Consider the following 71,592-nt stretch of genomic DNA (forward strand, 5'->3'; position numbering starts at 1 on the left):
TTTGGTGAGAAAAGTTCCTTAATCTTTCTGTTTTCCTTTTTCTGTTCCCATTTTGGCTCCTCTGCTTGTTTTTTTGTTTTGTTTTGGTTTGTTTGTTTGTTTGTTTGTTTTGTGTGTGTGTGTGTGTGCGTGTGTGTGTGAACCTACGCAAGAAATCTTCCCCAACTCAATCACAAAGAGTCCAAAATTTGGGGTTTTCTTGGGAACATGCTATTGGAGGAGAATTCAGAGCTGGGGCAGTTGGTGCCTGGGCACTGGTGTGTCTTCTCCAGCCAGCTTCCTTTGTCAAGGTCCAGTGAGTTCTGCTGCACCGACTGAAGGCCAAGGGAAGCTGCAAGCAGTGTTTTGGCCAATAGTGCTTTGCACGTAAAAAAATGGAATTTCAGCAATTATTATTTTGAAGTTTCTAAAACTAGGCTTTGAACAAAATGCATAGAGAATACTTAGAGAGGAATTAAGCTCCAAAAATATCAACCAGAGGGAAAGCATCCTGTTTCCTTCCCATTTCTCCATTTTCCACTGGGGAATTCAAGAAGAGCCGATGTGCTTTTCCCTTTTTCTCAGACATTCTCCTTTTGAGTGAACATATGAGGGGGGGGGAAAAGATAATTAAAAAACCTGCGCCTTTCCAAATTGCTGGGGCTTTTTCTGACTTTTCTAATTAACATCATTTGATAGTGTCTTCTGAGGCTTGCAGAGATGCAAGGACAGCACAAGCAGGACCGATGACCCCATCTGCACAGCAGCTGAACTCTTTGGCAGGTGATTTTAGGCACCACAGTGCAGATTTCATGGGCCCAAACACATACAAACCGAGTGGTCCCCACCAGCTGAGGCGGCTGTACCTGGGGCCAGAAGTCCAGCCCAGCAGCCTGATGGAAAGTGTCTGTTTCAGTCAGGGCATCTCCAGTCTGGGGCTTAAACTGGGGAAAGAAAGCTTAATCTGGGGAAGGAATAGCCCTTCCTGATGATGTACTTCAGCCCTTAGTAGATGTATTTCACTTGGGTGGGTGCGTGGGTGCTGGGGACAGAGAGCAACCAGAGCAGCAGGCTAACAGTTCGTGCCGCAGGACTTCACATTGAGGACAAAAAAAAAAAAAGAGCTGCCTCACTGGCACTCTCTTCTACATGATAACTTGAGCCAATTATACGTGCCTCATTTATCTTTTAGATAAGAAGCAGAGAAAAATGGTTTTTCTATTTCCATAATCATGCCGCTAACTAGACAAAACGTGGTAATCCATAATGAGCTAGGGAGAGAATTAAATAGAGAACAGGGTCTTTTGATGACTTGCCAGTTTTCTTGAGCATCATTCATGCAGGTTATTGACATAGGACCAATTTTTCATCCTCACTTTAACAGGACTTCCACTACTACAGTTGAAAAATGGCAGGCACGAACGTTTTCAGGCACACTTTGATCCCTTAATTTAAGATTTCCTCAGATTTACAAGCCCTTAATTGTACCTACAAGTCAGCTACGCGGGAAATAATGCCACGTACAAACTGCTGCAGAGATTGCTTCTGTGCGGCTGGAAGCAGGCCTCCAGCTCTGGCCCTTGATAACCACAAAGCCGATTTTCCTCCCTTCCAGACACTCACTTGTCAGCCCTGTTGGCCAGAAATGACCTGGAAATAAATCTCTGAGCGCCCAGCTCTAGGGCAGCGAGGATGCCCAGGCCTTGGCCAAATAGAAATTTCAGGGCAGTTTCCTGCTAGCTCGGAAAAAAAATATCCTGAATAAAGCCTTAGCAAAATATATTCAGTTCAAGTGTCTGAGCGAGCAGGATCAGTCTTTTGCAACGCCTTGTTAGCTGTTCCCATCCCAGCCTTGTCAAGAGTCTGTGACTTTAAAAACAGTGACATTTCTCTTTTACTCACTCAGCATCACTCAAACACTAAAGTAACAGTATCTGGAAATACAAGAAAGGGTTGGAAAAAAATGGGAAAAACCTTCTGGGTACGTTTTCTTCTCAAATATCTGATCTCCACACCCTCAGTTTGGTCGCTGCGATACCATCAGTGCTATTTGGGTGTGCCAATCAGCCCTACCTGCCACGGAGCCAGCAGAGATTTACCACCGTCATTTAGCACACCACTCGTAGATTAAAGGGGCTTGTCCTTTTCACTTTGCCTTATTTACGATTTTCAAATAATAAAGCATTCAGGCAGAAATTACGGCTCTGTTAGGCCGTAGATATGGCTGCGTTCATCCCCTGTAAGTGGACCTGCGGGCTGGAAGCTCATCAGCCCGACTTCAGGAGTGAATATGAAATGGAGCCCAAACTCCAGGTCACCCAAATGTTTATGAATTTTTAGTGAAAGCTCTTTGTTCAACTTTGTAACATGGTATCTAGACCAAAGTAGGGGTGGTTAATTATTTAGCCACCCCCAAAGCCTCGTGCCCTCAGCGGACATGGGTTTGCACTGGGCAGAGTGCGGGCCAGACCCACATGAGCACACTGGGCTCTTCCCAAGGGTCTGTTAAAAATAAAAACAATTAAAAAACAAGCAAACAAATAAAAATAGACATCTTGTGCCTACTTTTGAGCCACTCTGTACATCAACAGGGTATATTTGCGATGGGAAGGGTGAGTATGGGCCTGGAGGGCATCGGGTCCCTTCCACACAACTGCAAATGTCACACTCTGAGGCAGGACCATCCCCATCCTCCACCTCCTTCTTGTGCAGATTCCTGTTGCTAGAAGCTCAATTCCTTCAACGTGGTGTATCTGACAAAATAATGAAAATAAAATAAAAATAAGTAATGCCACAGGTTAAAAGGAATTAGATGGATGGAGTCATTTCACACAAACACAACAGCAGGAGCTGGAACATGAATATGCAAACAGCACACAGCCCTAAATATCCTAATGTGTTTTAGAGTGGTCATTTCTAATTAGCACTTGAATCCAACATCCTACTTAGCCTAATTAGAGGCATAACAAAACGCTATTTGAGCCCACGTGCATACTGAATACTCAGGATCTCTGGCATCCAGTGCTGCCCTTCTGCAAAGGGCAAGGACAAGCAGAGCACCCCAGCACCCAGCCTGGATGCAAACTGGTCTCGTAGAACCAATGTGTCGAAAATGTGCTTTGCTAGTTTCATCAAAATGCTCCAGATTTGAAGCTGAAATGTATCTGCTGGGTTACTGGGGAAAATGGAGGCAGACCCCAGTTCGGGAGATGTTTCATTGGGTTGTTGCAGAGCCACACGGGTGCCTGTCGCAGAGCTGGGGACACGAGGGTTAAAATCACCACGCAGCTCTGCAGAGCTGCCAGGCAAGAGAAAATAGGCATAATTTCTAAAACCCTGCCTTTTTTTTTGAGACGAAGCAGCGGGCACACCCCCGCACATCCATCAGGCGAGCAGCAGAGAGCGGAGCGCCACTCGGCTGCGCTTGTGCCCGCCTCGCCAGGGGAGCTGGATCTGCCAGGGCACGGGGAGGACTTCATTGAGGACCAAGGCTCACAGCTCCATGGAAACCCTGCGAGCGGCTGTGCCGTCGGCAGGGCCGTATCCAGGCTCGCAGCGATCCCACCCCAAGCACGAGCCCCGTTAATATTAAACACCGCGCAGGGACGTGGTAAAACCTAGCAACCCCGCGGCAGCTGTTATGCAATTCTCCATTAATAGCTCAAAGGGATTCAGCATCTTCTTAATGTTTGCTCCCCCCTCTACATTTGCACATAGGAGGTGGGTTTTGTGTTGTGTGGTTTTTTTTTCCTTCCCCGGTGCTAAATCTTGAAGTGGGAGGGAACAAAGAAATCGCTCTTACATAATGCAGCCTTACAGCCAAGACGTGCTCCTGCTGCTCGGGAAGCGTTCAGGGGCCCGAGCAGAAGCTAAGAAGAGCCATGTGATAGGATTTTGTTTATTTTTTTCCCTTCTCCATTCTTCCATTTTCTAACTCACCGGCTAAACGCATTAATTCTCTCCAACATCTGTTGGATCTCATCTATCACCGAGCCATTCAGCACGCCAGGTCTTCGGGTCTTCGGCAGCTGTAATTATATCGCATCCTATAATGGCCTAGGGGTAGGGTTGGGTTTTGTAGTGGTCACCCCATTCCTCAGAGGGCACGTGAGGTCTGCTGAAGGCAGGCCTTCAGTTAAGGCATGGTGCTGGTTTGCCACATACGTGGAGGACAACAGCCCAAGGTACGGGGTCACCCCAGAGCCTGGTGGGCATCAAGCTGAAAGGTGCTTGTGAGGATAACATCCCTGTAGCCAGAGGGTTGTCCTGCAGGAAAAGAGGGGAAAACAAGGGCCTTGTGCACGTTACAGGACAGATCCAGTGTGTTTAATGGTTCAGTGACAGATGAGGTTTATCTCCTGCAGGACACCTCATCACGGGAGGGTTGGGGCTGGCATTTCCCAGGGGCGAGCCCTCGCCTCTCCTGCACCTCAGCTCTCCGATTTCCAACCCATATTTCTTTAGTTCTTAGGGCCGTTGTGAGGCACGCAGCCATCGAGATACTCAGTGCATGATGACATCTGAAGTCCTTCCAAAACAATTGGTTCCAAATACCACCAAGCCCAGCGCCCAGCTCCCGAGGAGCACAATCGCGCTGTCTCTGCTCTCTGACTTTCTGACACAGAAGAGGGACCTTCCCTCAGCCCCCAAGCCACAATTCTGGGAAAGGTCTTAAAACAAGATAATATATGTTGTCTCGGCCCTTTTTCTTTCTGCGTTCCCTAGCTAACCACCGTAGGAAAACAAGCCATAAATCAATGGAAAGCCTCGTGTATGGCCAGCTGATCTGAGGAGCAGGCTGCCCCAGGAACACCGCAGCAGCTCGCTGAAACAGCGGGGAGCACAACGAGGCAATTTCCTTCTGCACTGCTTCAGCAGAGCTGCAGACACCAGGCAGGGTGATTCCCCACCAGCTCCTCCACCACCACCTTAACCCTGCCTCCTCCTGCAGGGCTTCAGGTGCAGCAGGGCTGCGGCCTCCAGCTCAGCTGGAGGGAATTAGGGCAGCTCAGGCTTCTCCTATAAAGGGACTGAGGGGGGCTGGTAATAGGTTTTCCCCTCTTCCTCTCATCTTCCAACTAAATTAGGGCTCTTCTGGCTTTTGTTTGTGGAAATGCTGCTAGGCTGGTTTTTTAGGGCCCTGCATTTCCACTCAGCAAGACAAGGAAGTGCAGGGGCTGAACTGGTGGTGTTGGGTGAGTCCACCACGGATCATGGTGCCTGATCTCCTGGGCATCTGGGCTCCCCATGTCCTGAGTGGCCTCCATCAATCCACCAACAGCAAGGACACCAGCCCTGCTTAGGGACACTGCATTGACCTTGTCCTTGTGTGAGCTTGAGCTTCAGGCAGCTGGAGCATCTGTGCCATTGAGCAATTTGCTGCTCTCCTGTGTGCTTGGAGGAAGGGCTGCCCACTGTGGGCGTGAAAGAGAGGAGGTGGCAGCAGGGGACTGATGCTCTTCAGAGATCCAAAACGCTTTTTACTCAACCAGGTAAACTTTTAAGTTCTTCTGTGATGTTCAAAGCACTTGCATGAGCAATGAGAAATGTTGTTTTAAGCACAACTGTGTCTTTGGTGAGCTTAACATCAAACCGGGACTAGTCTTAAGAAGAAAATCTTGCCTCAAGAGCCCAGAAATGGAGATAAATAGGGAAAGAAACCCAAGGCTGCAAACCTGATCTGAATTTAAGGGCTCTGACCACAAGGCAGTAGGGAAAGGCAGCAGGAGGCTCATAGCTTGCAAGCCCTGATGGGTGCCTAAGAAAGCCTGCTGCAAAGAAATGCCAGTGTTGCTTCAGGACTCCTGGTTCTCTAATCAGGGATCTCAGGCCCTTGTAAATGAAGCGCAGGGTGCTGCAGGCTGCGGGGTACCTTTCTGAGATGAAGCCAGCTGGAAAGGCAGCCAAAGCCAACAGGATCCCTGGGCTGGGGCTGCTGCGGGCTGTGGCTGGATGAGAAGGAAGAGGCACCCTTCCACCCCTCGCATGCACTCAGCTGAACCCTCGCTGAGCTGGGGAAGTGGTCTGTGCTTTAATGCCTTTGCACCTCACTACAGAGGGTCTTGAGCAAGCTCTGTCATCAGGGATGACATAACCAACACAAGCTGTTTCAGGGCAGTGTAAGGGAAAGGGAAATTAAGCTATTTAGCACACTGGTGAGAGATGTGTTTGGGTAAAGGCAGGGTTTTTTTAATTTTAATTAAAAACTAGAGAAAACCACCTTGCTTTCCTTGGAACTAGTGCCAAGGCAGCACTCTGCAGTGAGAACAGAGGGGACAAGCAGGCAGAGTCCAGTTTCCATGTTGAGCTTGCTCAGACAGAGCTGCACAGGGGTGGCAATGTACTCAGACCCTGAAATCCAGCCAGTGTGTGTTGTCCCTGCAGTGCCAACCCAACAGGTTGCTATGCTTTTGCTCCATCCTTTTTTTTCCTTTTGCAACCTAATTGCTATGGCTTGTCTCTGGTTGATGGCAAGGGTTCCTTTGTTTGCTGTACCGAAAAAAGCTTGAGCGCCTTGGTGTTGCTTGTGACTGGCAAAGCCATTGTGACTTCTGTTACTGTGGTTAATATTTGGAAATAATCTTTAACTCCTTGTGCAAGTGGTTCTCACCCTGTCCCATGAATTACTCAATCCTGTGTAATTTATTCCTAACAACTGGCCTGTGACTTGCCACCTGCACCTCTGGCTTTTTGCTGTTTCTGTGACTGGGTGGTGGAAAGCTTTGTGTGCCGGGGAGGTTGGTGATGAGCCCTAGGAAATGCTGTGTTGCTGGTGTGCAATGAAAGTGTTAGGATGAGGCAAAGGTGGTCAGACAGCATCGTCCCAGCTGCCAGTAATCTGCAGCGTTTGATTTTAATAGTCCTCAGTGGACTGTTTTGTTTTTTTTTCTTTTTTTTTTTTTTTTCCAGGAATTGTGTAGTGCTTTGAGCTTGTTTGCACTTCCATAACATCTTGTGGCAATCACAGATAGCTTACAAAGCTTTTGTGCACGTGAGTAGAGAGAGAGGCCGACTGTGCTTGGGTAACGTTGAGCAAGTTCTGGCAAATACTTCTCCTTTTCCACCTTAATAGGAAAGCAGGCATCAAATGCTATCTGGCCTGGCTCCAAAGCAAATTAATGATGCTGATGTTCAGAAAGGAAACACTGCTGTCCTTAAATAGTCAGGCATTGTTCTTGGGCTTCCTGCAATAAGCTGTGCCTTTTTACCCAAAAAGATTTGTGTGGGTCCCAGGTCGCTGGTGGTTCCTGAGCCTCCTCTGATGTCTGCTTGCTGTGTATTTGTGGCATCTGTGGGTTTTAGGCTTTTTTTCTTGAGTAATCCTGTGCCTAATGCACAGCATGTAGCATTGGGTGGCATGAGAGGGATGATGTGGGTGCTCTGTCACCTCCTGGTAGCAGTCTGCTCAGCGCCAGGGAGATGCCTGGCCTGGAGAAGGCACTCCCATGAGGAGAGGGAGCTAATTAAAAAGTCACCCAGCTCCTGTCCATGTCCACATCTCACTGTGACAGAGGAAATCGAGGCTCCTGGAGAAACCACCAAACTGATGGGTCAGTGCAGGTCAAAGGGGGATATAATTTGGTAAAATAAGCCTGCAAAGCTGCAGCATAGGGAATGTATGGCCCAGGAGCACAGCATTGTGCTGTGGGATCTCATCCCCTGGTGCAGAGGGGATGGTTCCAAGTTTTCCTCTTTGCAGAGCAGTTCACCCACCCCTTCTGCCCCAGCCCTCAGAGGAAGCCTTGCCACGTCCCCACATGGTGCCTGCAGTGCTGGTGATGCCTGTGTCCCCAGTAACCTGAAGCATCTGCTGCCCAAACACGTTGCAGGACTTGGAGGTTAGTTTGACATCTCTGCTGACGGCTTGCCCAATGCACGTCTTGTTGAAGTTGTGCTCACGAATGTGCCCTGACCTACGAACACTTCAGCGATGGTCGGAGTCAGGCATGAGCTGTGCTTCACTGAAGTAATTATCCCTTTAATGGGGACTGATGGCTTTGCTCAGCTGGGAGCTGTGCATAATTAAAACCACGGTCCCTGCCCCAAGAGGCCTCCAGTCTGCAAGATGAAGCAAACACTGTGCCAGAAGAAGTGGGAATCCCAAGAGCTCAGATTGGATGCTTAAAAAATGTACTTTTCTGAGCTGTGAGCTCTTTATACGCAGCAGGAGACCCAGGCAGGTATTTAACAGATTTCTGTTCATGTGGCTGTAGTAGGACGGGGTCCTCTGGGTAGCCACAGGAGGCTGAGCAACCCCTGAACCAGAGCTGGCCCTGCATGGGGAGCTGGCAGGATTTGTGCCTGGGTTGGAGACAGGTTTTGGGGAGCAGGTCTCAAGCAATCCCCAAAATATCTGTGTGTGGCAGCTGCCAGCAGCATCGTGTCTCCCCAGGCCTGGAGAAGGGCTTCTGTGCCTGGAAGCTCGGCTGCTTTTTTTCCCCTAATTATATAATTTGGCTTAATAAAAGCTATTACCTCTCCATACAAATCTTGTGTCTCTTTGAATAGGTTGGCACATTTCCTAATAGAACCAGAAACTGCTTCTTAAACAGAAGTTTGACCATTATTGTTATTAAAATAGAAGAGGAAATGGAGGCTTGTTCACAACAAAGTGATATTTATTGCTCAGTTTAATTGCTTAATGTAAAGCGCCTGACCGGGGATTTGAAGGGGCTGATTTGCAGTTCGGTCACCCTCCCCGAGCCACGTGCTGTGAAATCACATGTTGAAACTCAAGGTTTGGAATGGCCCTGGCAGATGGGAGAGGAATAGGAGCTGTGCAGTAAGACCTGAGGTGAGCCTGGCTGGTTCTGCTGGGGAAAAAATTCATCCTGGAAACACCCGGGCATGGGGACACCACCTCGAGCAGACCCTCAGCAGGGTGGGAGATGCTGTGCACGTGGTGGACCCAGCGTGATGGCAAGGAATTAAGGGTTTCATGTGCCTGGGAAGCTGCTGTCACTGCTGGGGACACCGGCAGCGTGGCTTCAGGCATGGCACGGGAGCTTTGCTGCCTGTGGACAGCAGCTCCTGGCCCTAGCGGGAGGGAACTCACGGTCAGCCAGAGGAGCAGCCTGTGTGATGGCCAGCACAGACCCTAAAGGGTAAACCCATTTTCCCTAGGGATGACTGAATAATGCCGGCACCCAGCTTGTTTCCATAACATCACCGTGGGGGCCCTGAGCTATTCCCACAGCCCGCTGGTGAGCAGCCCTGGTGTGCCAAGACATACTTGTCATGTCCCGACTGGGCTCTCGGAGAAACAGTCACAGGTCAAGTTAGTTCCCTAATTTATATGTCAGGGGCTGCAGGGATGGATCAACAGCATTTTCTTTGTATTTTTCCAGACAGTAGCTTGACATTCCCGGCATGCTGAGCCCTAGGAGTTCCCTCGCTGTTGTGATGGTTTGCAGTCCCTCCCCATTTGGCTGATGCTGCAGCAATTTGAGCAGAAAAAAAAAAAATGCTACCAGCACAGAGCCTGTGTCTCCCTTGTAGATGACCACTTCTGATCATGGATGGTGGGGTTACGGGGCTCACAGGGCTGACCAAAATAAGGCTGTGGGTTTGGGAACCCCGTGCAGAGGTTCTGTTCTGCCCTGCTGTGTGGATGTTCCTGCTGGGACTGAATGTGATCCCATCCAGGAGGTTTCAGGCAGATTTTTTCCAGCACGTGAATCTGTTGGTTTATTTACAGCCAGCCATGTGTTTGGGAAGATGGATAGGAAGCATTTCCAGTGAAAGCACCGTCTGAAACACAAAGCAATGGGCTATGTGATTCCCTAAACTCACAGCCACCTCCTGCATGATGCTGGGCAAAGCAGCTGCTCTGCCGGGAACCCTGCTGCAAAATGGGGAGCAAAACCCTTGGTGCTCTCCTCTCTTACAGCTTTGTCCAGGAGCTGGCAGGGGGCTGTGGGGTGATGAGGGCCTTGCATACATCTCTGCCTTGGGGCTGGTAAAGCAAAGGGTGCTTTACAATGCATCTCCAGCCCAGCGGGGCATGAAGTATGCAGAGAGGAGCTGTCTGTGCCCCCCTGGGCCGTGGGAAAGGCAATCAGGTGGCGAGGAAAGAAAATAAATCCTGAGAGGTGAAGTTTGCTATCTCAGGGAAACACAGAGGAGCAAATCATTAGCTTGGTGGCTTTTTTTTTTTTTTTTTTTTGCCAAGATGAAATATGGGCCATTAGCTGCTGCTGGAAAATCCTTCCCAACCCTTCTGTGCAGCCTTGCCTGTGAAGGGCTCTCCCTGCACCCCGGGCTGTCCCGGCAGGCATGGGGAACGCCCCGTGGCTGGGCTGGAGAGGTTTGAACTTGAACTCATTTATTTAGGTTTGACTTTTCTCCTGCTGGATTCCTTGGCCTTCGCCCAAACCTCAAAAGTAAGCTATAGCCAAATATTTTTGAGGTTGGTAATGAGATACCGGAGCATTACTGAAGAAAAAAGGGCCCTGTCCCAAATTCCCTGGCCACGTGCGGGTCTGATGGGCACAGCAGAGCCCTGCTTGGGGCTGGGGTGGGTGCCCTGACATCATCCTACTTCCCATGAGCATGGCCAGGCACAATTCTCACTTTTTCACAGTAAAACAGACGTCAGATTTTCTGTTTTATGCCTGTCACTCAGCGTTAATTGCAGGCGATCACGTCTCTCCACACCCTAAATTCCTCCGTGGCTGCCAGAGCCTCCTGCTTCCCCATGCCCTACAAGGAGGGACCTGGAGAGGCTTTGTAGGGCTGCACCAGTGGGGTCAGGGACTTGCTTGTGGGTCCAAGAAAACCCTGTTTGGGCCGAGAAATCAGACCTGATCCACGCAATTGGCTTCATGGCCAGATGAGGAGCTGCCCCTGCATTGCTTTCTCTGCACAAAGATACTGGTTTTGTGCCAGCCTTCGCTGCTGGCATAGTTTTTGCATTGTATTTTAATGAAGCAGGGTAACTGAAAATGTGGCTGGATGTCTTGAGATCCTCAGGCACTGGTGCAAAGCAGGGCTGTAAAAATTCACGGTGATGTGTATGATGCCCCTCTCGGCAAGAGGAAGGTTTAACTGCTTTGGTTCCCCCTGATATTTGTAGCTAATGCCAATCAGATCTGGAATGATAAGAGTAAAATATGATCGAAACCCCTGGCTCTTCCAAAGAGGCAAATGTTCTAATTAAATTGAGAACTAGCGGATTAATCAGCACAAGCAGTAATGGTGTGATTAGCAGGAAATGTGATGGAAAACAGGGCTGGGTTGGGTGAGGGGCCGAGGAGCTCAGGAGCTGTGGGTGCTGGGCAGGGGGCACCCAGGGAGTTCCAGGTTGCCCAGGGTCTGTGCTGGGGTGGGGAAACCCCTCCGGAGAGCACCGCTGGGGAAAACAAAGCCTTGGGCACTGTTACCTTTGTGAGGGGCACCACGAGGGTGGGAGAGACTGGATTGCAAAATCAATTTGAAATCGATCATGTCAAGGGGAAAATAAACAAAACCACCCAAGAAATAAACTTTTAAAATGAAAAATCCGATGAAGAAACGTCCTCTCGGCTGCCCCTTCCCCCACCATGCAAGGCGCACGCTTCCTTCTGATTAAAGCTCAGCCTGGAGCGGTTTCGGTGGCAGGAGGCCAGGAGAAAGCTTAAGGTGCTCACTGCAGCTTAAGGTGGAGCTGTGTGCGGTGCCTTCCCCTGCAGCACCCTGCTCTGCCTTGCAGCAGGACCCACGAGCAATATCCTCCTCACCTTCATCCTCCTCACCTTCATCCTCCTGGCAGGGATGTCGGGGGTCTGCACCACTTAGCCAGGGCCCTGGTTTGTGGATTCTTGCTGGCAGATGAGCCTCAGTGGGGATTTGTTTTGCTTGTTGTCACCTTTGTTAGGTTTTCACTAAAAAATAAAAAGGACTGGCCTGGGAGGTGAGAGGGAAGTGGCGCAGGGCTAAGGCCTGCCACAGTGCTGAAGGCAGGGGAGCTGTGGTTGGGATGCCTCTGCCAGGGGAATGCCTTCCTGCAGGGGTTTGCTTGCTGCCAGCAAGCCAGGCTTCAAAAGGGGCCAGTCCTAACTCTGAGCCCTCCAAAACACATGTAAAAACCTGACTTCTCCCAAATTCCAGCACCAGCAGCCCAATTAAAGGCCGTTCAAAGTGCATGTAGAGGGGGCAGCGTCTCCCACCCAGATGTGAGTACAAGCTCTTCCATATCTAACCAGGCTATCAGATGGCGTGTATGTTTTAAATCATGCTGACTGCAGAATCCACCTTGCACAGATTATCTGAGGGGTTTGTTGGAAAGAGCTGTGCCAAACCAGGTGAAAACCCCCAAACAGCTCTACTGCAGCCCCAAACCCCTGGAGAGCTGCCAAAGGCAGAACCTACAAATCATGAACCTATAACCTCCCCCCACCCTCCCTGTCCCTACCTGTCAATTGTTTTAAAAAGAAAGAAAACACATCAGTTCTTTTAATTTGCCTTTCGGAGCCTGTGCTTTTAGGCACGTTTTCCAGCTTTTCTGGAACACGCGGCCTAGAAGCCTCCTTTCATTGCTCAGTGAAAGCTGAGAGTCTCACTTAATTACTTGCATCCAGGAGAGGAGCTTTATGAAAAATTCCAAGTATCAGAAGATGGGTAATAAAATCACAGGGGCTGGCAATGCTGAGACTCCAGCTCGATGCAGAATATTCCTTTTATAATCATCCAAGTAAAGCACGCGCCCCTGGGACGCTGCTCTGCCACGGGAGTAAGAAATATAACGAGTTTTGGTGAGCCGAGGCTGAAAAAGACCTAAAATCACTGTTCCTGGGCTGGGGCTCAGCTCACACAGCCGCGGGGTGAGGCAGTAACTGCGTCAGCAGAAATGTATGCAGGAATTTAACCAGGAGAGGGGCAAAGGTGGCTGGCATTTGCGCAAGGTTTTCGGCAGCCGTGGCACAGAGCACCTGGCAAAGGGAAGCGGGGAGGTGCTGAGGGGAGGTGGTGGTTAACAGAGCCCCGCAGGAGAAACACCGAGGCTTGGCCAGCCTGCCCGAGAAGCAGCCCGGTGAAGTTATGTGATATCTGAGACTGTTTCTTGTGCAGGTCCTGGCTTGCCCTCGTATCACAGCAGCGTTGGTGACCTGGGCCGGGCTCCAGGCCCTGACCACAAGAAGCGCCTCAGGGCTCAGTGTCCTGCCGTGCCTTGGGGTTTCCCCTGGGCTTTCCTCACCCTCCATGGCAGCACTCTTTCTCTTCTTTCTCCTGGGCCTGACTGGGTGGCCACATCCTCCCGGCCAGACTCAGCATCCCCACTGCTCCCCGGGGTGTGCCACCCGGCTTGGTGGCTGCAGGAGGGGGCACAGGGAGACAAGCCACCTCCCAGACAGGCTCCCCGGTGCCACCAGAGAGCACAAGGGCATCCTTGCAGGGGCTTTCACAGCAAAGCAGCCCAAGGGGAACACAAGGGCTGAACCCTCCTCGCCTTCCCCCCTCCATGGGCACAGCCCTCGCCTCTGGGGGAACATCCCTCGTGCTACTGCTAACTGGTGAGATAAAGGCCTGAGGTCTCACGTCCCTTAATGTGATTGGAAATGGAGCTAAGCTGCAGCTCAAACGGAAGTCTAAATTAGGTTGCGGAAGAGAAAAGAGTATTTGACAGCAGGAGCAGGCTCTGGAAATGCAGTCATTGTTTCTGCTTAGGGGTTTTGAAATGTAAATAATTTAACACCCAGCTAAGCAGAGGAAAATCTGCTATTTTTGGTTTATTCTGAACAAAGACAGCTGTGTATTCTAAAATGTACAGTTCAGCATTAAAAAAAAAAATAATGCAGAGATAATGCCCACGGGAATGTCTTTAGGTTTTGAGGCCCAGTGCCAGGGTCCAGGCTGGCTGAGCCCTGTGTTACACTGGTACCCCTGCCGCCATCTCCAGCCTTACCAGGCCATCACAATAATCCCATAAATAAATTATTTGGATGGGTGAATCGCAGGGATTCATTACAAATTTCATCTGAAGGATAAAAGCACAGAGAGAGGCTGGAAAGGCAGCACTTAGGTCTGAATTGAGCCCGAGCCAGGGTGTGCATTTTGAGGCCAGCTCTGGGTGAGATGGGATGTGCAGAGCCCAAGCGGGATGGATCCTGCTCTGAGCAAGACTCCCAGGGCAGCAGCTGCCACAGGGTATCGGCTGCAATCTGTCCCAGGCAGTGTGGAGAACCAAAACAGGACTCAGATTTGGTTCCCATCAAAAAACAAGGGCTGCTGCAGATGCATGGGCACGGCTGTGGGAGCGGGACGTAGCCTCTTCCTTCGGAGACCTTACCTGAGCTATTGCGCTTTTGGTCATCAGTGCAATGAAGCCTGGTGTGTTTGCTGCTCTCGCAGATATGCGTTTGTTTAATAGCTTATTGGGAGAAAGGGTTAAATATCTCCTGGCTGTATCAAACCACGTCCAAATGGCCATGCTGATAGAGCTGGTGATCTTTTTATGAGATTTTTGGTGGGATTCACTCTCGTTTTTCTCATTTTCTTCTGCGGATGGAAAGCAAAACAATTCTCATTGTCCATCCGGGGTGGCCAGGGGTCCCTACGCAGCACATAAACTCTCCTTGCCATGGCAGTAAGCACACCGCAGAGCTGCAGGGCAAACCCCGCAGGGGCTGAGCCTTTTCGGAGAGGCTGGCCCTGGGCACGGGGAGCACCTGGACACCTTCCTCCCAGCTCCTATGTTAATCCAGCCCCACGGGCCCCGCCAGAGCTCATTGAAATTCCAGAGGAGTCTTCCCATTGAGTTCAGCCAGCTCTGAATAAGGTCGTTTTTCTCTCCTGTGTGTGCTTTTTTTAAAAACCTGTGCTTGCTCTGGGGGAAAATGTATTTAAAGACAGAAGTGCTGTGCTGGCAGCTGTTCTGCTGTCACCTCCCCAGCGGCGATGTGGCTCCAGAGAGGGCTTCGGGACCACTGGGACCACGGGGTGCCCAGGCAGGAATCGTGGGTCCAGCCGTGCTGACATGCATGAGGACAGGACAAGCAGAGGGGGCTTGGAAGGGGGAGTCGGAGCAAGAGGTGGGCTGGCACACAGAGTATCTGCCTTGGTCTGGGGCTCCGTTTGGGCACCCTTCTATGTCTGTTTGTCAGTTGCATACCAAAATAATAAGTTAGTTCTTAAATAAATCCCAGGATCTGCAAGCACCTGGTTTAGAAGGGTGATTATTCCTCACCTGTAGATGGAAATGAGATTCACCTGGGCTGGCACACAGCCGTGGTGACAATGCAGCCCGTTTCCCTCACTGCTGCTTACTTCTCCATCCCAGGGCCACCGTGTCCCCTGGTTACTGGTGCTGTTCAGTCGGTGTACGTGGTGCTGAGCCTCAGGCCCCTGCTGCCCTCCACCAGCTCACCTTCCACATCACCATTGTGGCTTCCTGAAGGGATCTTGGCTTTTGGTGACAGCGAGCCAAGATCTGCCTGCTGTGAGCCAAGACTGTAGGTGATGGAGCCGCAGAGGGGCCAGCACCCAATGTCCCACAGGACTTTTGGGGGAAGTCCTGGTTCCCCCAATCTTTCTCTTCCTCCCCCCAGTCTGCCATTCATTTTTCCCTAGCATGGAGCCAGAAGGAGCATGGAGGGAACACAAAGCCCTACAAAACCCCTTACTGCTTCTCCCAAACCGCCTTTCCCCTCTCAGCAGCTTTATCAGCCTCTCCTCCTTTGCCCTGAGTGCTGTTTAGACTAGACAAGCGAGCTTGGAGTGTTCTCTGTTTTTTTTCCCCCTGCTCCTCGCTGAGTATCACTCGTCTCCCATCCCTCCTCGGCAGCGGTGCTGCCTCTGCCGCCTGTGAGCACAAAGGGGAGTGAGTCAGCCCCGCAGGGAACACCGAGTGCTCCAAATGCGAAGCAGATGGGATCGAGGAGTCTGGTACAAATTGTCCTTTTTACTTCGTTGAGACTCTCTAACCCCCCCGCCCCCAAGACGTCTCTCCATGTTCTTCAGGAGCAGGGCTGAAATCGAAATGGTTCCTTTGCCATCCAGGCCCTCGTTGTGCCAGCCCTAGGTGTGACTTGGCTCCATGTTGTTAAAGAAAAATGGTGAATGTTGCAAACGGTTTCCTGTGAGTGCGTACGTTGGTGCTGGCATTAATTCACTGGGTGAGTTTTCTCCTTTCTTAGTGCTCCACCTTTCTCTGAATGCTCACAGAGTGCATCGAGCCAGAATTGATGTTTGCAGCACATTGATTTCTGTAACGGGATGGAAATCAATACAAAATTTCACTTTCTCTATTCAGGCTGAATCAGATGAGCATTCTGAGCCAAAGTAACAGAATTTGTCATAGGTCGAAGAGAAACGGTCAATCAAAATTATCCCAACCCCGTGTTTTGGTGCTTTTCATTGTAATGAAGTGGTCAGACTGCTAAAGCCTGTTTCCTATAACACTGAGTCACAGCACAGAAGTTTTCATTTTCAGTTCCTTCTACTATTTAATAGATGTGCATAGGGTCCCACAGGGCCTTCAGGGATGTTGGCAACCAGATATATTTGTTCCCCTTTTCCCTACAGGATAAATTTGTTTTTCCTATTTTTGGTGCTACTCATTCATAAGGCTTGTATAACACACCGCAGGCTGGAGGCTCTTCTTGTCTTATGCAAGATTTGCTCTGAGTAAAATTTTAGATTTTGCAATTATATTTTTATTTTTTTCTGGATAAATGCATTTTAACAGAAATTTTCCAAGATGCTTTTGTGTTGTGATGTTTGCAGAAACACAAATCAATATTGGGGGAATTCACTTTTTAAGTCTATACTGGCGTTTACTCATTTCAGCCATATTTTGATATCCGAGCCAGGAAATAAACCCCACGTCAACATCAAGTTGGCACCCATCTTAGGAAAGTAATAATGAAAAACCAGAATCCATCACAATGAGCAGAACGAGTTAAAAGCATCAACGATGGCCGGCTCTGGCAAAGTCACAACTTGCACACACAGAGGAAAAAAAAAAAATCCAACTTCATTGGATAAATTATTTGTTGCAAATTATTTCTCCAGCTCTAATTAGTAATCTTCATTTTACACAGTAGGCTTCTAATGACCTGCTTGACAACTGTGATGCCTGACAGACAGAGGGGATTTGCATGAAAACAAGCGTTGTTTTCTCCCATCCCGCATAGGACGGCAGCGGTGAGGATGCGCTGCTTCACCCCGCCCGAGTGGAACAACCGTGCACCCAAGCTCTGGGTGAAAGGAGATAATTCAGCTATATTTGGGGAAATAGGAGAACAAGGAGGCACTAATTCGAAGCAGAAATAATAGCACCCAGCGCACAAACAAGCTTAATCAGACGCGGTTGCTAAGTGGAGTCATGTGAATAGCAGATGATGGGGGAAAAGCACAAGACAGAGCTCTCGATGAAAACACGGGGACCCGGCGTTAATAGGTCCTGCAGTGTTGTTTTCTGTGATCAAATTAACTTCTGCCTTTTTATAGCAAGGGTTTTTAAATGCTGGACCTGTTTCAAGCGTGTTATCGTGTTCTGTCTGTTCATAATTGACGGGGTTGGGCTCTTTCTCTGACTTGAATTTCCCAAATTCAGAGAGGCTCGAGCGAAAGACGATCTTGTCAGCCACTAACAGCTCAAATAAGGTTAAAAAGAGAAAGAGAAGATCAGGATAATACAACAACGATGTCCCCCGCTGCATCTCTAAGGGTTTCTCCCTCTCCCTGGGAGTTGCAGTATTTTTTGGTGATCTCAGCACTTTACTCCCAGCCTGGTGCAGCACATCTTGTGCTTTGACAGCTTGCTGCACCTGGAAATTATTACTTGATAAAAACTGGCAACTTTGCTCATTTTGGAAGGTTTTTGGGAGCAGGGCTTTTTCCCTTCTTGCTTTCTGGTCTCCTATCCACCACTCTGCTGGTGCCAAAGGAGCTGGAAGTGGTGTGACCATGAGGTACACGAGGCAGCACAGCACTGCCCATGTGCTGGTGGGTTATGGTGTGTCCTTTGAGGGTCTTGGTCAGTGGGTGAAAAGGGCTTTATTGCAGCAGGAAAGGGGTCAGGGGCTGTATTTTGGGAAGTAGGCACTGGGTGCACACACGTGGCCTGGCATCAGGTGAGCTGCCACGGGATCTGTGTCCTTATTTTGTGGTAAACATGAACACAAGGGTTTGAATTGCTGCAACAGAGCCATGTGCTGCTGGGGTAACTGGGATCAGAACCTGACCCCAAGCAAGCAATTTTAGCTGATCTGTATATTTAATTTTATTCAAAATAATATTGTCATCACATCGACTCATGAAGAAAAAGGCAATTTTTAGTCACTGGTCATCCCAGTCACTTGATTTCTCTTTTAGTGATATGGCAAGTGATCTCCCAGCAAAAAAGATAAAAGACGTAATAAACCACTTCCAGCCGTTTCTCCGCAAATTGATCCCACTCCTTCGTCATGTATTGTTGATCTTCTAATTTAATCGCTTGTCCGGAGGGCACACACAACTCAGGAGGAAGTAAAAATGTCACACACGAGAAAAAAAGGAGACTGGGGATGTCTGCCCTCACGGCCGTGCTGGTGGATGCTGCAGTTTCATGACTGGTTGAATTCTTTTGGGGAGGTTCTGGTTGTTTTGTTTGCTTGTTTTGTAGGGTCAGGAGTTGCTGAAATGGCCTTATGTGCCCCCAGGTGATGGCAGCTGGGGGCTGAGGCTCATATCTGGTGTTGTGTGGCTCAAAAAAGGAAACGGGCTGTGAGTGCGGGGCACAGGCTGTGTTGGCACACAAGGCAGCAGTCCGGCCAGGCAGAGTTCAGCCTGTTTATGTTGGTGAAGGACGTGGCCCCAGAAGGAGAAGAGGTCCTGGGCTCTGCTTCCATGCTTCCTAGAAGAGACATGCTAAAGAAATGACATGCTAAAAGTCAAACTTGTCACAGGACAGCGCCCATCCTGCTAGAGCTTTCTTCAGAAACGTTTCTTCATCTCAAGCCACAAAGCGCCGCCCCAGCAGAACCCATGCCCCACACCAGTGACCAGGACGTGGTAAAAAATCTCAGAACAAAAACTCCATGGGTTTTGAAAGCCCTTTCCTGCCCTGCTCCAGAAGGGGCTGTTAATTGTAGAGCATCTCAATTGCAGAGAGCCTGGCTATTGAGCAGCAGAGGCTTTTTGAGCCTAGCCAGCTGTGCAGGGCTTTTGTAAGTTTCTCCCAACATCACAGAAGCTCGATTTAGTTAGCATTGCTCAGAATTTGTATTGCCACTGGTGGTAAATACGTCTATATGCATATTTCATTGCAGAGACCCCTACGAACATCTAGGAACCAAAACTTCCCTTCCACACCCCAGCCACCTAAATTAGATTATATCCTGATTACATAATTACTGTATAACAAGGTTTGCTCAGCCTCTCGGTGCACAATGCCTGTTTTCATAGCATTTTAATATGAGCAACATAATAGGCACCAGCTTGAATAGCCGCATGCCAGCAAGGCATTGCATTCCCCAAACCAGCCTGGGTTTGTGAAATCTGGTCCAGCTGCTCAGCGTGCAGAGGGGTGACGAGCAAACCCCTTCCAGCACATGGGGCTGGGAATCAAACGGTGCACGGGAAGCCTCCCCTGGTCCCCGACCCGAGGCGGGCAGCTTGACAGATTGCCCTGCCTGGGTTATTCCTTCAGGCTGCCGCAAGCCGCGTGCATTCGTGCCTCATCCCTCATGCATGTGGTGCCTGCACCAGCGCTCGCAGATCTGCACTGATAATGTTCCCACTGGCACTGCTCGGGCTGCTGCTGCTCTGAGCTTTCCTCTTTGCCCTGAGCAAGCGATTTAAAATGGCTCAAATCCTGCACAAGGCTCATTTTTTTCCAATAAGTTAGGCAGGGAATTTGCTCGTGTACTCAGCTCCATCTGAATGGTACGGAACTGGAACAGCCTATAAACAGCGATGTTTATGGGCTCATCTTTTAAGCTTTATTGTTTAGGCAATGGGTTTTACTTGGATGGCTGGAGACCATCCCTCCTCGCGCAGAATGCTTTACCGGCTCCAACAATAACTGCAACCCACTCTTCCTGCTTTGCATTTATTCCCAATTAAAGGAAGCGGGCCAAATGCTACCAGATGCAATGAACACAACGTTTATGGTCGATTTACCCATGGCTCCAACAGGTCCCGTCACTCAGAGGTCACCACATGTCTTCTGGCCCATTTCTTACTGCAAACACTTTGGCTTTTCTTTCATAAAGCTCTTACACAACCTTTGCGGCCTCACTGGATCATCAGCATGTCTCTGGAAGGAGCTGATATTGGTGGGGGCCCCAGTTCCAGCTGGGCTTGAGCAGAAACAAGGCCGAGACCCATCTGTCTGTGGTGGCAGAGGTGTCCATCCATGTCGTGTTAGGCTGTGTGAGCTTAACGCGAGGTTTTGATGGGCCAACATAGGTGAAGCACTACCTGAAAAAATGAGAAATTTTGAGAAACTTGCAGGCACTGAAGGAAAGGGTTTTAAGTCTGAAGTGTACTGAAGTGGGCTCTCAGGCTATTACGAGTTAAAGTTACAACATTAATTTCTCTTGATATGCTAAAAAGCTGCAGCATTGACTGCTCCAGAGCCAGGCTTTTGCCAAATTGTGCTGGGGTGTGAGGCTGTTGGGGAGCTCCACAGCTCTGGTCAGCACTGGGTTGGCACACGTTTAGGTCTGTCCTCCTCGGCTGTGGTGTCAGACCCACCACCCCGTGCAAATTAATTACACAGAGCTTTCAGTCACAAAATGTTCTAAAAAGAGCCTCAGTCATAAAAAACTGCTAATTGTGGGTGAAGGGAATTAATTTGTGCTCATCCTCGGGGAAAGCTATGACTGGCGTGATAAGGAGACAAATGACTTCTTGTGGAAGTTTGCCTGAGCTTCCCCATCTGGGCTGGGCTATCGCCAACGAGGAAGGGGAGCTCTGGCTTTGGGGGAGCACCCTGCAGCAGTGCTCCCGGGGACATGGCACTTTGCTGTAAGGTGCTGTCCTCACACAGGTTTTTGAGCACAGGGCATGAAGGACAAGCTGTTATCGGGTCCCTGAGCTGACGGCTGGGTATTTTGCCTTTCCCTCAACCAAAATCAGCCCCGGCTCAGGAGGAAGCTGTGGTTCGCGTGCTGAAGCAGGCTGCAGCAGGCAGGGCTGGAAGCAGGAGCACAATCTCCCCGCGCGGTGATTTCCCCGTTTCCTGTGTATTTTGGAGTCTGGTAATGAACCCAAGTATCCTTGCATGGGAAAGGCAGCCCTTGGGTTTCCTTCACATGCCAGAGGGGTGAAGCATGTGGTCATGGTGAATCTGGCAGAGAAAAAGTGTTTCAATTCTTCCCTGTAAACTTCCTGCATAGCACAGCAAGGGGCTTTGCTGCTTAGAGAGAAGCTGAGCATTCAGGGCACATACTGCATTGCAGAAGTATTGTGTCCTGCCCCGAAACAGCAGCTCCCCTTCTCCTGGAATAGCAGTCGTGTAAGGCCCAGATTTCAGATATCAATGCCAGCAAAATCCTTCAGATGACTCTCTGCAGTTCTCAAGATCTGGGTGACCAAAGAGCAGTCAGCATCACTGCAATGGGCTTTGCCACCTAGCAGCACAAGCGAGGGGCTGGTACATGAGAGGGGGACTTCATTTAAACTATCTTCTTCTCTGCCAAAAGCAATGCTTCATGCCATCACAGATCAGAGAGGCAATTTCTTAGGGTGTTAGAGGCTGGGGAGGGAATTGCTGGCATCCAGCCGGGTGATTCCTGTTGATGGTCTCCTCTTACGTAAATCAGTGACTGTCTCAGAGGTTTAGTTTGTCTGGAGGACTGCAAATTTTCCCAAAGTTTTCTCAGACTTGCAGGTTTTGTAAAGTTATATTACTCAACCAGGAAAAAAAAAAAAAAAAAAAGGTTGGCATTATTCCCCTTGTGCACAGACCCAGCACAAGAGATGCAGTCCTTCCACCTACAGGGCTTCAATAAGCCCCTCTGCACCTGCAGCAATGAGGAGGTGTTGTTCCTCAAACTGCTGCACAGTCACAGACTGCCCATACCTGGAAACTTCATTTTATCAGTGAAAAGAGCATTTCTTCCATGTTATGATGTCAGGACTAAACCGCTCAGCAGCTTCCTTGGTGTGACCTACAGGCTCTGTATGTAGCTGCAGTGTGTCCCTTTGGGACAGAGAGCAGCAGCAATGCTGATGGTCAGCAACACGTGGGGCAGGAGGGGAGATGCCAGCGATTCCCGGACAGATGCCCGCTCCTGCCAAGTATGCCATCGTGCCTCAAATGTCCCTGCAGAGCAGATATTTTTAAAGTCTTTGCTAGACCTTAGGAAAAAAAAGGCAGATTTTTAAGCTCTTGCTAGACAGATGTACTGAGCAGACGGTGTGTCCATTTTGGTCGGCCTCTGCCCCTCCGGGGTGCTGGCAGGGCTCCTCGCTGGGTCAGTGTGATCCCAAGAAACAGAACATCTCAGACAGGTCATGGTGTTTATGAAGTCCCCTACTTTTTATCAAAATACCTGGATCACACTGGTCACCGATGCATTCAGCATCCAGTCATGCCCACCCTGTCCTTTCTCCCAGCCGCACGCACACCCTGGCCACTGCAGAGGGCAGGGAAAAACCCGGAGGGAAACGAGGAGCCCTCTGCTCAGAAAGTGGGCATTTTGACAGGCTTCCATCTCACATTAGAAATGTTTTGATTTCGTTTCCTCTGCAGGACACAAACAGATTTTGAAATCTCAGAAGCTGCCATGAAACAAACCCGTTGTTCGCTGGCCAGCTCTAATTACGGGTCACAACCAACCCTTGCATAAGCCTATTGAAGTCAGAAATTACACAGGAAGATTCTGGCTCTGCACAATTTGTATGGAAAAATGTGATTTGTGACCATTTTTTTAAGCAAAACTGAGTCTTAGATTTAAGATTTTTCTGTGTTCTTTGTCCCCCCTTACTACTAGCAAATACCTGCAAAAAATGTCATACCTTAACCCTGGGCTGGCCATCTACTTCCCCCATGTCCCTGCCCCTAAATCCACAGGCTGAGGCTTTCAAAGATATCTCAGAGACTTTAGAGCTAGCATTTAAATAAATAAATAAATAAAGAGAGAGAAAAGAAAAAGGGAAGTGATGCCTCAGATTTCCGTCGATAGCTCTGAAAATATCAGCTTCAACAGCTCTGAAAATATCAGCCTCAACAGCTTTGAAAATACCACCCTCGACAGCTTTGGAAATATCACCCAGCACTCAGAAGTGCTGACAAACCGGGTAGATTTAGGGAAGTGCCAGACAAATGATGCAGCGCTCGGGCAGGGGGCTCAGCCACCGTGGGGGGCTGCAAGGACTGGGAGAGGGAAATGTGGGGGGGAAGCAGGATGGTGCTCGGGCAGCGGTGGTTGCTGGGGGAGAAAATCCTAAATTCTGATTAAAATCCTGAAAATCCTGATACAGAATGCGTTGATGGCACTGCCAACAATTTAGAAATACAGGACTTTTTTTTTTTTTCCAAAATAATCAGTGCTGCTCTTGACCTGGATTCAGGCGGTTAGGCTTTTCATCCTCTCTAATCATGGTTTTATTTTTTCATCTCCGTCGGTACATAGATTTTTCTGCAATGACTAATTTCAAAGACTTTGTAAGCTCGCTGCTGAAAAACAGTGCCAGAAATATATGGTTATCAAGAATAATAGGTGCCAAAGGCACAAATCTTACAGCTGTGTGAAGGGAAAAAACGACAGTCATCTGAATATAAAATTGTTTGCATCCCCTCGTTGTCTGAGTGCTTCTGCAAAAGAAAAACAATTCTTTTTCTTTAAGTGTCTAAGGAATAACATCATAAAACAAAAAACTTCCAAGTTACTGCTAAATTTCCTTTGTGGTGTTTGTAGCAATCCCTCAAAAGGGTTAGCTCTGAGTATTTCTTAATTTTGCAAGGATAACACAGGAAATGATTGCAACTGTGTTGAGTAAGTACGTAGCTTGTTTTTTCAATGAATTCATCTCAGGCAAGTCTGAACTCTTTGTGTGTTTGATTTCCATTTTTACTTCATTTTGGTGCACTGAGATGGATATTTCTGGTAGGTGCAAATGAAGCATTGATTTTTTTATTCAGAACTGATACTTTGAATAATTTCAACAAGCTCTGAGGCTGGCTTAATGAGGGTCATCTTTTGGGAAGGAAAGTTGCCTAGTTCATTTTCCAATATGATATTTTAAGTATAAAATCCCCATGATATTTGGAAGATCAAAAATGTTTACTTGTGGCATTCCAGTGCTTGTCTACTGCACAGTTCAGGAAGAAAAAATGTTATGTGATTGTATTGGACCCATCATGGTTCATCTCACATATCTGAAATAATCTGAAAAATCATTGCAGACCTTTTTTTATTGCAATAAAAAAAATGGCATTCTTCCGTTACAGAAAATAAATAAAGCTATCACATTTTGCCCACAGAAAACCTTCAAGCAGGGAAAGAAGAGCTCACATTCCTCTGATGGTTTCTCTGTGTGTCATTAATTGCTACGATAATCCCATTGCCAAATCCTTTGGTATCTGAAAGCCCTTGCAATTGTCATCTCTAAAGTCGTAAAGCGGGGGCCCGCCTTGCCTGAAACCCTCGCTCCGCGCCCTGCCGGCTCGTGGGCTTCGCTTCTGCATGTTTGTGGGGATTTGGGGAGTTTCCAGCCCTGTGAGCTCTCACAGAGCTGCCGGCTCTGCTTGCTCATCTTAGGGCAGATGCTCCCAAAACGCAGAGGGAGCTGGGCACATGTGTTTCCAATTAACGTAAGAAAAAAAAAGAAAAAAAAGAAGAAAAAAAAAGAAAGAAAGAAAAAAATATTTTTTTTGAGGTTTCCAGATTTAGGCCTAAGTGTTTATAAAACTGGTTTCAGCTTTTAAGAATGTATTTCCTGGCTTTGAAGCTAAGAGGAGCCCCTTGACTTCATGGGACTTTGGATGGGATCCCTGTGCGTTCCTGGAGCTCCAGCGCCCGAGCGGGTCAGAGCGGAGGCTGCTACCAGCCCCAGCCGGGAGGTGCATTTGTGTTCAGTGGTGTGAGGGTTAAAAACCCCAAACTGTCCTCAAAATCACAGTGTAGGGAAGTAGGACAGAAGATGGGGCCTATCTCCTGGGCACCAGTATTGGATCACTCCCCAAATTGGCCTCCTCCATGTTTTGTCCAAACCCATTAAAAATGACATCAAAAAGCAGACAGTCCAAATGGAGTAGCCTGTAGTGCTGACGTTTTAAATATATAGCCTGTCCTTTTTGTCCTCTTTGGATATTTTTGCCTCTTACATGAGCGGTGAGAACCTGTGCCATGTTTTATTTTCCTTCATTTCAGCATTTGATCTACCTCCACTGAAAGCTGCAGTTATTCCATAAAACCAGTCACTGAAGCAAATAATAGCAATCTTACCTCATAAAGCTGCTGAAACTGTTGAAATACATTAAAATATTAGAGCAATCATTATTAATATAAATTACAAGAAAACAGAACATTAGCTGAGCCTGTTTTAAAAACAGGAAATCTTTTCCAAGTTGGTTTTAATTTCACATAAATAACAGAAATAATTTTCCCGGGAACATGAAGGATAGCTTTATAGCATCAGCCTATCAAAAATAATGCCCCGTCGGCTCTGTTCTCTACCACTAAAGCGCTGCTTTCTCTTCAGATATAGGGGGAAGTGCTGATAATGAACATTTCATAAAAGCACAGAGACCTTTATCAAAGGGAGAGATGCATAATGCATTTTCAGAGTTATTATGGTACTTGCCTTTACACAATTATTATTTGATGTTTAGGTTTGCTTGAGAGGAACATCTGAAAAAGATCTGCTAAGTCAAATCCAATACTTTTAAAAGACACTTAATGAATTTTTCTTGCAGTGTTTATGTTGAGAAGTTATTTATTTGTAGATCATCTGTCATTTTTTTTGTTCAAAGTGTTTGTTGTTTTTTTTTTATTTTTATTCTATTAGTAAAACTACTTGTGCAATGGTTTTATGTCTTCCCATGGAGGCAATCCTGCCAGAGCTTCATGCGTGTTGATTTAGTGCTTATGAAATAGGCTTATCTGGCCTCCCTGCAGACCAGCTTTTTCTTAATCAGTGGAGACACAGATATGGCCCTCGCTGCTCGTGCCCAACACCTCCATGCACCCTGGTGTGCCGGGACCAGGGCAGGCTCAGCCCCACAGCGCTGATGGTGCACGGAGGGGCTGGGAGATACCCTGTGGGAACCCAGTGCTCGGCCTCCCCATCCACGGCCTCCTTTGAGGTTCCCAAACGCCCCTCCTCTGAACATTAGGGAGCCAGGTGCTGCATTTTTAGAGAGACATTAAAGTTCAGCCTGTGTAGGAACCAAACCTTTTTTTTTTTTTTTTTTCCTAGTAATGAAATTTTCTGTTCCTTAATTTCCTGAGGAATTCCTGAAAATTTTCATGAGAAATCACATGTGGGGAGAAGGGAATCCTTCTGGATCAATTCAAACAATACAATACATTTTCAACTTCAACAATTTCCTACTTCAAGCCCTCCATGCCACTGTACATGACACAAGAGCCAGGAGATGGCTGCAGCATCCATACCATGGTGGTGGCTGAGCTCTCCCCATGCATGAGGATGGCACTGCTTGGATAGAAAAGGGCCATATGCTGCTTTTCCTCGGGGTAAGGTTCCTCCATCTTACCCAAACCCATGTCCGGCACTGCAGGGTGGCTGCCAGGAAAGCTGCAGTGATCGGCAGCCACTTTTCACCTGGGGATTCAGCTCCAGCTCCAGCTCCCCGACAGCTTAATTTAATTGACAGAACATTAAGCCGTGTCACATCAGTATTAAAAATAGATGGGACGAACCAGACATCTGATTATCAGAAAGGAGGAAAGAGTTCTGGATTTTCCTCCCAGTGTCTCTCTCACGGCAGCAGAGGCTATCAGAGCCCAAGCAGCAGGCAGCACCCAGAACATTGCTTTAAACTGAGGGGTTCATCACGGCCGTGCTCCTTCCGTGCTCAGCCCTGCCTGGCTGGCACCTCCCTGCCCTCATTAATGGCCAGGCAGTAACGAGGTGACTGTCAGGAGAGCTGCCAGATCGGGCCCCAATTTTTGCAGGTTGCCTTAAGCAGACAAGCTCATCAGACATTTTGGATAGAAAGAGCAGAAATTAATAATGGAGGTGTGTGATTCTAGCCATAAAATTCATCCGACAACCCCACAAGGATGCACAGCAGCTCCAGGAACCCCAAGGAGATATTTTAAGGCACTAGCAGGTACCAGGGCTGATGAGGGTGTTTCCAGCAGTAATAAACCTGTGTGACTCCATCCCAGCTGCCTCCAGAGCAGTTTGTTTTATTTGGGTGCAGTGTGTAGTGCACAAATTCCCTCTGTTATGCTCCAAATGGCAGGATCTGCAGAGATAGTAGTTCACTGTAGTTGTTCAATCTTGATTTTATCACTTGGGTGACTGGTGTGAGGTCTCGCTGCTGTCATGTTTCCCCTGGATTTTCCCTGAATTTTAGCATTTACCAGAATTTTGACAGCAGCAGGTAGAACAGGCAGTAGTTCTGTGCTTCACATCTCCATAATATCAGGGTGGTTGCAGGCTGGGACTGGAGCCGTGGGGAGTGGGCTTCTCCCAAGCTCCACCACCTAAACCCAGGGCTTATTTTCCTGCAGACAGACAGACGGCTGCCCCCAGACACTCGTGGTACCCGCACAAACACACAGAGCAACACTGTATGGCTAGACTGGGCATTTGCTGGACGGGCACCCAGCTCTGCCCCAAATATTGTAGAGCCAACACAAAGCAGTGAGAAACTAATGGCTCTTAGTGCTCCTCGTTTATTTTTTCCAGTCACTTGAAATATCTTCTTTCAAGGATTTTGTTTTCCTCTCGGCTTTATTGTAATTGCCTTTGATTGTTTCAAACTGGAGGAGGAAAAAAAAAGGAAATTCATTTTTAACACTCAGAAATGAAAAATGTTTCCTTCTTTCCAATATTTCTCATGGATGTTTTCATTCATATCCACTCACTGAACACAGCCTGAACCAACCGACCCGGGCAGTTTTCACAAAGCAGAGCCGAGACCAGGAGCTGTGGGTGGTGCAGTCCCACGGCTGGGGCCAGCTCCGTGCCCCTGGGGGGCTGCAGGGATGCTCCCCGTTGCCAGCATCAGCACCAAGCATGGGAAACCCCATCCTGCATTATCTCGGGATGCTGTGTTCTGAAAATAATAGGAAATGGCCCCAAATAATTAGCAGCTGCTGAGCATCATTCACCTCCCGTGTTTTCAGTGTGGTGACAGCACAGCTACCAGCACACCATCCCTGAACCTTCCCTGGAGTGCTGCCACTGCCCTGTGCTCCTGCAGAACCCTGTGCCCTGGGGAGAAAAGGCAGCAAGCGGTGGTGATGCCACCACCGAAATTGGGTCAGCTTCTGCTGGTGGAAGCCAGCATTCCTTTGCTGAAGCCCACGGAGATAAAAGAGCTCAAGAAAGACCAAAATTAGGTCATTCGGATGCACTGCTCCCTCCATGCAGCAATGTAACCCTCTTCCTTCTTCCTGCTGCTCCTCAGGGCAGCCAAGTAGGTCAGGAGCACCTCCTGTCAGGCAGCTGGATCCACCAAGGTAGCTCTGAAAGAGTCTCCAAAGCAGGAGGAATTTGACCCCAGCGTGTTTCACATGCCTCAAACCAGGGACACCAAAACACCCACTGACTCCCACTGAAAAAGAAGCGTAATTGAAACAAATTGGGAATTAGATTCCCAAGCAATCCAGCTTCCTATTTCCCCTCTCCAGCAGTGGAGCCAGGAGGCGATCCTGATGTTACTGCAGCCCCAACTTCTATGTAAGACAGCAACAGCGGTGCCCAGAATTTGGTCCAACAGCAATAAAAATGAATAATACTAATTTCTGCAATTATTTACCACTCACAGGCAAATTAGTCATCTCCTTGCCATACCTGAGAAAGTAGATGCCACAAAATACCTTCAGTGCCATCTAGCTACTAAGTTACATGAAGAGACATCTGCAAGGAGCCTTGGTCGCCACAAAGCCCAGCAGTGGCACCTGTGAGAAAGGTACAGGTGGGCATGGATCCGGCCTCACGCATGGTGAGGCTGGCAGGGGCAGAGGAAGGAGCTGGTGTTTTGCTTCTTCCACTCTCAGCCCACGCCATGGAGCGCTGCCGCCAGTCTGCTGTGTCCCAGACCATGCAAAAAGCAATGAAAAGCCAAGCAGAATTAATTTCAAGAAGTTGTTTTTATGACGTGCTGTGTTTTGCTGAGATTGTTCTACTCACAGAGTAATTTGTCCAGATAAAACCCGACTAGAAATGACCTTATGGTCTGGGTATGACGGCGTTGGAGGATGCACACACACCCATGCTCACACCACATCCAGCCGCGGCACTGGGCCAAGGCTCAGCTCAGTGTATGGGGCGGGCGAGCACCCCACACACCCCAAGGGCCTGATCCTGCTCAGGGTACATGCTTGTAAGGAGAAAAACGAGCCCCTCCGAAGGCAGGGAGCCCCTCTAGGCGAGACCAGGCTATCCCCACAGCAAAATGGTGGCAGTTCCGGGGAGCTGGGCCCAGCTTGGACCAGCCCACAGCCTGTCCGCAGTGTCAAAGTCATTGGAAAAAGATTAGGAGTGTATTAATAATTGGAGTCGATGCTGAGCAGTGCTAGGCCTGGTCCTGGGCCTTGCTGGCATCCGTATGGCACCCACAAGGCTTTTTTTTACTCAAAGCTTTCAGCATGAAAGGTGTTTCGACTGTGGCGAGGCCTGACAGCTCCAGCCACAGAAAGCCACAGCCCTCAGGTGTCCCTCGGAGCTGGAATTACCACACAGACACTTCAATAAAATCCAGCCTGGCGCTCAGGCTGCCCCCACACCTCCATCCCAGCTGATTTACACCAGCTGAGAAGAGACCCAACCTCCAAGACCAGGTGTGGCCTATGGCCGTACGTGGGCAGCTGAGATGATTTAAGAGCTACCGGTGTCAGTCACAGCGGTCTCAGCAAACACCAGATTTACCCTGCAGTCTGCACCAGGAGCATGGACGGCTCCCGGCCAGGAGAAATCAAGCCCAAACCCTTTTCCACAGCCCAATGCCCAGGTTGTGAAGCACGGGAAGAGCAGTAGCTGAAGCTGATTGCAGCTCTACGTGGATAATTTCTACCAGTATTATGTTATTGTGTTGGAGCGGTGATGCATAATGTATGGCTGGGCATCTCTGAAACAAGTATTTTACCTTTAATTTAGAAATCTCTGAGACATTAGAGAAGTCCTCTCGTTACATGGCACAGATCTGTGGGGAGTCAGCAATAGTGCAGTCTTTAAAAGAAGTTAATGATGGGGGGAATGGGAGTGGTGCAAAATACCTGCCCTGGGAAGGGGAGCAGGAGCTCAGCACCCAGCAAGGCTGGAAAATAAGAGCCCCGGGGAAAAGAAAAGCATTGGAATTTCAGGTAGCATTGCACTATGGCAGATCTGGAGCCCCAAGTGCTGTTTCTAGCTCTGTCCCCTGGCTCCCTTCTTCCTCTGGGTCTGCTCCCCTAGGGACTGCAGCTGCCAACCCCTGCGCAGGGGCGCTGCCTGCCCAAGTGCTGCACAGAGCACAAATGAGGCAATTTTGGGATCAGTGTGAGGATCTGGGGATCTTTCTCATTATCTAACCATCAGTGGATTTAGCGCTTGTTGTTCACAGATTTTTGTCCAGCAGCCTGTGCAGCTTTCCATATAAAGACAAAAACGCTGATCAATATTTAGCACAAACACAGCATGCTATTAATTCCTCCCTGAGAAGGGGTTTTACCCAAGCTGAATTGCAGGAAAAACCTGCAGAAACGATAGCAGTCCCAAACTTCTTCCAATATTACTGGGAAACAAAGTGGCTCTGTGTGCTAGCAGCACAGCATACCCCTCCTGAGACCTGCACTTGGCTTTGGGTGAAAAAAGGGTAAAGGAAGGGAAGTAAGGCACCGCAAGGGCTCAGGTGTAGCAGATTGGCACATTTACTCCACCAAGCATGGGGCTTATCTCCCTAATGCTGGCCATCCCCCGGGCCAAGGGGTGCAGGAGGTGCTGATTAGTCTGGCCTGTGCTTGGTGATAATTAGCAAAAAATTAGCAAATAATTAGCCAGGGCTCCACTATATAAAGAAGGCAGGGCAGCAGGATCAGCCCCTTCCTCCTGGAAGATGCTGCTGAGGGAGGTACAGGAGAAAATCCAGCTGGGGAGGACAGGGAAGCAGAGCACAGCTCAGATGAGGACTGATAAGCACCAATTCTGGTGCACAGTGCTTCTGCACCTTGCTTCCAGGGTCTCATGGTAAATGCCTTCCCTAGCAGATGGGGACAGTGATGTGTTTGAGCTGAATGGCTGAAGCAGGCAGAGCACAGCGTAGAGAGGGCAGGTTTGCAGCCTGGGCCGAGTGTTTTGCTATTATTAATTACACTCGTGATCAATACCATCCGTGAGTCAGCAGGAACCTGCTTGGCATAGGCAGGAAAGGCAGTGCCCTGTAAGCGCTGAAGCCAAGCAGGTCCCTCTGCATGCCGGGGGGTTGTCCTATGTCTCACCCACCCCACAAGAGCCCTGGCACCAGAGCTGCCTGGCATGTATGCTTGGTGTCGTGGTAAAGCCAGCAGTGTTGGAGTATGCCTGGTTTGGGGGCACGGTGTGGGGCTGTGGGGGTCCCTGGTCTTGGGGGGCCACCAGGGATGGGGAGAACCATGCGGGCACGCGACACATGAACCACCCTCAACCTTCACTGTGCTCAAAGCCAGTATTTTGATGGTCCTTGTCTCTAATTTGAGTGACTGGGCACCCTTGTACAACCCTCCCAAATGACGGGGGTGGGACTGTGGTGGTGACGGGGCTGTTTGCAGGAGATGGGATGGAGAAGGAAGGAGAGGCACCAGTGTGTTTGTAGGGGGGTGTGCATGATGCCTCCAGCACCACCTCCTGCCCCTGCTTTATTTATTCCGTAAGTATAAAACAACCTGGAAGATACTTGAGGTTATCTGGATGTTGACGTAAATTAACCTCTCCTAAACAAATGATCCACTTCTGATTCACTTCTAAGAAACTTGGGCTCCTACAACCAAGCTCCTTTTACAGCCATCAGTGCGTTTTGAATCATAAAGCGAGAGGGCACCATTTTCAGTGAAAGATGCCAACTGTGAGTTTTGTCCAGGGATTTGATTTAGCAGCAGGAAGACCATACTGAAATATTTGAGTCCGTAACAATTAATGACCATATTCGGGGGTTTATAGCTGTGCTGTGGATCCCACCGTGGGTCCCTGTTGCTTTTCTGCAGCGCTAACAAACGCGGAGGTTGCGTGTCTTTACACCCAGTAATTGCCTCCCCGGCCACACTAACTTCACAGAGATGCACTGTTTTTCAAGACCCGCGTAAGGCCTTGACCTATAAAATTCAATTTCAAATGGTAAAAATCCCCTGGCCACCTCAGATGCTGGTGACAAACTAATGTGCTATGTTCCATAACCATCTGTTTTGAGTACTGGCTTGACCTGTAAGTGTTCGGGATACAGCCTGACTAAAACGGGTTTTATTATTTTCCATTAGTACCTGCCGCAACAAAATCAACTGGCAGTCCACAGGGGAAATAAAAGTATTTTCCTCCTCCAGATAGCATCTGCTGCAAATGTAAACGGACCCTTTCCCAGCCCTCTCCTTCCTTTGGCTCCCTCCCAGCCACCCAGCTGATGTGATTGAGTTTCGCCGGGTTTCGGCTTGGTTGGTGAGCCCCAGGGTTTTGGGCTGTTGAGGGACCCTCACCCGGCCACGCTGGGCCACCAGCAGACGTGGGGCACCCTTGGGGACACTGGGCAGCCACGGCAGGTCCCTGCCTTGTGGTGCCTCCCTCCCAAGGAGCATCCGGCTGGTTGTGTTCCTGGGTTGCATCCCAGTGGTGCCCACCCGTGCTTGTTTGCCCTCCTCTCGCTTCCAAAATCTCCTTCCTTTTTTTTTTTTTTTTCCTTAAGGAGGATTATTCAGTTAAAAATAAATAAATAATCCTCCAGCATTAAAACCTTTCTCACGTTGTCTCGTCTCAGTAAAACAATGACATTTTCCCCTCTTTGATGCTCAGATCTAGCTCCGCAGGAAATTTTACTACCACGACTCTTTCATCTCTCTCCTGGTTTGAAGATAAATGATCCTTGGACTCTTCTGGACCTGCATAAATCACAAAAGCAATCTACTAAGAGAGCTGCCTGTGGCACCGACTTCAGCTGGAATTGAAAAGGACAGTCAAAAATATCCACGGTGCTTACACAAGGGGTAACCCAAACCACCCTCTGGGCAAGAGGGGAGGAGGCAGGTGGTGGGACCACAACTCACTCGGGTGGGAAGGACCCCAGGAGAGAGGGCACCACAGCTCCTGAGGCTGGGCACGGAGCTCCATCCCAAAGACAGACAGGTCCCAGCGCATCCTCCCAGGGCACTGAATTTTCCCCCAGGTGTCAGATGGGCATTACACCATTCCTGTCCTAACCATGGGGCTTGCCTGGAAAAGGGATTGAGGTCAGTGAAGTGTCACCTTTGAAGTCTGGGCTTCAGGAGGGGCAGCTCGCCATGTATTTGACTGATCTGAGCCTTTGATGAGGTTTTATCTACAGGATGGGGGAGCTTCAATGCTCTGTGAGTCTCAGTGCTGTATTTCTGTTCTCAGGAATGTCCTGTGAGGATCCAACCTGATGGTGATGACACCCAAAGCACCAGCGACGAGGCACAAGGTGAAACCCCCCCATGCTCTGCTCTCACTCGAGAGATGACTACATGGTGGCACTGGCACCCAGCTCCTGCACTGCCAGAGCAAATGTGCCTGGATTCAGGTAAACCAGAAGCAAAGTTAGCAGCAAACCAACCTGCTGCAGGAGGTTTGTGCACCAGCCTGCCCCCAGCTGCTGTCCCTCGGTCCCCATCCCAGGGAGCACACAAGCTGCAGCTGCAGTCAGCGCCGCGCCAAGAGCTGCTGATGCAGCGAGCTTCAGCGTGCAACCTCTGCTGGGTGCCTTGTGCTTTCCCGTGGGTGGGACTGTGGGCTGCCGAGCTATTTTTGTGTCTCCCCTCGCTTTCACCTGATTGCAACCGGATACCGCAAGCCCCAGCAGCCCCAAGCGGAGCGCGCTGCATTGCTCATGTAACACACCATATGCTTTCGGGCAAGGAGACAGGATTTCACGCCGCCAGGCCAGCTTTTTTTTTTTTTTTTATATATATATATTCTTCTTAAGAAAATGTTTAAAGCTGTACTTGCAAATTCGTTGTGTTGCTCAGAGCTCCTTGTAATTCCGGGACATCTGCAGAGATCATTCGCAGTGTCGCTCCTCATTAGCTGAGGTGTTATCTTGAAACTGGATTTAAGGCAGCTCCCTGAGATGCTCAGCTCCTTCCAGTCTGATGCGGTGCTTCACGTCCCATTTCCAGTCATACAACGATGATCCATGGCGAAATTGTTTCAGCTATGGAAACGGGTATTTACCTCAAAATATCCCCACCAAATACAGTGGCTGCTCTACAGATGAGTTAGCAAGCACCCAAGGTGTGCAGCAAGCAGCACTGGGTCACAGGGACGCCAGGCATAAAGCGCAGTGGTGCCCTCCATTCCTTCCTCATCTTGTTTGGTGCTGCAGAGGGGGCACCCCTCACCCTCCATCTGCTTTATTTAACTTTGGCCACCTTCATTCGAGACATATAGACCCCTCTAGATAGCATGTGTCATTGGAGCTGGTTTGCAGGGCCACCAAAGGGCCCTGCCTCAGCGGGGTTGACTGTCGGCCTCTGGGGTTCTGGATTTCCTGAAGCAGAAATCTGGAAAATTTCTCCTTTCTTCCACCACAGAGACACACCCAGAGGCAGCATCTTGCTCTGTAACGCTGAGCTCTTCTCCTGGGATAATTAAATCAAAAACTCAAAGCCCTTCAGGCCAGCTTAGGAATTCCCATGATGGGGTAACTTTAACAGAGCTGGTGGGTCGGGCCTGGTTTTCGTGGCTGCTTTATTTTTCCCATTTTCTTTTCTGACTTGGAAAAACAGCAGCAGAAGTGTTGCTGTGGCGTTTTCCTCATGAGTAATCACTGATCTCATTTTGGTTTCTGCCACCCTTTTGTTTAGGCACAGCTGAATGATGGCCTTTCACCACAGGACTTTGTGGGAGACGACAAATAGAGGCAGCCTGGTGAGCGAGGAGCCCAGTGAGCGGGGAGATGATGGTCAGGAGAGGAACGAGCCTGGAAAGTGACAGACAGATGGACAGGCTTGACATGAGGAGGAGATGACAGTCGGGAGTTGCAGGTGTGGAAGAGGAAAGGCAAGGAAGGCAGCATGCTTTGCTGTATCAAAGACTGACTTCTGCACGGTCTTTGTATCCCCATTGATACTGGGTCACTGGGATCATGGTGGAAATATTTCTTTTCATCAGGTGATTTTTACCAAAATATGTATGTGTACATATATCAATGAGCTTCTAGGCCCGTTGAATCGCACATGGGAGGGAGAAATGGTAGAGTCCAGCGACAGGTCCCGGAGGCTTTGCTGGCATCCAACACCAGCTCTCGTGCTCAGATGGCTCAGGTAGGTGCATTTCTCCTCAGAGCTGGAGGACTGCAGGCCCACAGGGAGCCCAGCACGTCTCTGGGCTTGAGGGTACAGTTTTATGAAAACGTCCTTTTCCCTTAGCTAAGAGGATGGTTACAAAACATACTGAAATTTGTTTTTTACCCTTTAGAGCTTCCAGAATGTTGTGCTCATCTATCTTATGTTATTTTTCTATTTGTGGTTTTGAGGTCATGGCTTGAGAAATGTTAACTCTTCCAGTGAAGTTTGGAGCCAAAACCAATTCTTCTTGGAGGAAATACCAACATTTCTGCTAGTGCCTCATAGCTGAAAAACAGAGATGAATACATGGCAATTGATTTATCTTGCTGATCAAAAGGTGCCTCAGCAAAGTTACGTACTCATGGAAAATGCTGTGTGATGGAGTTGGGTGGATAGTGCAAACAAACACAAACTTTCCCACAAATATTTGCTTGTCTTAAATTAATCTGCTTGGCTCTGCTCATGGCTCTCCAAAGTTTATTTTCCACAAATATTCTAACAACAGCTCATTGGCAGCAATACACACAGAAACTGCTCAAGGTAACATCTGAGGAAACTATTTTTGAAGGTCTGTCTTAAGGCCAGCATCCCCCAAACCCTGCTACGTCTGTGCCTCTAGACTTGGCAGCCCTGAGGAAGGGGCAGCGCATCATCTGCCTCCCTTGGAGGAGGCCAGACGTGGGGATGTGGCTGAGTCACGGCTCGGATCCTCATTTCCCTCCTGACAAAGATGATGATTAACTGGGGACAGCTGGAGAGCTGATGCTGTGTTTCTGTGAGAGAAGGACTCTAGGAAGGCTTTTTCTTGCTCCCTGCCTTTGCGTTACATGAGGGCAGGAGATCCAGGGGTGTCCCCTCCTTCCTCTTCCCTCTATGCGTTCAGCTCAGCGCTGAATTCCTGGGTTGTCTTGCGACCACAGGATGTAACAAAGCACCCAAGCATGTGGGTGTACAGTCTTGTTGCACCCCAATTTTGCCATCCGAGATGGCAGAAAGGCAACAGCATGCAGGCTTGGGGGAAAATCTTCCTTCTCTTCCTGGGACACTTAGGAGAGCAAGATCCTGCTGGAGCAGGCTGCAACATGAATCCTCCAGGCAGTTTATAAATAGCTGGAGAGAAGTGAACAACATTATTCTAAGTTCACGAACTAGTCTTCATATTCCTTGCAGCAACCGCAAGGCAGGTTGAGTCAGACTTGTGAATACGAGGCTGGGAGCATCTTCTCTCTTCTGTGCTGGAGCAGGGTGCAGGTCCCCGAGGGAGCCCCTGCAGCACACATACCTTGCACTGCAGAGCCTGAGGCCCTCACGTCTGGCTTCATCTCGAGTCAGAATAAAATTCCCGAAATTCTCCTCAGAGCCGAAGGGAAGAAGGCTCTGGATAGGTCAAAACATATAATTTTTATTGAGGCTCCTTTATTTTCTATTATTATAAAATGCAAGACATTCCAGAATGAAATATATATATATGTGTATGTATATATTTCACTGTTTGCTGTTTCCTTTTTTTTTTTTTTTTTTTTTTTTTTTAATTCTGCTTACCCATTAGGGGAACGTGTACAATTTTGAAAGCAGTTTGATGGAAGCATGTACATGTATTTCATTGGGGAAGAGTTTTGAACTTATCCCATCAGCTCTATTAATAGCACTTAGCACTTACTCGGGTATCTTAACCAGGGTTTCTCAAAGCGCATTATGAAAGTATATCATTAGCCCTATTCTAGATCGATCTGTCTAAAGCTGAGCCGGAATGTTTTTAATTTGACTTCTAAATCACCACTGCCAATATGTCTCTGTGAGCTACACTGGTACAGTCAGGAAATGAAACAATTTCTCATGATGCACGTCAAAATTAGCGAGCACAAACTGGCTATGGGCCCCCAAGACAGGACAGTCCACTGCACCAGGAATCAGGAGATTCTTCTCTGCCACCACGTTCCCACAGGGCCATTTGGAAGTCTCTGCATTGCGCATCTTTTTTTTTTTGTCCCTTTTTAGGCTGCCGGCTGCATTGAGACTGGAAGTCCTCTGGAAAAAGCACTGCGGCATCCCTCGGCCATCGGTGGCAGCGCTACGGAGCGGGTGAGCCACGCAAATCATTTTGGAACAGGAGATGATGCAAGGTGGAAGCAAAAAAACATAAGCAGAACTGCTGCTTGAAAATATTTTAAGAACCCTTTTGGGTTTTGACATCTTAAAAAAAAAAAAAAAAAAAAAAAGGAACTGCACAAAAATTAGTCACCAAACTTACAGAAAGGAATGACAGTCACAAAACAGGACCAGAGGCAGTTGTGATATTAGCAACCACCCCTTCGACACGGTGGTTACGTAGGCATTGAATGAGAAAGGCAGGAGGGTATGTTTGTAAAGAAAACCTGTTTTTCACAGGTTGCCCCTTCCACAGTGGCAGACCACAGATCGAGAAGAGCTGACTACCCTTCCGGTGGCAGTAATGCAATGACGCTGCTCAGAGCGAGGGAGAAAAACACCGGCTGATTTGCTTTGCGTCATGTTCTGGTAACCTCAGAATTAACCTTGCTGGACACAGATCTGTTAGCTTTTACCATGCTCCCCCAATTAATCTGCTGAAGTCTGGGACAGAAATAGCTATCCACAGCTGTTACGGATTGATATGTTCCCTGATGATGCTTGGCACTGCCTTCAGAAAAAAGAAAACTTTCTTATTTTATTCTTTGCTATGAAGTTAACTTTTTTTTTTTTTTTTTTTTTTTTTTCTATTTTTACTATTTTAATGCTTTCTTTGCAATCTGATGGCATCAGACTGCTCGGCTTTGCTTTGATTGGAATGGAAGGCAGACTTGCTACTCGAGGACACTCCGTAATGGTAACTTCAGAGCTGTTATTTTTGTTTTAGAAAAAGGAAGGGTGGAGGGAGCTTGCGGGGTGCACAGCTCTAAGTGCATCGGGTTACACCACAGCACGCATTGCATTTCCAGGGCTAGCGGGGAGCAACAGCCCCTTCGATGTCCTCTGCCCTGCTGGTAATGCCTGAACAAAACATCCAGATCCACCTGGGGCCACCATCCTGCAAATGCCTGCTCACACGCAGCAGCAGCTGCGGTTTTAGTGCATGCTCAGAATGGAAATCCCCAAATCTGCAAACTGCAGAGACACGGCAAAATCCCCAAATCTGCAAAGCCACCTCTGCAAACCGGGGCTGTACATATGTACCAAGCAAACATAGGTCTTTAGAATTGTACCCAGTGAGGTGGCTCTGATCCTTCTCACTCCTGTTTCAGGCTTCCATTCCTGACATTTTGACAGTGGCTGAATGTCGTATCCACAGAGTAAAGCGTGCATAGATCTTTTTGAACCTTGGTTGAAAAATTAACTTAATTAACAAGAGTCAGATGATGATCCTGGGGCTTGTGAGGGTGCTCTCTCTGCCTGTGTCAAACTGGAGGAAGGGGAGGAGGTGGCAGTCTCTCTTTAACAACATGTTAAACCTTTTATACAGTGGCTAAAGTGTTTTGTTAGGTGTGGTGTAAACCATGATTATAGAAAACAAAGTATGAGAAGATGTTTGAAGTGACAACAGTGACAGCAAACCCCATGCCAGCTGGTGATGTGGCACAAACATCGCACACCCATGGCGCAGATGGAGCAGCCCGGGTGCCCTTGGTGATGGATGCCCAGGCATGAGGGATTTCACCGGGCACACATCTGCTAGGGTAGGCTGCTGCATAATGCCGATGGGGTCTGGTTTTCTTTTCCATAATCTCCGAAGTAGCTTCGATTCAGAACGAATGAAAGCATCGAGTGTCTCCAAAAGCTCCAAATAACTCGTGTTTTCTCATCTATGCCCTCTGCTCTGCACATTACTCTTTTGTTTGTCTTCCCTCAGCGTGCATCTAGAGGAGAGATTACAAGTTGCACCATCAGCAGCCAAGCAAGGTCTGAGCCACAAGGAAAGATCTGAGTCATCTCCCCGAGAGAGTATTCTAGCCATACATCATTGTTTGTTTTCAGGCAAACCAGTACAATTATGCAACATAAATTCTTTTAAAGCATTTGGGACTTCAGTTCAATTTAAAATCCTGTAGGTTTTATGGCCAGGATGAGTGATTACAAAGCGTGTGCATACAAATGAAGACTTAGGAAGAAGCGTGTGGGGAGGATGAAAGGGCACGCGGAGCCTCATGCACTCGCTGGGCAAGCTCCGGCCAGGCTGCAACGAAGGGGGGAGATCTGAAGGGCCCACGTCAAAGGCAGGTTATGATATTTATGACTCTGAAGCACGGTTTCACTCACCCGGTGCCATGAGCGTTTTCTGTGATTGCAATCTCCTACAAACGCTTTTGTATGGGCTTCAGCAGAGCCAGGTGACTTTGCCTGGATTACCTCCTGATTTATGCTGCCTTGAATGGGGATGAGAATCTGATCTATTTAAAAACAAGACTCGGCTATAACAGAAATAGAGGGAGGCATTAAAATGTCTGCCATCTGAATATTTCATCACTCCAGGAAAGTGCTAAGCAGGGGCTAGAGGCTCAGATGCCATCCTCGGGCAGAAGGACAGGCTGGCAGTGGGGACACCGAGCCCACCCGTCCCCTTGCTGTGTCACCAAGTTCCCATGGGGTAATCGGAGCCGTGTCTGAGCTGCTTTTACCCCAGCCTCTGCCTCCTTTCCCTCCCGAGGCAGCACCACATCCCTGCTGTTTAAAGACTTGGTGCTTGCTGCCCTGCGAGCTCAGCCTCCAGCACATGGCCCAGGAGCTGCAGACCCAGGCGGGGAACCAGGACCTAGAGGCACAACAGGCAGAAAGCAGCGATCCCATAGCTTGGTTTAATGTGCTTCCTTCGAGACATACTGTCATGGTTTCTGGAGGCCTGGCAGTTAAATCAGTTTACAACGCCAGCTACCTATTTATTTTTTTCTTCTTCTGTAGAGAGGAGTGGAGTCGACAGCGTTTTGTTCCCTCGCTCTTATTTAGGTGAATACACCGATAGGTTTGTGTCTCCGTATTCCACTTTTACTTACACAGATGTAAATTCCACTGCAGCAGGAGGGATTATTGACAGCGGATCTGAGACGATCCAAGGCCAGACTCTGACCTATTGATTTTGCCAAGATTGCACAGGACGTATGTAGTTCATTGCAGAATACAGTCTTTGTTTGTTTTGTTTATTGCTCAATATATAACAATGTGGAATAAAGAACGACGCCAAACTGCAGAAATGCCTGAGGATTTCTCTTTAATTGAAATCAGGACTGGGATCAGGACTCCTTGTAAATCAAGAGCAGTCAGCCTTTGAGAAAATTCACTGCTTTTCCAAAGTTTACTTTCAAATGGGATTTAGCTTTAACTCTTCACCTCTCAGAGCAGCTCAGCTAAATAATCTTTAATGATTTCTCTGGAGCCACTATGTGCTGCTCAATAGTTTGAAAATTCATGGGCATAACAGATGCTGGGCAAGAATCTTGTTTGTACTAAGTGTGAACTGTAGTTGAGAAAAAGCAAATCCGTGTAAATATTAGAGATATTTCCAATATTGATCCCAATCAATATTCTTGAAAAGCTGAACACTCTTCTGAATCAGGATTTTGGTGCAGTCCATTAAAAACCCACCAGTTGTCCTTGTAAAATGATGACCTAGATCTACATTTAACTTCAGTTTGATGCTGCTTTGTGTTAACCTTTAACTTGGAGACCTACAGCCGCAGTGCCGTATGAACTCCTACCCACAAATTCCACCAGCGGGTTGCCTCTAGCCTTTCTGAGAGTGTCTCAGCCTCCAGGTAAGTGGGTGCCAACCACTGTGAGCAGAGCAACATCACAGCCCTGATGTCCTAATTAGAGTCCCGTCGTTTCCCACATCGGAGCTCCCTGTGTTATGAAACAGCCAACCAACAGTGTGGTGCTCAGCTGAGGATTTCACAATGCGACTTTCCTTCTCCAGCTGTATTTTTCCAGACTCGCATTTTCAGAGGCTCTCATTTCAATGCGTTTATTGGATTGAGATGTCTCATAATTATTTATAACAAAGGAGCTCATCCTTCCAGCCTATTGTAAATGGGCAGCGCACTGAACGCTAAGTTAGCAGCAGCAGGCTGCAAGGGGAGCGGGCTATTAAGATGAATGCAACAAATCTGAATTCTTCCGTCCCCACCCTTCAGCAACCCATCTGCGTGTGTGGCTGGGAAGGAAAAGAAAGGGCTCCTCTTCTCCAGGATAATAGCAAATGCTACTAGAGAGGGAAGAGGAAAACCCTGTTTATCCCTAGCAGGAAGATAATTGATCTCCAGCCCGCACACAACCGGTCTCAGAGCAGCCGGTAGCAGCACAGCAGAGCCTGGAGCGAACCAGAGCCCAACCAGCCTGTCAAACAAAAGCTTTATGGGGACACCAGGGAGAACAAAAGTAGCACATTTCGTTCCTTCATCATAAATCTTCCCCTTTATTGTGCGGAGATGCTTGGCTATGGAGCGCGCTGCGTTTCGGCGCGGGGGCCACCCCGCAGGCGGTGCGAGAGCCCCCAGGCCCCCGGGGCTGTGCTCGCCTCCCGCCAGCCCCAGCTGGTCCCCGCGTCCTCAGACACCAGCAGCCCTGGGCCCCGGCTCTATCACTCTCTCTTTTATGTCTGCTGAAGGTAATAAAATAACCATTTCTAAATTTAACTAGCATTGCATAATGCAGCTATTTATTATGTAAAGCTGCTGTTTACAATGCCCAGAATATTGATCACTATAAAAAATGCAATGCAGCTAGAGCTCGTATAAATTACTGTTACTGTTTTCCTTTCTTTTTGTTTAAAGGATCAATCAAAGGTCTAATTTGTTCTCATGAATTCACCTCTGCGTGGCATGCAAAGCACCAGGCAGCGCGTTGTTTACTGTCATTCAGGCTTGCATGCAGCACTCAGCTCTGAGCCTGGCAGAGGATCTGTAAAGATGACAATTTGTTCATTATCCGAACCATTGGAAAAGGCAAATAAAGCATACTAACCTGCTTTACTTCAAATCAGGTCATTTTTTTTTTTTTTTTTTCTCTCAGCTATAAAGCAGCAGTGGCAAGCACTTAAAAATTCCAGCTTTATGACTGTATGTCATCATTATCACGTACAGCAGATTATGAATAGGTATTTTCTTACGATAGCACATGAAGCCTGAGAAAATGAAAGATGCTTTCCTATTCTGTAGGCCTTTTGGGGGTAGAAAGAAGGATGGAAAAAGAGAATTAAATATTAACAGAGCAAACAGATCACTAAGCAAAAAACAATTAAATAGCACAGCATCCATTCAACAATAACAGCAAATCATGATGCAACCGCTGAGCGTGGGGTGACATGCTAATCATGGATTAAAGGGGCTGATTTGTGCCTCATGAGTATTCATAGGCAAAACCTGATACGTGGAAACCGAACTGAGGGAAATGTGTTTTGTGGGGAACATGAGGTTATACCAGTGTCTGTGCTAAATGGTGATGGCTTTTCTCAGCTGTGCCTTAGGGAGAGGGGAGATATTTACCTTTTTTTCCCTCTTATTTTCTTTTTCCAAGGAGTTGTTCTCCTCCTCTCTACAGAGCGAGACACAGCGGCCTTCCCACCTACCTGCACGTTCTTGCACTCGCCTGTACAAATGCAGGTGATCATAAAAAACACTCCCATCATTTGATGTCACCCAGGAAATCAAAGGTTAGAATGAACGATGGAGCACACCATCGCGGGCAATATCCCTCTAACGGCATCCAGTAGCCAATGTTTCCAAAGATGAATCACCCCTATAAACAGAGAATGAGGCGGTGTAAATCCAGCCCCGTAGCAGATGTGCTGTCAGCAATTGCACAGGGCTCAGCACGGGCAGGAGGCCATGGGAAGCAAATAGAAAAATTTCCTACCTAGGTGGCAGCTTCTCGTCTGTGCCATTAGAGTTGCCTGGTTTGGCTTCAGTGCAAGATTGCAGTTAGTCACACACCACTACACAACCTTTTTTTCTTTTTTTTTCTTTTTTTCCATTTACCTTCAGCTCAGGATTTATGAAATGAAAAAATGCTAACGGGCCAAATGTTGGCTTCCTGGAGAAATCTCCTCCTTCACAAAGAAGACCCCAAGAAACCAGCTTGTCTATTCTGATAGTGAGAAAAAGTGAGATATATTCTTTCTCTCCAATCACCCCTCAAGGACGAAGAAGGTCATCCCACCCTTGTGGAAAGCCGCAGAGCTCAGCAGCTCTTCTAGGGTCAGCCCTGTGCCCTGCTCCTGGGCCTCACATCATGGCCCTGGACATCTTCTGCTGGTCCCCAGCCACTGCTGAAGCCATCAGGTAGGAGATACAAGGGGAGCAGAGCTGCCCAGACCTCCTTAACTCAGGGTCAAGGACCAACATGTCTTCTCTTCTTTGCCCTTCTCATGTTCTACACTCAGTGTCCACCTTTCCTTAGTCCCTTTCCAGCCCTGCGAAGGAAAATCCTCTCTAGTGGTGTCCTAGCACCGGTTATTTCCATGTAGGTACGAGGCCATGAGCTTTGTGCAAAAGCCTCTCGGTAAACAATCCTTTTTATTTTCCACTAAACAACCACTCCAGAACAAGGAGGAGGCCACCAGTGAGTTCGGTGTCACTGAGGGGCCACTGCTGAGTATCCTGACGTGTCTGCTGTGCATATATCAGAGCAGACTGAGGTAGCAAACTGGTTTCTTTTCCCCATTTTACAATTTGGAAATCCCCTTTTTTTCTCCATCTACATCCTTGTCTCTGACATTAATCAGCAATGCCGTTGTAGGGCTGTTTGTTAATATGGAGATTGGCCTTCTCCATCAGCCTCTGAGCACTTGGCTCCCATTTGGCACGGTGAAAAATCCAGCAGCTAAGGCAGCACGTTTCTGTAATCTTGGTGGAGCTCGTACTTTAAAGTTCAAAGGAGCTTAAACAGCAGGAAAGCCCCTGTGGAAGATCCAGCGTTTTCATGTGCAAGTCAGGTTTTTGGTTGTGTATCAGTTGTTATTTTCAGGAGCTGGTGTTTCGTTTCTGCACAGGAGCAAATGTAAAAAAGCAAGTGAGCAATTTATAATGAAATAATCAATGCTGGTGGTGAATTCACTGGTGCCTGTGCACTTAGCCTTGCCTATGATCAGAAATTTCTCTTGGGGGCAGCATTTCTTACAGAGATGGATGGATTTATTTTCCATCTACAAAATGTTTACCAGCACGTCCAGATCTCCTGCTCCAGCCGTGCTGCTGGGTGAGGGCCAAGAGCTGCCCGGGGCACATCCAGCAGGGGAGAGCATCACAAAGAAGATCGGCAACCCAAAGGCGACCCAAAAGCAGGCCACCATCCCGTTCCTATTAGTTACCGGGGGTAACTAAGGCTGAAGATGAAGTGGATGGAGCACACTTTATTCACTTAACTCTTGCCCACATGGCTCGCTGTAGTGCAGGAGGGGATGCAGGTGAATCTGCTCAGAAAGCTAAAGAAAAACACCGCCACTGCGAGCAGGAGGAGCCGTGGTGGTCAGCCAGGACATGGCCCAGGCCCACACACACTTCTGCCACCCCAGGGATATAGGTGAGAGATGGAGCCCCAGCACGGGCAGGGCTCTGCCTCCTGTGTCACCGAGGGACTCGTCTGAGCGGCGCGGGACATGGATGGGCCTGCGGGCGAGCAGGCTGGGGCCTGCGCCAAGGTGGCGGTGAAATCGCAGCCAAGTCACAGCCTATGTAGGTCAGGCAGCAGGCCGGCCCACCCACGTGCCAGGAGGCTACAGGGCTATAAATGTTTAATTGCTTTCCCCACATCAGTCGCAGCAGGTGAATGAAGCCCTGCGAGGCGGGTGGGAGAAGCAGGCGCAGATCCTCGCCGTGACGCTGTGGAGGACTGAGGGCTCTCAGACCCCGTGGGCTTCTCAGGAGCCAAACCAGATGACAAATACAGCAGAGGGCAGCTGATTAGCTGCAGGACCATTAGCAGTCTGTGAGGATTTAACTCTTCTGTGAGCTAAACACATGAAGAGTAGAGCTGAGGTTGGAAAAAGAGTGGTGACGAGTGGAGGACTGAAGAAATGAAGCCGTATGGTGAGCGAGACTGGAGTAAGAGCAGAAGGGAGACCCTGCAGGGAACAGTCCCAGCAACCTGGATGATTACACAGCACAGAACAAACTGAGGAGCTTTGCATCAACGAAACTTCACAACCCTTGCCAGGCAGAACGTCAGGAGTTCAGTATTTATCAACAAAGCCGTGGGGACAGTTGTACTTAGAGCTAGCCTAACACGAGAGCTCCAAAACAGATGCTTCTGAAAGCAGGCAGAGATAAACCCAGGCCATTTTTGGAAGCTGGCCTCTTCTTTTTTCCCCTTTGGTTAGCTCCAGACTGTCTGGAAACTGAGGCGACTGATTTTCATCTTGCTTATGTGACCGTAAATCAGAAGCACAGTTAGTAAAGGCAAGAAGGTGACGTGGAGGTACCGGGCTGGAATGCCTGAGAACCACCTTTGTTGTTATTATGAAGCCATAACTGCATGTGGGGCTATAAATCAGCCCACCCTGCTGAGCATGGAGTGCAGGTAGCTCCTCCTGCACCCACCAGGACAGGCCACAGCTCTTCCCTTCCCTTCACTGCTGTGGCCAGGCCACTAAAACCCCTCTGCCTTCATCCCTAAAGCCCAGATCTGTGTCTGTGCCTGTGTTTGGCAGTGCTCCTCTGGGCAGACTGTAGGTCCTGCAGACCCCCAGGGTTCTTGTTAGATACAGCAGCTTTTCACAGGGGGAGAAAATACAGAGCAGGAGACTTCCCTGCAGAAATGAAGCTTGGCAAAGCGTTGACAGCTGAACTGGCTGTGGCTGGATACCCACGGCCTTCCCTCGCTGCCCATAGGTATGGGATGATGAGAGCCTTGCTGCAGAGACAGGCAGCCCTGTTGGTGCTGCAGAAGATGCTGCTGGTCACAAAACCATCCACCGCTTCTCACAGGATGCTGCGGCACGGCTCAGACATGTTGTATCTGGGTGTTAACAAGAGGTCATCCTGCAGCCTCCGTGAGTGTTGGTCTTGGCTTCACAGCCACCTCAAGGCCTCCTTTCACCTGCTGCCTGTCACCTCGCCCTTCTCTTCAAATGCCAGGGCACTGCTTCCCCACTGCAATGCTCTGTCTGCTCTTGGGGGAAGGGAGAACGGGTCTTTATTTTTAGGATGACACCGAAGAGCTACAGAAAACATCTTGAAGGGTGCCTCCCCTCCCCCTCAGCCTCCACAAGTAAACATCCTCGCGTAGGTGTGCCTTTTACCATATTAATAGCTACTTCCCTTTCCGTAATCACCGGGTTATTGCTAAAGAAATTGCAGCAACATTCATAGCCAGTGACCCATAAACGCAACACAACACCAAAGGTCGCAGAGTTATCTCGTGCGACGAACTCACTTTTGATGAATTGGTACCATTCCCTGGAATATTCCTACAGTAATTTTAAGAGTCATAACATCTCCCCACGTGCTGCTTCAACTCTCTGACATGCAGCTAAAAATAGCGAGTGCTGCAAAGCCTGGGAGAGCAGCTTCCACTTCAGATCGGAGCTGAAAATCCCAGGTGTTTCAGGCTGTTCGCATCAGCCTTCTGATTTCAGCACACCATGAAGACAAGGTTAAACCAAGACGTTTGGGTATGAATCCAGAGCAGGAAAGGGACAGGTACAAAAACAAGTGCCTGCCTTCATCCCATTCCTATTGAAAGACTTGATATTGAAAGTCTGGCAGCTGGTGGGAGCGCAGAGGCCAACCCAAAATGAGGAGTGGGTATGAGCGGACACAGCTCACGCTCTGGTCACTGCCGCTTGCTGTCTGCCACTGCGTCCCCACGCGGGTGGGGTGCCCGTCTTGGGCCTTGCTCACCCACCATGAAGGGTGTGACACAGCCTCACCAGGGAGACGGGAGGCAAGCGTTCATTTCTGGCAAGCTTGGATGCTCGTGCCATTTTTGTGTGTGTTTCCATAACGTCCCTCAGGCACACATCCAGTTCTCTTGGATGGGGCTGGGATAGCCTCACGCAGCGGGCTGCTGCAGCCCCTTGGGATGCAGGACAAGGAGGAGGCTCTGCTCCGGTTGCATTTTGGAGCATGGACACAAGCTCACGAGTCCCTGGGCTGGCAGGCGGCTCAGGCACACACTGTTCACCACGAGCTGCAGCGAGCAATGAAACGCGTTAGGTAACCCACAGTGTGGGAAGGGTGAACACCCTGCCATTTGCTGGTTATTTATACACCAGCATTGGCTTTCTTTGCCTGCCTATTTCCTTTTTTTTTTTTTTTTTCTCAAAGGGATTGTGAAAATTTAAAAGTCTTTTTGCAATTCTGTTGTCTCTCCCCTCTCCTGGATGCTGCCAAGGGAATTTTCTGCTGTAGCGCCCACAGCTATCACCGTTCCCACCACAACCTCCACGTCACATCGCCATGCCGAGCTGTTGTGATGCAGCATTCCCACCACCGGGATGGGAAGAACTGGGATAAATGGGAGGCCCATGGGAGCAGCAGTGCCAGGCAGCCCAGCCAGAGGGGAGCAGCAGAGGGTTTGGGTTTTTCTCAAGGGTTTATGAGGCAAGGCTGGAGGACAGATGCAAATGTAGTTGGGTTTGGATTGGACCAGCACATCTGCTGCTTGCCATGCACCAAGTTAGGTCTGATCTATGCAGTCATTAAGTCCAGGACAAGCTTGCAAGTGACCCTTTGGGTAATTTTGTCCATGTTCGTGTTGTGTTATGGACCCTAGACAAAAAAAATGTCACGACACAGTCCTCTTCTTCTACCTGTCTGCCCATCCCTAGGCTTCTAACAGGGACTTCTGGGTTATTTTCCTTGCAGAATATCAACATGCAAATACTGCAGAAAAATAAGAGCAAAGTTTAACGCTGCCCCAGTGCGGCTGTTAGACACGGGTTAGGTACTGCTTCTCCTCTGCCACATGAGGCTCCTAGGCAAAACCAATAAAACGTAGGGGAAAAAATCTGCACTTGCACAAAGCCTTTTGTGCCAGCAGCTCTCAGCGTTGCACCCACAACAATGTGTCGGGCCCCGCGATGCTCCTTTGGGGCGGATTAACACCATCACACACTTTTTGGATGACTATTAGAGCCAGTGAAAGTCAAAATTAATTCCAGTGTGTTGTGCTGGGCAATAACCGGACCGATCCATCAGGGTATCTTAGCTGAGGGTCCCAGGGCCCTCCTCCTCCTCCCATGCTGGCATGAGGCAGTGATGCTCAGACGTTCCCCTAACAATTTCCCAAATGAGGAAAAATGCCAGGGTTCAGCTGGGGGCACCGCAGAGGGTGGTTAGCAGGCCGTGAGTCTGAGAAGCTGCAGAAGCTGATAAAAATCCCAGTTTCTGCTTATTTTCCCCTAAGGACCCCTAGAGCAGGATGAGCTGCTCTCTGATGCAACTCCTCCAGCAGGCGCAGCCCCGGAGGAGGAGGAGGACCTGCGTGCTGCCCATGGCACAGGTCACCAGAGGGCATCACTGAGACTCCAGAGCCCAAACCCGCCTTGGGTTAGATCAGAAATCCTACAATTAGGGGCACCCCAGGGCTCCCCGATTCCGTGCATTTCACTGCAAGAACCCGGGGGTTGTGCAGGCCTTGGGGAGCTGAGCTGCAGTGCTGTGCCCCCAAACCCCTCCGCATCCCCAACGGGCCCTCGTCCTTCTGCAGGGCCAGCAGCCCAGGGGCAACTAAAATCTTTTTTTTTTTTTAAAACGAATGAACAACATAAACGCATAAATAAAAGCGGATCTTCACAATGCAAATTAAGGCCATATTGCAGGGGAAATTGAATCCAAAGAATGCAAGCAGCCAAACAAACAAACAAGCGAGCAGCAAAGGAAAACCAATTATTTTGGAGGGAGTCGCAAATGAGCAAACAAAACCACGAATGGCCCCGGCCTCCAGCAGCCCTGCAAGGCCTCTGTCACAGCCCACTGGGAGCAAGGCTGGGGCTTCCTCCTGGGGTCACCCCTGCCTCTCCGTGATGCCTCCGCACCCTGTGCCTCGTTTGTATCCGATTAAAGTGACTGAATTGCGGCACATCAGTTTGTGTGAGGAGCCTGGCGCCATTGTTCATTTTTATTTTGTTTTTTTGGTTAAGCCAAAAAGTTTCAGACACGTCGGCCAACAATGCCCTAAACGCAGGCCCCCGGCTCTTTTCGGCACCTCGTAGCCCAAAAAAAGGGCAACAGGGCCCGAGGCCGCCCGGCTGCCTGAAGACACACGAACCGCCCGCTGATAGATGTACAGCTTATCCCATCCCTTGGCCGACTTTGTTGATTTTAGCCAAAAAATATGCAAGATTTCTGGCTGAGCGTTATTCCATCAGGGGGATCTGGCCTTCTTGTTGTCCCCTCCCGCTTACTGCCTTTGTTTCTCTTTCCCCAGATTAATTACAAACACCGTGCTCCGCCGGGCGGGCTCCCGCTGCATGGCGGCCGTGTGATCTCAGCGCCATGAATTATAGATGCCTGACATATCACACCAACCTATTATGATTTTTTTTTTTTTCCACAAGCAAGCTATGAATTATGAAGCAGACCCATTAAATTTATAATATTCTCTATCTTCGGAGCGGGAACGAAGGCACGGCCGGGTGATGCCTTCATGCGTCCCTCTCACGGGCTCGGGCAGCGCACACAACACCAACACCAACACAGATTTGATGTATTTAGGGAAAATTATTTATTTCAGAGCAGCGACAACCCTGGAGCTCCTTATTTTGGGGATGCTTGAGGATAACTTAGGGTGACCAGGACCCACCAGGGGCATGGCGGGGACGAGGCGAAGGAGGTCAGCACCAGGCGAGCCTCCACGCCTTGTGAGGGGATTTTAGGGATGGGGTGGAGGCAGTGGGGTGGAGGCAGTGGGGTGGAGGCCCAAAGGGCTGGGGGAGGCCCTGGGGGAGGCCGCGGCCCTAGGGCTGAGCCTCCCCCTCACGGCCTCCCCCCCCCCCCTCCCCGCCCCCTCCCCTCACGGAGCCGCCGGCAGCAGCCGGGCGCTGCCCGCGCGCCGCGGTGACGTCACCGTGTTATTGCCTCTCAATGACTGAGCACCCGGGGGGGGGGGGGGGGGCGCGCGCGGCGCCCGGCCAGGCGCAAATGGAAGCGGAGGGAGGCGGAGGGAAGGGGGCGTGGCTTGAGGAGGAGGAGGGGGCGTGGCTTGTGGTGCGGCCCCGCCCTCCCGGCCGCCCGCGGGAGGCGTCGCGAAATGGCGGCCGGGAGCCGCCTGCGCGCGGCCGCCCGGCGGGGAGGGGGCGGCCATTTTCAGAGGGGCCCGGCCCGGCTGAGGGGTGCCGGGGATGCTGCACGCTGAGGGCGGCTCTGGGGGTCCGTACCGCCCGGCGGGGGCTGGAGGCAGGGCAAGGGGAGCGCTGCCGTGTGGGGAAGCCTCTAGGGGCTTGTACGCGGCCCCAGTGGCATCCTGGTGCCTGCCGCCCTGCCATGTTCCCCTGTAGGGCGTGAGGGGCGCACCTCACGCCTCGGCTCCTTGTGCCCTGCTTTCCTTGTCTGGTGCTGATAAAGCATAAAGGAATTCTGCCTGGCAGCCGGCTGTTCAAATTATAAACGTCCTTACACTGCCACAAACCTTCACACTGTGTCTAAAATGCACATTTTTTCTGGGGAGCATCCCTGCCACTGGGCACTTTTTGTATTCCCACACAGCTCCCCCCTCACTGCAGTGCCCTTTCCTCTCACCATGCCCTGTGTGGGCCCTCTCTGCCCCTCTCCATGCGGGACACAGCTGCAAAGGTTGTCTTCATTGCCCATTTTGTTGCCCACACCGTCCCTGGCATACTTCCACCAGTTCACATGCTTCATCACGGCAAACGTGGTGCCTTGTTTTCAGTTCCCTGACCCGCCACGCTCTACCCAGTGCTGGCTCTCATTAAGGATCAAACAGAATCTGTCACCTACTTCTTCCATGCTCAGACAAGCCATTTTAAGCCTTTTCACGTGTTTACAGCCCTGCTTTGCCATGAGGCCGACGATGTGTTGCAGTGGTGAGGCTGTGGGGTGCCACATGCTTTACTCAGCAGCGTTGCGATTTCCCATCTGCATCGTCCTGTGCATCGCCAGCTTGTAGCTAGGTTGGGAGCTCCCTAGGATGGGCAGTTGTGTGTCTCATTTGGGAGAGAGGCACAGAAACGGTGTCCTGGGCCTTTTCCCCCCTGCTCAGCTTGGCCCATAGCAAAGGACAGGGCGAGAAGCAGCCAGTGCCTGTAGCAGTCGGTCGCTATCACTGGGTGGGCTGGGGACATCCCAGAGGGGCTGCTCCGTGCCAGGAGCTGTGGAGTCTGGAGCTGAGGCTTCTCCTACCCAGACCCAAGGGATACAAACCCCATCTTGTCACTCAGACAGCAGGTTTCATGTGAGGCAGGCTTGCACGCAGGGTGCCTGCCATGATGGTGGTGGGAATCACCTGCGCCGAGAGCAATTTCTCCTGTCGGTGGGGTGTAGCAGAGGCAACGCAGTTCAACGGAGGACTATGAGAGATGATGGCACTTAATTTTTAGGCTAGCTCGATGCTATCATTGTGAACAGTAGGTATCCATTCTGAGCATTTGGCCAATATTTATGGGATCAAATAGCTGCTAATAGCAGGGAGGTTTAAATTGTGGGATACTGAAACACTCCAGAAGCAAATGCCCTAGTATTCATTTCAGTGCACACACGGAGTGATTAAAGCCCAGACTGTCATTTACCACCTGAAAGCTGGCTCTCACGGGATAAAGCACGGGGAGAAATATCTGCAGTGTGGCCGAGTCCTCTTGTCCGTGTCCGACAGGGATTTAGGGGCTTTCCTGGAGCATCCCAGGTGCCATGCCTCTGGGAGCTGCTGGAGCCAAACGAGATGGACACCACAAATGTCTCCTGGATATAATCGCTCACAGGTGCAGCAGAAGGAAAGAAAGACTTTTATAAACAATTAGCCATGCAAGCTGCAAAAGTAGCATTTGCGCTAGCTCTCCAGGGCCCTGGTAGTACTCCCTGAGACGTGCTGAGATGGATAGGATTTATAAACTGTGGATGGGTATTTCCTACACTGCAACTCTCTCAGCAGTATTATTCCACAAGGCTCTCTGTGGAAGACATATATGTTCATGAAAACATTTTATAGCCCTGTTGTGCTGGGATTAATATCAGATAAGAAAGTTCAGACTACGTGTACTTTGTTCTTCCCAGCACATTTCTGAGTCCACAAATAGAAAGGAGCCCATGGGAGGATACGACTATTAAGTAACTAATATACTTCCAAGTTGATGCAATTTTGGCATTTCATACACAGTTTTCACAATAATTTACAGACAATGCATTTTTCAGAAGCAGTCAGCAGTTGTGCACCCTTTGAAAAGCAGTGTCTGTATCTACAGGTACGCAGACATGGGTGATACATCTTGGTGTATATAAGCTATAAGGCAGCGTTGGACGTGTTGAATGTCAGTTTGTAAATGCTGCTTAGTAGTGACCATACGGCCACAGTAACAGCATGACTGGGGCACACTCAGAGCTCCTGGAGGTAGCAGAGAACGATGGAGCTGACCAGAACCTCTTTTGGAAGTGCCTGGCAGTTGTATGAAGCTAGCAAGGCAGAGGTGGGTCTCCACTTTGGTGTCTTCAAATAAGGGCTTTCTGAAAGGAACTGACTACCCAACACAACACAATATAGGGAACTCACTGGGCAGCACAGCGCTGTAACTGGAAGGAATTAAGGATATGTGACACGGGAGGTCAGACCAGAAACCCTTCTGCCCCGGTGGCCCCAACCTCCAGGAAGAGATGTTACATCAAGATATCAGCCTCTGTTACAACTGCTGATACTGAACCAGTCCACCCCATTTTTGAAACAACAACGTTTCTGCTTTCCTTTCCTTTTCTTTCCTTTCTGTAAGCGTTTTGCTGCCTTGCAGTGTTGTCCATGCACATAACTTTTTCGTGCGGAGCGAGCTGCAGGTTGGGCTGAGCACAGCAGGGTCTCCTCTCTTCAGAACAATGATGAAATTTTACACACCTTGGGCATTCCTGATCAGCTCCTGCCCTCAGCTCCACTGCTGCAGGACCAAACCAGGACCATTGCCACAGCCAGCGGTGCTTAGGGAGCCTTTCATCTGCCTTGGGGAAGTCGCAGAACTCGAGGCCACGTCCTGCTTTGAGGGACTCAGTGCTTAATACAACCAAAACCACACGAGCTGCCCCTGTGCCGATGGCTGCCCTCTCCCAGGAAGGAGCGCTGCCAGCTGAGCAGTTGCAGGGAAGCTCTTAAAAGGGGAACCGAACACGTTGTGCTGAACATGTTTTGTTTTACATTAGGCTTACAATTTTAGGTCTAATGTTTGGTTTGGAAGCTCAAAGCCATGCTCAAGCCCACAGCTGCCAGCTCTGAAGCAGGCAGTGGTGTAATAGTCATTTAATTCCTCGGCACTGTAATCTGATGGTAGGATGTGCTCCCAAGCTGCTTTTAGGTCTGACTGGGGAATGAAATCAATCACAGAATGCACATTACAAGAAAAGTGCTGTTGGTGTCAATTACCTAAGCTCTGTGAACGTAACTCTTCTAATTTCCTGTTAAATCAGTAATGTTACCAATCTCAGTCTATTATTTTAATTAGGACTGTGACTGCAGTTGCTAGGAGCCGAGCGAGTGCAGACAAATGTGAATGCGTAATTAGTCCCACAAACGAGTGGCAAGCTGAATGTGTCAACATCAGGGATGGTTACAACATGGGGTGCAGCAGGAGGCCAAGTGGCTCGGACCAGATTCTGCTCTCACTGCCAGCCCCGCGCGACGCCACCGAGGTCAGCGTTACCCCAGACGTGAGCTGGGGTGAGCAAGGCTGGGTCTGGCCCCTGATCGTCACGGTTTCCTGGAGCTTCACCGTGGGCTATTTTTGAAGCGCCCGATGTCCCGTCTGGGTGGGATTCTTGGCACTGTAACATCCCCGCCACGCACGGCACCAAACACCGACCGCTGCATCGAGTGCCAGCCGTCCCCTGGGACCGCAGCTCCTGGGGTGGGCATGGAAGTGCTCGGCTTCCTCTTCCTCCCCCGTAGCTGTGAAAGAAACCTCTCAGCTTCTGTCCCATCTGCCTGCCTCCTGCCTCCCAGGAGCAGCCTGGCAGTGAGAAGGGAGGCAGCGCGCAGGCAGCGTTAGCGAGCAGCCTCCCCGACAGAATACGCCGAGGACAGGATCCCCGGCTAAATATAGAGCCGAGCTGGGAGAGAAAACAGCGTGGCGATGTGGCTCCATCGAAATTAAGAATGGAAATCTTCAGCTGCTGCTTGGTTTGTGACCCCGGGCTGCTCGCAGCGAGCACGGTGTGCCCAGAGGTCCGTCCTGCCTGCGGTACACAGCAGCGGCTGGCACAGGAGGCAGAGCGCGGCTTTTATTAGCTCTTGGCCATCGGGCAGCAGTCCACGCTCCGCAAATAAACGGGCGGGCTGGGTGCGTGTCATCCCAGTTCACATGGTACAGAAATAACGCTGGACTGGAACCAGAGTTAACACAGCTGAGGTCTGGGATGCAGCTGATTTTGAGAGGGGGGATGGCAGAGCCTCGTTAGGTGAGGCCTGCCTTCGGAGGCAAACCTGATTTATAGCTCAATCCATTTCTGCTCTCGGATCTCCCTGCTTTAGTAGGTTGTTCTCCCACTTCACTTCACGAGATATTTCCTTTGGAACAAAGAGGCTTGGAAAAAGTCAAGGGTTAACTGAATGTTAGATTCAGTCACCTTTCCAAGACAAAAATATTACAGCAATAGTGTGATGGAAAGCAAATATTCGGCTGTGAAGGTTGCTCACAGGGGACTCAAGCCCTGCACCCTGATGCTGTGGCAAAATGACCACGGCAATGCCATCGGTCTCAGGACCTCAATTAGGGCTGGCTACAGCTTTATGCTCTCACCCGTGGGTCGCTTTGCTGTTTTGTTTTTCATCCTGTCATGATTCTCTGACCTGTGAGCAGAGGCCAGGCGTCGTTACTGGAGGCATTAAAACACCGGCCCAGGCGGGCTGGCAGCGCTCAGCACGCAGCTTCCTCCTTTCAGGAGCCTGTCACCAGCAGGACACGGAGTGACTCAGGAGCCTTCCTGAAGAAAGCAAACACTGCCTGCAAACACGCGCGTGCCTGCTTATCTGCTGGGCCTCCGCGGGAGCTTTGAGCCCAGTCCCTCTGCCCTTGCGTTGCAGGAGCCGGTTTTATGCAGAAAATATTATTTTTTTTAGGTCACCTCCCTGCCTTTCCAGCCTGAGCAGAGCAGGGACAGGCTGGGCAGGCTCCTTCCAGGTGGGCAACTCTTAGCCCGGGATTAAAGCCTGGGCGATGCCATGTGTGTACAAAGTCATCCGTGGCCCTAAGAGCGCGCAGCTAGCTTGTAATGGGCATGTTAATAAGGCTATTAAGGTTTACAAATATTCTGCTCTTCCGTACAGTTTATAATTTAATTAATTGCCAGTTAATTGTCTTATTTTCCCCCTGTGATTGATGTCACCGAGTGGGATTAGGCAGCATCAGATGATAGGGAAAGCGGGAATGAATGCCGCGTCCTACAACAGTGCGAGAGGAGATGTTTTCATGGACAAATCCTTTCCGACATGGATGAGTACCGCAGTGAGATATCACCGGCTATCAGCTCGATACATATTGTAATGGGATCATTAGCGGCGGTACCAGCTGTGTGAGGTTTGTGTTCACAAGCCATGGGTAAGTAACAGGGAAAATATCGGCGCCTTGGAAATGTTTGCCAACTGTAAATCCTCCCCTTTCTACAGAGCCAGCGCTCGGTTTGTGTAACGTGGGCTAATACTGCACGAGGCCCCCGGGACTGCTGCGGCCACCCCTGCTGTCGGTAAGGGCAGGGGAGCCCTGGCTCTTGTGCTGGAGGAAGGGACCTGGCCACTGCCTCAGAGCCACCCGAGCAAGCTGGTGGCATCGCTGCTCCTGGTGCCAGCAGCCCAAGGGGTCGCTGAGTTCCAGGTTGGCTTTTAACCCACCCTCTGTGGGGTATAAATCTGAAGGGGCTGCAGAAATACTTCAGGCGTTTTGCTTTCTCTGAGCCCTTCTGGGTGACCAGAGGCAGCCCGCTCTGGCGTGCCCTCAGCTCCCAAAGCCCGCAGTGGTGCCAAGCAAGGGGACCCGGGGTAAATGAAAACCCAGACCTAAGTGACTTTTGACCAGACTTTGATGTCATTTCAGCAGAATCAACCTGGAACAATTACAGAGGCTTTGGCATGAGTGAGCTCAGATTGTGAAAGCAGGCTGAAGAGAAAATAACCCGTGTGTGCCTGCCCGGGTGGGCGTGCAGTGAGTTAGAGCCCCTGCATAAATCAGCACACGCGAAGTAGGTTATTTCTGAGGCTGTAATCAGAACAAGGAGTCAGCCAAACCACATCTGTCTCTTTTAATTCATTCCTTCCATTTTGGGGACTTCGCCTTCAGGAACAGCTATCAGGGATTACATAAAAGAGATTAGCTAACATTTCTGCATAAATCAAGGCCGGCGCAAGATGTTTCCTACAGGCGTTGCGAAACCCATGCTGGGCGGAGGACACGGACACGGGCACACGCCCCACCGAGCACAGCAATGCTGCCCTGGCCCAGCAGCAGCTCAGGGGCCACGGACAAAACCTTCGTGCTTCTCCAGCCAGCCTTGAAGAAAGCAGATCCAACGTGTGCATGGAGGGGAACGGCGGGCCTTGGGTCTGCGTGGTGTTTTTTTTTTTGTTTTTTTTTTGTTTTTTTTTTTTTTCCAGCAGATCTTCCAGCCAAGATACATGAGAGAAACAATGAAAGGAAGAGAGGGGCAGGGGAGCCTTACTGTAAACCAGATTTCCATGTGTGAATGCAAATCAATCTTGCTGTTAAAGAAAGAGCCGAGCCAGAACGTGTTACATCTCCGCTTTTAGCACAGTCGCTAGCAGAATGTCTTGATGTGAACGCTGTTGTGTGACTCAACAAATCTTCGTGTTTGTTTCTTTTTTTTTTTTTTTTTTCCATTTCAAGGCAGTTTCATAATTTTCCTCTGCTTTTTGCTCTGTTACCCTGAATGGTGAGGCTGTCGTAGGGTCAGGGTGTTGGAATTTTCCTTTCAGTGTTGTCTCACTGCTCATCCCCTATTTTTCCTTCCCTTTTTGCTACAGGTCAGAGCAGATCTATGCTGAGATACAGGGGAAGGCTCAGCCCTTCTCTCCCATTTGATCAGCCCTAAGTTGTTCCAGTCCCCTGACTGCAGAGCATCTGTCCCTGCCCTGTCCTTCCACCCATCATCTGCATCCGAGCTTCCCTGCAGAGCCTTCGAGCCAAAAATACCAAAAGAAGTCTCAAGTTTTTCATTCCTTCAATTTTGAGGAACTGAATTCGAGACCACGCAGCTGAGTTTCAACACTGCCAAATACCAGTAGCTCCCATTAGCTGCTGAGTACTCATCACTTATCAAAGGCAGGCCCAGAGTATCTCTTACTGGTATTTATTACTCGGAGTTGTGCTTGAAACCTTAGCAAGACACAGGAAGAACTGGAAAGAGGAAGATTCACACTCCTTTCTTTCCAGGTGGGGAACTGAACTGCAGTGCAATTTAAGGTCTGATGTTAAAAAAAAAAAAAAAAAAAAAAAAAAAAAGCACAAAGATGCCCATCTCCTGTTGAAATACATGCCCAGGAATATATCTAGAAATAAAGCTGGTTCTCTCTCTCCATCCTTTGATCTCGAGCATCTTTCAAAATCTGGCCTCCAAGTGCTATACCCAGGGATGCATGAAATCGAGCATTAAACCTTTATCTCCTCCACGTGTGCTTCTCTGCACTGCGATTCACAACACAGATCTGTTCCTCGCCCAGTCCTGGCTCAGTGATCAACACGACTAATCCCAGAAATAAGGGTACTGGCCAGGCATCACGGGGCAGGGGGAAGATGTGGCCCCCAGACATATGCCTCCCCAAATTGCCCCATGGTGAGCGATGTCCCTGCACAGACACAGACACAGACACCCTCCGCTGCTCCTCCCATCCAGGCTGCAGCTGGCCTTGGATTCTCCCCTGATGTGTGAAGAATGTAAAAATGTGCCCCTAATCCTTGACCTGTGTTGAGGACCACGGAGCCAGTCATTTCTGAAACAGCACCCAGAGAAAATCCCAGACCTTTTCGTGCCAGCGGTGTAGCAGGGAGGAGAGTGCCTGGAGAGACCCAACTACCCATACAGTGAAGGGAAATCTGAAGTTTCCCCTTCGCTTTCTCGTGCATAACAGCATCTGTATGCCTCATTTCCATCTTCACAGCTCCGGCAATTTACATAATGAACATTTGCAAAGCCTGAGAGCTGGGTTCACTTTGTATCACATTTACTGTAGATGACCTTCAACATATCATCAGAAAAGTTTCCCAGGCAATTTTCCCAAAGGGTATGAATGTGAAGCATAAGACCATCAGGAGGGAAGAAAAGGGAATAAGATCAGATTTCTGAGATACCCATTATTCTAAGATATATTTTCTCTTCTACAGCAGGAAAAAAATACTGGAGTTTAAAAAAAAAGGAGTTCTGGCCTTGCTTCTTTAAAACCAGTGTTGGTATAAGGCCCATCAATAAAGTAATTTAATTAGATCTGCAGAAAGAATATTTCCATAACAGAATGCATATGAAGAAATGTTAAATTGAGGAAAAAAACATAACCAGAGAGACAATTTTATTTTTATTCCTTCATAAACAATGGCTGTAAAACGAGTTTACTCATTTTGACCGCCTGATCAGAAAAAAAATCTGATGGCAAATAACGGGGCAGCCAAGGCAGAGATTGAAGACCTGAGACAAATCCTGACCTCAGGGGTCAGAGCAGGGCATCAGGGTAAGAACGAGCATCTGGGGGCAATTGTGCCTCCTGCGAAGGTGTCAGGTGTAGCCCTGATTTCTCCTAATAGGGCTGCAGTAAGCACAAGGTGATAAAGCAGGAAGGGAGGCCATAGACCATTTTTGCCTCCGATGCCCATCCTCAGAGCAACATCTTCCTCAGCCCCCTTGCAACCTGGGGATAACCCCTCACCTGACGGCTGCCTGTGAGTTTTGTTTTCTTTTCCTGTTTGGGCTGTCAAGCTAGTTATCGGTCACTGAAGCAACAGAGAGTGCTCTGAAAGGAGAGATGTGTTTTGCAACTTTCTTTGTATAGGAAATTAGTATAAAGCTGAATACAGAGATGTCCTGGTGATGAAGGAAAGGTCTCATGTCGGCAGTCCTGAGGCTCCTCAGATAAAATGGATGTTATACACTGCCACGATAGGCCTGCTGGAAATGTCTGAAGTAGCTAAGTCTGGTGCTGTTCCCATTGCTCTAGTCCGAGCTTATAAGGACTATTGCCCTACACAATAAGCACAAGCTGTTAGGAAGAATTTTGGACTCCTTTGTTTTAAGATAGTGCCCTGTGTGCCCTCCTTTCTGGGCAAATTTGGGCATTTACCTGCTGTAAACATGTGGCTGGTGTTAGCTTGCATTTTCTGACCTCAGATATGTTGCAAGAAGTCTCTCAGTGTATTCTGTGTGGCTCCATATTACCAGAATGGGGGCAGTGTCGTGGCACTGCCATGGGGTGATCTTTACCACCTTGCTTCTTTCAGTGCCTTTGGTCCAACGTTATCCTGGGCCAGATGCAGGTTCTCTGCAGCTCCCCTGTGCACTGTCATAAAATGGCCCCAACCTGCTGTGTAGGGTTGCTGGGCCTTCCTCTCAGATTGGCAGCTTCTAGTCTGCAATCCCTGAGCAGAGGCCATCAGAGAAGCATCACACTGAATCCACGGAGAAAGGGAGAAAGTAGCAGCGTGTGCAGCTGGAGAAGCTGGTCCTTAGACTTCAGAATGCATCCTCCTTTTATCCTTTTTTTTTTTAAATACTACCATATAGTGTTTAATAATTCAATATACACATAATCCAAAATAAACACACTAATTAACCTTTGTTTTGAGAAATCTAATTAGTTAATGCATAGTCTCTGTTCAGATTCCAAACAGTTTGGAGTGGGAAAGGTGCCACGGGGAAAGCGTGACAAAATATGTTTAATGCTGAGCACCTTCAATTATTTAAGCAGAAACGTGGGCTGGACCAATTTAAAAAAAAAAAAAAAGTTGTAATGCAGGCATGTACACGCTGAAATAACTGCATGCAGTGCTCCTAAACTCTAATCCTGCAGCAGAATGGTAAAACATGTCCACATGTAAAGCAGCTGTACTGAGACGGGGGTCTGGTGGCTTGGGAGCAGCTCTGCTGTTTGCCAGAAATCCCCAAACCTTCCTGCTGGAGCTCAGGAGGCGAGAGAGGGGAGGAGGGAACTAAAACTGGTGCTGGCAGAGGCTGCCCACCCTGGCTGGGTAAAGCTGGATGTTGAGTCCCTGTCCGCATCCCAAGGAGATGATGAATTCCCTGAAAGGTCAGATGCTGTGCTCTGACTCACTTGTACTGGTCTTCTACAGCCCAAATGCCTTCAAAATATATTACTGTGTGATAATAATTTTCCCCAAATGCTGGAGTTTTAATATTCTTCCCCAGCTGAACTGTAAATAAAATTATTTCCTAAGAGCACTTATTTGAGCTTGATTATTAAACACATTGCCAAAATCTGGTCGGTTAATATACTGGCTGCTACTTGAGCTGAAGTATCTAGAAGACAAAGAACGAAGTAAACGAAAAGGAAATCAACATTTTGCTAAATTGCATGTTTTTAAAAATCCTATAATTGAGGCTGCTACTTCATTTCCATTTGTAAAACAGATTGAGTTCCCCTTCCATCTACTAATGGATTTGGTTTATCTCTGATACTAATTGCAGCATTTGCATGGCTTGCACAGGCTGCTTGTGACAGGACGTTGAGTAAGAAAAGTCAAAGTGCTGCTGCTGCACTCTGGGGTGTCATTTAGGAGCGATACTTGGCACCGAGCTCTGCTGAACTTCAAGCCCTTGTTCTTCTTCCCGTGGCTCCAAAGTCTGGGTCAATCAACCAAGATAAACTTGTTAAGTCGCTGTCAGGATTATGCGCCTCAGGTCTCACTCGAGAAGCAGTGGGAAGGTTCAGGTGATAATAAGGCAATACCAGACAGTCTGGATGTTTAATTAAACTTGTCCGTGCCCGCTTTGACCTGGTGATTGGGCTGGAAATGTCACCAGAACAAAGGTTGCTCATGAGGTTTGCACGTGTGCCTCTGCTCGGCAGGGCTCGTTGCGGAGGAGGGGTTTTGCACCATTTCTCATCATTCTTTCACATTGCTGTCGGGAAGGGAATTGTGTCCTGAAGTTCTGGGGGGAGAGAAAACCCACTTTTTCTGAGATGAGCAAGCCTTTTCTTACAACCTGCTACAGCAGCTCAGTTTACATACATCTGAATTAAGCACCATGTGTGATTCTGGGCCTCAGGTCTGGTGATAAGCAGTGAAAACACACTGCCCGCAGCCCAGTCAGTGTTCAGCTCCAGAGCTCAGGTACAAACTGTTTTATTGCTGAGGTGGGCAGGGCAAGCAGCTTCCCAGAGCCTGTCCCCAGGAACGTGAGCTGTATCAGCACCCGCAGCAGCAAGCGAACAGAGGACTCACAGTTTGGCTCCCATTGTTCTGTTCTAAGTTTACAAACAGAAGCTTTATTATTATTTTTAAGGCGCTCGTGAAAGCAATCCGTCAGATTCCCAGGGAGTTCAGCATGGCAAAGAAAGCCCCAGCTACAGGGTTGCCTTTGTGGAGCAGGTCCGTGGGCTCGCTGCCATTCGCACAGCAGGGGAGCGGTGTAATAATGACACCAACATCTACCAGATGTCTTCTGCAGGATTTTGTTTCAAGATGCATCACTGCTAGTTCGCAAGGACGTGTGTGGGGGTTTCTACCCTAATATACATGATTTGTTTAAAAAGTTTGCAGGTGTTAGGATTTTTTATTGAAGTCAGAGCTGAGAAATTATATACAGTCGGTGAGGTAATGCTTTCTCCTCTCAGACCGGAGCAGGGAGTACGCGCAGTCTGTATTAAATAAAGGGCAGCTGTGTTGCCAGCACAGTTTTATACATCTGAAAACTAATCCCAGCCACACCAAGCCAGCCATCCTTTCCTGCAAATCCTTGGTGAGAGCAAGAAAATCCACCGATTGCTTGCTGCTCTCCTCCGGGAGCTTGCATGGCAGGCTCTTCCCATGGCTGGCGGTGGTGGCAGACCCCTTGCTGCACCCCTCTTTGGGCTGGCCCCACATCTGGCCAGCTGCAAGGAACCCCAAGCCCCCGGCTCTTCCCTGCAGCTGTTAGGGTGCAGCTGGGGGGCTTGGGGTTTGGGGAGCAGGACAGCTGCTTCCTCTGTCATCACTTCATGCACGGGTTTTGTTTCTTTTCCTCTTTCTCTGGGCTCAGTTCAGCTGCTTGCTGAAGCCCCAAAGAAGCCTGCAGAGATTTGAGATTTTTTATTATGATGATGATTTTTATATAGGTAGGTTGTAATGTCAGGATGTGAGGTTGAAAGGGCAGGTCTGAGTCAACTCTCTGCTGAATTCAGAGTATTTCCTTTCTGTGTGGATGAGATCCAAGAACTTATCTCGGTTCAATAAGCCCCACTTATTTCTGATGCTCGCTTGCCTAGACTTTGAATCCGTTGCATCTGCAGAAGGGAGCTGGTCGTCTGGGTTCAGCACTGCTCTTCTGAAGAGGCTGGGACATGCACAGTCAGCAAGGGAAATGTTTTGGGGTGGCAGCTGAAGTGGGACATTTTATTTATCACAGAATCACAGAATCACAGAATTTTCTAGGTTGGAAGAGACCTCAAGGTCATCGAGTCCAACCTCTGACCTAACGCTAACAGCCCTCCACTAAATAAATGTGTTCTATGTATATAAATACTATATGTATTGTGTGCTGTGTGTGTATGCGTGTACACACAGCTACAGAGGACAAAGGTGTTGCATTTTGGGGCCCCTCTGCCCAAGCCTGCTGCACCCCACGGTGCTGCTCCCACTGTCCTCAGTGTCCCCGGGCCCAGGCTGAACAAGTCCCGTGGGGTCTCTCAGCCACCTGAAGTAAATTTCCTCTTATTTCCCTCCAGGCTGTCTTTTCCCCTATTGCTGAATTTCACTCAGCATAATGATTTTGAGAGCACCATTTTCAATTTCCTCCACGGAGCTGAAATTAATACGAACTTTATGCCACCATGTAGCCGAGCAGGGCTTTAAGCATCCACCAACAGTGTGCATATTTCAAAATAATGTAATGGCTCCGAAGTCCCAGTACTGCTTAAAACCACTGCCGTAGCCCATGGTAAACACCGGCGGTGCCTGTCTGAACTGCAGCACCAGGAATAACAACCATCATGTCCCTCAGGGAGCAGCGCTTTGTTACTATGAGGGGCACAAGGCCGGAGGGCACCCAGGTGCCCCTCCAAGCTGGAAGTGTCCTGTGAGCATGGGGTCTGGCAGACCCATGGCTTTGTGTGTGAGGAAGCTCCTTGTGACTCCGAATGGAGTGAGGCTTTGTGAGCTCTCCTCACATGGAGGCCCAAGCTGAAGAAGCCGCCTGAGGTAGGCCACAGGCTGCACTGCTCCCCATGCTGGAGTTGCTGGTGGGACAGGGCTTCTGCTCCCCTTGGAGACTTGTTCTCCATCAGACCTCATGGCAAGGAGCTTCTCCTGCCAGGAAGGCCTTCCTCGCTCTCAGAGCTTTCCTCTTTTTTCCCCCTATCTATGTAGGGCAGCTCCTCTCTCCTCATGGGGCAGGTTTCCTCAGTCCCCAGTCCTCATGGGCGAATTTTTGAGGTCAGGGATTTCAGCTGGGTTAAGACCTGGGTTTGTGCCCTTCTGCTCATCCCTCACTCCTTACAAGGGAGACCACCACATTTTGTTGTCTTCAGAGAGGTGGGAGGAACAGAGGAAAACACAAACCAAAACGCTCTGATTGCCAAGTGTGTGTTTTCACCGAGCCCATTCACTGCCTTGGGCTTGCGATTTTGACTGTGTTTACAGAGGAGCAGAGGGATTATAAGAAACTGTGCGTGTGAAAGTACACAATGCATTAATTACGGCGAGCGCTTTGTGATACGGTCTAACAGAGCTAATGGAGCACAAGGAAGTGGTAGAAAACGTCAATGAGATCTGTCAGGGTGTTTGTCCTGCAGGCTGATGTGGCTGACCTCACCTCCCAGTGCAGCGAGGTGCCAGGCGGTGCCTGGGGCCAGCAGGAGGATGGAGAGGAGGCACGGGGTGTACTGAGATGTGGGCAAGGTGGAGAAACACCGGGGTCCTTGTGGCTACACTCTGCAGTAGGATCTGGGCTGTGTGGGTGCCGAGAGAATGACTTGAGGCCGAGGTCAGCTTGCTGTCTTGGTTCATAAAAGATCTTGCTGCGTCCCACGGTTGTTCTGGCTTCTCATTCATGCTGGAGCTGATGGAGAGCTGTGCTTAACCAGCATTACAGCGCTGGCAGGGGCTGCTTGTTGGAGCAGGAAACCGCTCCCTTTATCCTTGCTTGCTCTCCGGGAGTGAAATATGCACAGTGCCCCTGTCAGCAGTAAGAGCCGCGTATGGGGGGAAAGAAGAAATATTAACAAGCAGGCACATATGTTTACCTTTAACTTCTCACTTTGTGTGGACTTGGGAAACCAGGGGAGAGAGGAGGTAAGGGACAGAGGTCTGCAGTGCAGGAGAAAAAGCTCTCCGAAAGCCTGTGGAGGTTGTCAGATTGAATCTGCGTTTCCCCTGATATTGCTGTGGCTTTTCTTTGGCCCAGCATTATTTTTATTGTTATTTAAACCCGCCATTCCATTAAAAAAGAGAAAGGTAATTGCTTTTTCTTTCTTCTGCCTGAGCTTCTCAATATGATTAAGATATGGAAAACAAATGACTGGACATAAGGATGATGTAATGGGCAGAGACAAGCCAAAGTCACTGTGGCCCAGTTTAAAAACATGGCACTCCTCCAGGATCTATTTGTTTCTTCTAATACGGTGATTTGTTTTTATATATTGCTCTCTATAATTATCATCACACTGTCTATTCACTGGCTCTACGTTCAGTGTAATATAAATCTGGAATTAGTCTATTGAAGACAATGTCGGATACATTTGCTTTAACAGCTAAACTAGGTCTTAGTCTCATTTATTCTACTGTAGCTCCAAAACAACTCCACCAAAGCAAATACAGCTCCTCTCTCAATGAGGTTTTTCACAAAGCCCTTGTTCTGTTCCTGGGCTACACCTTCCACCATGGTGCTAAGCTGGTGTTGCAGCTGGGGATGGCCATGGTGCTGGGGCACAGCCGGGAAAAGCAACACAAGGCATGGGGCAAGACTGGCCAACAGCCATGAGCTGGGAGCCCAATGCCAGAAATGGGGTGGTCGTATGGAATCATGGAACCATTAAGGTTGGAAAAGACCCCCAAGATCATCAGTCCCACCATACGTGTTCATCCCAGAGCTAAGCGGCCTGTTCTGGGATCTCAACTGTTATCTGGGGGATTAGGTGTTGAGTTTGGGGTCAATGATGAGGTGGAGAGGCTCGGAGAGAAGGGCTAAGCCTGGGGAGAGCCACAGCAACTGAGGGAGAGCTGCACGAGGAGATTAAGGGGGCCGCGAGCATGGAAGGCGGCGCTGAGGGCTGGGGAAGCAGCGGGCCAGCAGCCAAGCTGAGGTTGAGAAAACCTCTGCAGGATGGAAAGCAGCCACGGCAGCTGGAAGCCATCGGAGCCGCGAGGGCCGTGGTGCGAGGTCGGCGGCAAGGAGCGGGCTCGGCCTCCGCAGGGAGGCTCTGGGGCAGGCAGAGGCGATGCGGGCTGCTGCGCTCCGCTCGATGGCCACGGTGTGACCCACCGTGGGAGTCATTTCCACCCAACATGGGGAACGTAACTTTTCAGCCTCTTCCAGTTTTCATTTCTGGCAATCCGGGGAAATTCTGATGTAGCTCAGGGTAAACTTCAGCTTTTCTTTTTCCTTTCTCACAGGGAGGTTCTGCACACCTCTGGGTGCCCAAAACATGCTTCAGACTTTTCTGTGTCTTCCATAGACTTTTCCTTCAGTAGCTGTGCAATAATTGCATTTTACAGCTCTATGCTGCTACTTGATAAAACAGCTGGAAAGAAGCTCTTCGGATTTTCGAATGCCGTAGTTGGCCTCTAATGCTAGTTTTCAGTGGTGGTTTAACAAGTTCTTAGAAAACTGTTCAACTTCCTGCTTAGTACTAAGAAGGTAAGCAGCAGATATAACTTACTAGTAACCAGCCAAAACCAAAAAGCTTAGGGATTTTTTTTTAAGATGTAAATGGGGGTTTATTCTTTTTTTTTTTTTTTTTTTTTTTGAGATGCCACATGGATCACCTCTACCCCCAGAAGAAAGAGAAATGTTCAGCATTCCTTTCTACCAGACTTAGACGGGGGGATGTAGAGTTTTGTCTGAAAAGTCGAAATGTAAAGATTTTTGGGGAAAAAAAAAAAAAAAAAGCTTTCAATTTGAAGTTCATAGATTTGATTTGAAAATTTACCCAAGGGGATCTCTGGAGGGCTTTGCTGGCCTGTCCTTTTATCCCTTGCTACCCTGTGATGTCCTCCCAAAGAGGAACAAAATGTTCCAGTCACCAAACCACTTTGGGGATGAGGTAGGGCCTGGGAGCTGGTTTTGTTAGACAAAAACACTAAGTTTCCATAGGAAAGCAAGCCTGTCTCATAAGATTTTTAGCTGGAAGAAAAAAAAAAAAAAAAACACAACACATTTTGTCAGAAAACATTGTTCCCACTGGCTGAGTGCATCACTGCAGAACACGGAGAGCCTCCGTGCCCCCTCTGCGAGTGCCCCAAACCAGCAATCTCCTGCTGGCTGCTCCCCATTAACATTCACGCCGCAGCCTTTCTCCCCGCTCCTGTTCTCAGATGACATTTAAACCTGCCAGCAGTTACAACTGGTGTCATGTAGTCTTTGTAACCAATGCAAAAATTGCTCTCTTGCTTCATTATGGCCTCTAAAAACAGAAAAAAAAATGAGGGAAAGAGGATGGCTAAGCATGGACGTAAATATTCTGAAATGCCTGCGTGCTGTTTTCCCTGCTACTGGTCTGAAATCTTCTCCACTGCTCCTTCCCTGGACGTGCCTGCTGAGAAGTTGCGCTGCATCCCTAGACCAGCTGAAGGATCTCCTCTGAAATCAGTGGGGTTTGGGCAACACCTCTGCAGTCAAATTAGGAGTAGTGTAATTTAATACAGAGCAGATAAAATGCACCAAAACAGCGCTTTGTGGTGGCTGAGGGGTGATGGAGCAGCGATGCCTGGCATGCCACGAGGCCCACCAGCTCTCGAGCAAGTACCTTGTGGTTCTCCAGTGCATCCAGATGCTTTAATTGGCACAGCAACAGCTCCCCTGCACGGGAGGGGTTTTCTTCACTGTAAGTCCTGAGAGCATCACAGCCACCCTGCAGAGGTGGCCCCGGAGGGACACGAGCCAAAGTGCTGGCAGAGCCCCCACAGCCGCTGGTAGTGCCCGGGGCCACGTGCTTTGCTCCGCTTTCCCACTGACCCCTCCTGATTTCCCAGATTTGTAGGTCATTAAAATCAGGGAAAACATCAGGGTTAGGCAACTTTTGATCCTTGGACTTTGGACAAAGTGTGATTCGTGAATCCGAATGCTTTCACTGCGCGGGGAGGCTCAGGTTGTGCTGCTCAGCACCATGGGGGCTGAGCCCTGAACGGGCAGCAGCGAGGCTCCAGGAGCTGGGTGCCCGCTCAGTGATCCCATCAGCTGGGGAAGGGGCACTGAGGGTCCAGCAGGATGCACCACTGCTGCAAACAGCAGGGAGCAAGCTTGATTTTCTTGCATCCCATTTGGCTCTGAGGAGAGGCAGCCTCCGCTTTAAGCCCTGCTCGAGATTTCTTCCATTTGTAGCTCTGGGATCTGTTTGGGGTAAATGTTCTTTAGGCAGAACAGCTGACATGTAACGGGACTTTGACCATTCTGCATGCAACCGTTTGAGTTGCTCTTGTTTGGTATGGGCCCAAAATGTGACCGCTGGTAAAACAGCAACGTGTCTTGTTCCTACAGCGTGGAAGGGGAGCTGGACGGTCCGCCCGCCTGTTTCCATTTACCCACGGTTAACGTAGCCAAGCCTATAGTCATCTGTTTTTGTAACGCTCACAAACAAAAACTTTGTGTTGATGTTTTGGTACCAAGCTCAAATATGGGAACAATTTTATTCTCAGTGCCAGCATTTCTGATGTGAGAACTGAAAGGCGTCCAGAAACGCTGCCTTTTCACTGAATATTCTTCGGTCCCAAGATATAGCATTTTTAAAGCATTACAGAAGCAAAAACAATTCCAGTGCCTTGAAAGCTTTTTCTACTGACTCTGCTTCACGGAAACACTGACTCAGGGCCAAATGGCTGATTGTATTGTGTGATGTAACAAGGAGTTAGAAAGCTTAGCGGAGAATTAGAATAATGCGTTGTGTGCCTGTGTGAAGTGGAGGGGAGGCACAGCGTTTATTAGATTTTTATTTTTTTCAGCTATACATTATTTGCTTGCAGAACTCTCGCAGGCCTCGTTGGAACAGATGGGGATTTGGCGTGTGACAAGGTTTTGGCTGCCGAACTAAACCAAAGGTTGGGATCTTCTCAGCTCCACGAAGGGCTGGAACGTCGGTGGCCTTGCTGGGGCGTGGAGGGAGCGAGCACTGCTGCTGGTAGGAAGGAGAGGATGAGCAGCATAACGCCTCGGGCAGGGGAAGGAAGCATCTGGCCTGGCCTCTGTCGTCACACCAAGCTAAATGTTGGGGTGGATGTTGGGGTTTTGGGGCTGAAGTGGCTGGTGGCAAGGTGCAGGGCAGATTGCTTTTTGCTTGCTCTCCTGGTCCTGCCCGTGAGGAAAGCCATTAACTGCAAGCGTGAACTCTGAGATGAGTAAAAATCAAAGATGACCCAAGTGCCTGGAGGCATAAAAACAGCTACTGAATTGTTCAGCTTGTTTAATGAAATGGAGCAGCGCGCAGACACAGTTCACATACAGATGTATGGATGTGAATACAACACCAGCGGCTCTCAAACATTGCACAGAGCTGGCTGCAGATCCCCAAATGGGGAAGCCTGGCTGCCGTCAGCTGTTCAGAAGAGATTTGGGATAAAAAAATCCCATCAGAAACCTGCCCTTGCTGTAGTGCAGCACCGGCAGAATGGAAAGGAGCGCTGGGCATGCTGTGTAGCCCGTGGGTCTGGTGCATGTCGGCAAGGTGCCTGGCCCGCCAGCTCCTGGGGTCTGCCTGCAGTGCTGCTGGCCTGATCGAGCCTCCTGGTGCTATCTCGGGCTCACCGCCTGCTTTCTGCATCAGAGAGGGGTGTGTGAGCCTCCTGGCACCATCCCAGGCTGCCTGACCTTTGCTGTGCTCGGCACTAATTGTTGTCTTGCCCTGAGTCACAACTTCCCGTAACATCGGAGGGAAAATCCCTGTCCCCTGCTATACCTGCAGGATGGGCAGGGCTATGAGCCAGGTCTGCTGCAGTTTGCTCCTGCTTCCTAAATCCGCGTATCCATACATATACCAGCCTTGGGAGACCTCCTCTTGCTGTCCCATCGTGGCTCTTCCCAGCTCCAGTGGCTCCCAGGACAAGACGAAATGCCAGCACTGAACTATATTTGATGCTTGTGGCTGTAGCACCAGGTTTGGATGCTGGTGCAGGTCGCTAGGTCCTTAATTTCCCCTTTAATTGATTTTCTAGTGCATTTGATGAATAAAAAGGCGCTCACTAGCAAGCTGAAATACCGTTTGCAATCTTGGGCTTGGAACAGGGCCTTAATGTTGCCATTATTTGTGTTTACAGCAGTCCTGTGGAGCTCAGGGAGGTGGAGTACGTGCAAATGTTAAAATTGTCGGGGCCCAGAGGCGTGCAGCAGCGCCAGCCCAGGCTGTGTTCAGAGAAACAACCCGAGTGTGTGCCTGGCTGTAAGCATGAATGATCCCATTGACTTCACATTGGCTACGGATGCGACCGGAGCTGAATGTGCGTTGTGTTTGTGGGGAAAGATGATCCAGAAGGAGCTGGCTGCTCAGGAGGGCGGCGGGGGCTGGAATTGGTGTGGGTCTGCAGGAGAGGGAAGGCAGGAGGGCTGTCCTGGTGGTGGGAGCTGCCAGCGCTTCCTGGGCTCCTGCTTCGTGCAGGTGCTGCAATCCCCAGCAGCATCCTGCCCTGGCTGGTCGAGCAATTTGAGCCTCTTGGTTTACAAGTACCACTTTTGTGCGAGCAGAGCGATGCGATTACAGGTTTGCATCAATTTGTGTAAAGTTGGCAGCATCCTCAGTGAATATTTTTGTCCCTCTGGCTTCTAAATGGCATCGCTGTTAGCAGCAATGCATCACCATTAGCAGCAGGACTTAGAGGACGCGTGAGCAAAGCGTGATATTGCTTCAACCTCTGGAAGTTCGGTGTGATAATTAATCAGGCACAGGTTCATCACTTGGATTTTGGTTACACTTCTTCAGCGAGCTGTCCCCTCCGGGGCTGGGACAGCCGCAAGCTCTGGCTCTGTGCTGCAGAACCAGGTAGGGAGAGGTTGGTGCCAGCCCAGAGACACCAAACATCCAGCCCAAAGCTGCAGACCCTCAGCCCTCCCTTGTCCAGACCTTGCTGATTTCTGGGTTTTGTCCCTGTGAGGGAAGCTGTGCTGGCTGTGGTGCTCCCTCCACTGCTGTGCTCATGTGTTGGGAAGGGCCGGAGCTGGCAGCAGGGCAGGGCAGCAGCAGAACGCATTTGTCTTGCTGTCCGGCGAGCCACGTAACAAATAGCAATGCCAAGTGTAATCCTGCCTCGGTTAAAACTGTTGCTTTGGTTTGTCATCGTTCATTGTTCGGAATACAGCTGCTTAATGACAGGATGTGGGAAATGAAGTTTATGTCCTCGTAGGCTTTAAAATAAAAATTCCTGAACAATGGAGGGGAAGGACATGCACAGAGCCTGCCTGCACGCTGAGCCGCAGCTCCAGAGACAGAACTTTTGCTCTTGGCTTTAAAAATAACCTGCAGTGTAAACCTGGGCAGCATCCACGCCTCGGCTCTGCTTACAGTACACGGCCGCTGCAGCTGCCTCTGCCCCACACCCGTG

This window comes from Aythya fuligula, chromosome 9 (genome assembly GCF_009819795.1).
Source record: "Aythya fuligula isolate bAytFul2 chromosome 9, bAytFul2.pri, whole genome shotgun sequence".
NCBI classification, from domain to species: Eukaryota; Metazoa; Chordata; class Aves; order Anseriformes; family Anatidae; genus Aythya; species Aythya fuligula.